The 61,035-nt window shown below is 38.3% G+C and overlaps 3 protein-coding genes and 1 long non-coding RNA gene across 4 annotated transcripts; 1 reads left to right on the top strand and 3 right to left on the bottom strand.

The window, feature by feature from the left end:
• Positions 1 to 625: 625 nt before the first annotated feature.
• LOC141429580 (homeobox protein unc-42) lies at positions 626 to 41,602 on the top strand. Its single transcript, XM_074089958.1, has 6 exons — positions 626 to 6,502; positions 21,322 to 21,494; positions 22,422 to 22,529; positions 28,841 to 29,008; positions 33,618 to 33,759; positions 38,270 to 41,602. The coding sequence occupies exons 1-6, from the start codon at positions 5,992 to 5,994 to the stop codon at positions 38,377 to 38,379; spliced, it is 1,212 nt and encodes a 403-aa protein (XP_073946059.1). The 5' UTR covers positions 626 to 5,991; the 3' UTR covers positions 38,380 to 41,602.
• LOC141429581 (uncharacterized) lies at positions 9,550 to 12,533 on the bottom strand. Its single transcript, XM_074089959.1, has 2 exons — positions 12,400 to 12,533; positions 9,550 to 11,436 (listed from the first exon to the last, which is right to left on the bottom strand). Exons 1-2 carry the CDS (start codon positions 12,443 to 12,445, stop codon positions 10,847 to 10,849), a joined length of 636 nt encoding a protein of 211 aa, XP_073946060.1. The 5' UTR covers positions 12,446 to 12,533; the 3' UTR covers positions 9,550 to 10,846.
• A 58-nt stretch (positions 41,603 to 41,660) lies between the features above and the next one.
• LOC141429579 (cilia- and flagella-associated protein 61-like) lies at positions 41,661 to 52,399 on the bottom strand. Its single transcript, XM_074089957.1, has 14 exons — positions 52,298 to 52,399; positions 51,938 to 52,098; positions 51,654 to 51,841; positions 50,737 to 50,932; positions 49,802 to 49,971; positions 48,217 to 48,323; positions 47,994 to 48,050; positions 47,100 to 47,232; positions 45,439 to 45,612; positions 44,806 to 44,919; positions 44,192 to 44,341; positions 43,758 to 43,829; positions 42,878 to 42,907; positions 41,661 to 42,079 (listed from the first exon to the last, which is right to left on the bottom strand). Exons 1-14 carry the CDS (start codon positions 52,390 to 52,392, stop codon positions 41,924 to 41,926), a joined length of 1,803 nt encoding a protein of 600 aa, XP_073946058.1. The 5' UTR covers positions 52,393 to 52,399; the 3' UTR covers positions 41,661 to 41,923.
• A 4,162-nt stretch (positions 52,400 to 56,561) lies between these two features.
• Positions 56,562 to 57,995, bottom strand: LOC141429582 (uncharacterized). The gene is made up of 3 exons (XR_012451557.1): positions 57,911 to 57,995; positions 57,093 to 57,169; positions 56,562 to 56,732 (listed from the first exon to the last, which is right to left on the bottom strand). It is a non-coding gene; the product is annotated as an uncharacterized lncRNA (long non-coding RNA).
• Positions 57,996 to 61,035: the final 3,040 nt, after the last annotated feature.

The raw sequence follows: 61,035 nt of genomic DNA on the forward strand, positions 1-61,035 counted from the left end.
ACACGCACGAAAGACATAACCTTCCTTTGGACAGTCGGGTAATTATACAGCCAGTTCCCGTACCACGTGGCCCCTATCCAGCTGATAAAAGACCTCTAATTTGTCACTCCAGCCTGCATCATTATTGCTTTGATCCACAAAGGGCGGGGGCGGGGCCACACATGGTCAAAATAAAGTCCCCTTGTATTCATTGATGTGTCAATTTGTAGCAATTTTTGGTATCCGACGGGACCTAGTAATTCGCAATACAATTTTTTATTTGCAACAAAATCGTAAAATGAATTATGAAATTACATTTGATAGAACCATTGAGCTTTATGGTGTAGGAAAACATCGGGAGGAGACCTGCACAAATCTGCAAAGCAATTCAATGGTGTGTGTGAAGTTCTCAATCCGCACTGGACGTGCGAGGGAACGGCGGCCCAAGCCCTCTTATTCTGAAAGGAGGACTATGCTCAGCAGTGGGACGTATGTAGTTGGGAAGGATTATTGCTTTGTGATTTCGCATATACATAATACTTACTTGTTTTTATGTTAATGCTATTATTGTTTTATTTTTGAATGTATTTTTAATTATGTTTTATGTAATGTGCAAGGAGCGATTAAAATATTTCTATTCTATTCTATTCTAATTAAATACACAAAATATTCAAATAAAGAAACATTTATTGATTTACTAACTATTTTTGGACACATTCAAAATCATACTTACATATTTAGGCCAAAACAGCTTCAGTGAACATTCATAAAAAGATATGTATAAATAAATACAATGGAACATAGAACCTCATTCTTTTTTACCGTCGGTTAAACCATTAACCGCTCTTTTGTACCACACATTCAGCGAATATGTTATAATTAATGCAAAGAAGGAATTCTTCTTAATCATAGTAAGAATACTCGTATGTATAAGCCTCAAAATGTACTGAAAGTTCCACCTACGCTCGCAAAATAGTACTCGGGCGTACCGAACTCACACTTCAAGAAGCGCGCACTCAATTAAAACTGCTAATAAAGTTCTAAGACATTTTCACTCCTTACTTTACTTGAAAACTTCTCTTTACGTACCTTTAACTAATTATATGTACTAACATTCATGATCATTCTACGGTTTTAAGCTTAAAGTAAGCAGGTAGTAAGCACTTAAATAATTATTTAGTACCTATCTGCATAAAAGTGATTTTGTATTCCCTTGTTCCCCAGATATTTCAGAGCAGTCAAGGGGGTCAAAAATATGGGAACACGCACTCTATTATTAAGGTATTAGAGTTTACGTTTCGATATTTTTATTCATAAACATCTTACATAACCAGTACTTGTAAGAATTTGGTCCTTGAATTGAGATATATTATGAGGTCTTGAATTAGATGCCATCCTTTTAATTTGAGCACTACCTTATATCTTTTTATGTTACCTTACCTTATTGTGGTTACTTAGTTGCATGGTTAAATTGTCAATGCAATTTAACTATAGCAAGCTAAACAATCTATTAGGTACCTACAAATACACATACTAAGAAAAAATAACCATGAATAAAACTTATCTATAAACTAAATACTTAACTTAACCCGTCGCGCGATCAACGACTTTTTTGGGTAATTTTGGACTAGTACCCTATGTTAAGGAGTCATCAAAACTAGTAACAGAAATCGACTAATCACGAGTACTTAGATACGCACCACTGTGGCGCGCAGGGGGTTCCACGGGTCAAAAACTACCTACTGAAATTAAATTTAAAAAAGTGCCATGGTGCCCAAAAAGCTGGCAGTATTCCCTCGTTGAATGGCATCAATAAATATTTTAATAAGTAATCAGAACTGAAGCATACTCAAGCTACAATTGGCTACGACAATGCTACGCCGCGCTGTCGTCGTAGCTCCGTAGCTGCGCTTAGGCTACGACGCCTAAGGTGACCGGTTTTCAGTATAGCTAAGACATAAATTACGTTACATTATGTTTCTCGCACGATTTAGATAACTGTGACAAATATAAGAAAGATATGTACCATCCATACTAATATTATAAATGCGAAAGTGTGTGTGTTTGTATGTTTGTCCGTCTTTTTGGCATAGAGATAGTTTATGGGCCAGAGAGTGGCATAGGCTACTTTTTATCTCGGAAAAATGCACAGACCCCGAGGGAACAGCGCGGGATAACAGATACCACGCGGGCGAAGCCGCGGGCAAAAGCTAGTGGATACATAAATAAATAGTTGTGACAATTATCATAAATTAACCAACATTATCAGCCAGTTTTGATGTAAGTACGATATTTTTTATTAATTTACTTTTAAATTAACACGATATTACTTTAGGATCCTGTTGTCGTTTATCACGCGACCTCGGGAACCATACAATTTTCCGGGACAAAACTATCCCATGTCCCTCTCAGAACGGTTCTGACAGAATATCAGCGCTGCAGGCGTCTAATGTAACGCCTCAGCATTATGCTGAGTCAGCGGCCGTTTCACTTTTGCGGGGAAACACAAAATCGTGTATTTTGATTTTTACATTTCTATTTTGTTTTTATTTTTTTTTGTTATATTAGTATGTCTTTGTGAATGTGAATAAATGTCTTCTTTCTTTCTTTCATTCTTTCTCAGTCCCAAACTATCGCTATAACGAATTTTGTCACAATCTATGGAGTATTAAAATATCTAAAACTGTAAATAGCCTGAAACTGTAACAAAAAACATACTCTCATATAATTTATGCATAGAATTAGAGTTGAATCTCCAGACCGATGTTGTTTTGTTTACCAGATATTTTTCATTGCTCTCAAAACTCAACTGCAAATAGCCAGTCGAGGAACCAGGGTGCCAAACCGGAGCGGTACCTATCCATACTAATATTATAAATACGAAAGTGTGTGTGTGTTTGTACGTTTATCCGTCCTTGAACATAGCATTAGTAGCACAAATGTTTCCACATTGATACCTACGCAATTCAGTGTCTTTGACTGTACGTCAATAGTATCTGCAAATAAAAAAAGTAGCATTGGCCAGATTTTATTCAATTTAACCATCCCCACTATCTACGATCTACAAAACCACAAATGCTATATCGGAGTTTAAAATCAAGAACCTGATATGGCAGTTAATGATATTCAGAAGGTATATGCAAAGGGTTGATATTATCAGATTTATCACCGCACTCGACAGTTTTATTGATATCTGATATTTTTGTTACTTTTTGAGTGGACAGACGGTTTGTTGATGCAGTATGTCAACATTATTGTAAGCCATTTGCTTTTACAAGCTTGAATTGAATTTTCAAATCTCGGGAATCGAAATTAACCCACTTGCAGTGGTCGGATTGGTTTCAAATTTGATCGGTATTGATCTAAAAACTAAACTGCTGATAACTAAAAACCCGACTGACTTAATAAACGTCTTTAAACAAAAAGGAAAAAACATGTATAGTCTAGAGCTCGGTGTACAATCGGGACCCATTACTGGGAATTATTGAAATGAGTCCCGACTGTTGAAGTTTAAGCTATTTAACCGATTTCTATACTAGTGTAATATTTTACATCTTACCTACCTACCTACCTACCTACGCACCTATTCTAGTACTGTACTAGTATACCTACCTATCTAGTAGTAGTTTGACTTTTTTTCCTTTTTAGTTTATATTTAAAGATTTTGTGTTTAGACAGCAATGTACCTGCAAACCTAAATAGGTTTCGGCTGTTTTATTTTTTCATTAACTACGTATCTACAGTTATCTCTATTGTCCTGTCCATCGTTCAAACGTTAACAGGAGGGCATCCCTTATAGGATAAGTACGCCTGTGTTGTGTTTATGTACAAACAATAAAGAGTTATACAAATATAAAACACAATGCATATATTTATTTATCATCATAAGTTATGGCCCATTATGTCGGATTACATAAATCGGTGATAACAGGGCCGGGTCCGATTGGCATAGTGACAGACCAGACTGAGGCTGCTAGAGCGGGACGCAAGAGTAGTTGGCATGGAGAAAAGACAAGGTCAGAGACAGAGCCATGTCCAAACTCAGCATGTGGCCCACACTTTGTTTGTGACTTGAATAGGATAGATTCCTAAAAATATGTAAATAGGACTACCTTCAGTTTATACGTTCAAAAATATCCAACACGTAATTTAGTAACTTTTTTTTAACCCCCGACGCAAAAAGAGGGGTGTTATAAGTTTGACCGCTATGTGTGTCTGTGTGTCTGGATGTCTGTGTGTCTGTCTGTCTTTCTGTCGCACCGTAGCTCTTAAACGGGTGGACCGATTTGAATGAGGTTTTTTTATTTGAAAGCAGCTTTTCTAGCGATGGTTCTTAGACATGTTTTTATCAAAATCGGTTCAGCCGTTTTTGAGATATTGAACTTTTTCTTTTGTCAGTTAAACAAAAAAATATGGATATAGGTATAGCTGGTTCGAGTTCTGTGTGACGTCACACCTTTGTACACTTTTTACTAGGTATGTGACGTCACGGGCCCCCACTCCCAGACTTTGATACGCTTCATCTTTGTAATTTATTTGTTTGATTGAAAAAATAAAAAATACTTCCGTGTCCAATATTTTCTGATGTCCTATCTGATGACAGACTAAATAGGTACCTAGATTATCAAAGTCAAAGTCAAAGTCAAAATATCCTTATATTCAATTTAGGCTATAACAAGCACTTATAAATGTCAAAAAAAAAATCTACCTCCGGTTCGGAAAAACCTCTATTGAGAAGAATCCGGCAAGAATACTCAACGAGTATATATTTTTTTCAACAGATTTACAATATTATTGAATGATAATAATATGTTTACATCACAAGTATTCAACACAGCTTTATTTTTAACACATTTTTTTTACCGAGAAATCTGCCTAATTATCTGTCTATCAAAATCTAACTATCATTGTCATTTAAACGTTTTATGGTCTATACACCTTTTATGAACCTGCCGACTTAAATGCAATTTATAACCGACGAAAAAAAATAGAGGAGGTTCTCAAGTCGATGCGTAGGTAGGTATATATTTTTCTTATGTATGACCACGCATAACTTATTATAGAGTAGTCAGATTTTTGACATTTCCAGCAACGTATAAATAGGTATTAGCAATTCGTAAGATAAAAATGATACCAATAATTTAAATAAGACTTAAAATAACTACATTTTAAACCCCGTCGGGGATATTCATCGCGTAGAAAGAAGTAAGTATGCGTTGCCAATCAGATTTCGGTATAGGTACTGTGTGCTTTACAAAACATAAGATAGGTATTATTCGGTTCGAGACTAGTAGATTACCTATTTACATAATGAAATGATAAATAACTTAAGATACTACCTACCGACCTATCCTAGACAAATGCGGCTTTGTGTCAAATGAATCATGTTGTCATGTGAACATATATTTCTTGGATCATCATTAAGATCCTAATTGTGTGTACGGGTCTTATAATTGTAATCAAAAGTACATCGAAGAGATCAGCCATGAAGCAAGGAGGGGCGGGTCTTAATGAAACAGGCGAATTTAACCCCATTTAGGCACAGCACTGTCACAAAGCACTCCTTTTAATATTCGCGGCGTTCTCTTCCGCTCCGCTTCTATTTACCTTGAGGAGTCGGAACCTGCGATCTATTTTGTATTTTGTGAAACAAAACATGGTGCAATGCATAAACTTTAAACGCAAGATCGGCGAGAAGCCATGGAACAATAAAACAAACAAAAGCCTATCTGCCCGGAGCGGTGCCGGCGCGGAGCCCCGCCCCCGGCTCCCGGCGCCGGGCCCTATTGGCCGGCCGCCGCCCCCGGCCTGGCGCCTCGCGCGGTGCGAGCGAACGAGAGGCAGCATCCCTATAAAGATTTTACATCGATTATGGGGGTATGGGAGCAGGCCGTTTCGTTCTGGCCCGCAGGCGGCGGCGTGAGGACTTCTCGCGCAGTCGCGAACAATTAAAAGTGGCGGGGCTCGGTGCGCGGCGCGGCGCGAGTGGCGCGGAGTCGCAACGTCACTATAATGTGGTTAGTCAGTGAGCGTCGGGGCCGGGCCGACGGCGACGGCACGCAGCACGAGGCCCGCAGCGCGCTCGCCGCAGAGCCGCGCTGGTCGCTCAGCCCGCGCGCCGGCCACGGCACGGTGGACTTCAAGAGCGCCGCGTGCGCGGGGGCCGGCGAGCCCGCGCCTCTCGCGGCGCTGCCGGACCCCCAGCAGTTCAACATCTTCCCGGCCTTCTTCAGCCGCCAGCTCAACTTCAGCGGCAGCGGCGGCTGCGGCCAGGGCTCCAAGATCATGGAGGAGCTGCGGCCGAACCTCGTCGGAGGATTGTTAGGGGTGGGAGGGTTGTTGGAGGAGCACCAGTCGGAAGGCAAGTTCCTGCCGGGCGGGGAGAGCAAGTATACCCCGGACAAGGGCCGCAAGTGCAGCAACGCGTCCAGTTCCTCGGCGGAGGAGTTTGGCGCGCTGTACGGCGGCGAGCACGCGCCCACGCCGCCCGCGCCGCTCAGCCGCAGCCTACAGGATCACACACGTGTGTATCCCTTTCTTCCTGAACCTCTATCTGACAACTATCTAAATGAAGAAGTAGCCAACGTTAAAACTACCCACAGCATAGAGATTCAACGAGAACTCTGCGTTCCGCATCACTTATGGCATGTCTTATAAAAACCCGTTACTTTTATATTTACTTACATTCGCCATAACTCGTTTAAGTAGGTATAGGTACATATTGTATGTACGTTCAAGCTTTCTCCCTTATCTTAAAACACAAGTAAGACATACTTTTAAGTTTAAGACTCACAACAAAGTACGCTTGTTAACCATATCGCAAGGAAAGTTTACGTAAAAGCTTACTATAGGGACATGTTTAGTTTTTTGCTGCCGACTTCGTTCTTGTTAATGAATCCACAAGACACTACCATAACTCCTTATTTAAATAAAAAAAGATACGAACCTGTTGAAGCAAAATATATGGTTGGTATGTGTCAAAGGCAAATGTTAAAACGGCGGATAATGACAAATACCTAATGCTGGTTTAACAGAAGCTTAACTTAAAGCTTTTTTTATCAATGAGTTCATATGAAAACAATAACAAGATACGTACTTAAGTGTTTGTTTATGATACATTTACGTTTGTTTTGTATCATAATTTTTAAACTTGAACCTGCCTTACTTAAACTCAAAACCTGTAAGTTAGGTACCTATTGTACAGCAATTTACGACGCAAATATTTAAGTATGTTTGTAACATTATTTTGTTTACTTGTTTAATTTAAAGACAGGGATATCTGGAACGCGTGTCTTTCACTCGCACTTAGGTTTTTTTCATGCATATTCAAAAAAGTAGACTTATTTCTTAGTCATAAATACTTGCTTAGCTTATTTTAACTTGACACTTACTTAGTATTTTCATTTAGTCATTTTGATATTTACTTTTGCCCGACATACACACAGTTTCTATTGCAGAGGTCTAATTGTCTAACAAACTCGGAAACACAATCGCGTCTACCACTTCTTTCTATCACACGGTATCGAATGCAAGCAGAAAGTGATAGAGAATGAGATCACGAGTGCGGGCACGTCAGAAAATACGGCACGTCAGAAAGTACGTATGTAATTTTCATGAATAGGGGGGTGCCTATTTTCTGTTAATAGGAATATCGATTATTTCTCTCGTGTTAAAATAAATATCCGATTGATTCAGGCGTTACATTGTGAAGGTTAATATCAATGAACTAGCGTCTCTTACCTCGCTGCTCCGCTACCACACGTGCAACACAGCTACATATGTGCGAAACACACGTGTATTCATGCAAAACCTAACTACCTATCAAGCGCTGCGTTTAGTATCTTAATACTCCTTCGATAACTTCTTAGGCAGTAAAAGGATTCAAGATTTAAGGATTTTTCAAAAGTCTAACAGAATTCAACGAATATATAATAGTAATTTCCTACTGGTTATTTAGGTACCTTCTTCACATACATAAACCAAACATAGTCTGTTCAAATTCAATCCTGATCATATCTACTTTATTAACTACTACTCTAACATGTACTTAGTTAACTATTATTACAGGTATTTTTGTAAGATTAAGTTGTAAAAACTACAACTGGTTGTTGGCAAATGAATATGTCCTTTCTAGGTCACAAAGAGAGAAACTTTGTTTAAAATTTCATTTTAATCAGTCAACTAGTGAGGTTTTTTTTTACATTTAAGCCCTTTCATTGCTAATAACTTCTTCTGAATCTGTGGGAACTTAGCTCTTTTCCGTGATGAAAAGTCTAGGGATATATAAAGCTTTTATTTTTTACCGATTTTCTGGACTCGAATTAATTTTAGTAAGTATCTAGTTCCAGAGATTATTCCTAACGTTTATTGGCTGAGTGAGCGCAAAGCGCGAATGACGTGCTCCGTTTCAACTTGGACTAAATGGTTTTGGTATGTTTGCTTTGCTGGTCTAGGATGTGCTTGATGTCCTGAACGAACAGTAGCACCACACTCCCACTCCGGTGACTCCGTTCAGCCACATTTGTGCATCACTCATTTGGCTGAGGATCGACCACAGCCGGTCCTGTAGCCATATTGTCTAACGCAGTGTTTCCCAAACATTGTGCTGCCATGGCCCGGTAATTTTCACACTGCCCCTTCGTGACCCACTTAATACTTTTACGAATATTTACGATGCGTCGATAGATAGTAGGTATTATTTTTAAAACAAGACGGGAATGTTGCAACCCGGTATTTTATTTTGATAGCCGGGTACCGGGTTGCGACCCGGTAAATGGGAAACGCTGGTCTAACGCTCTAACGCTCGCGATCGCATTCAACATCTCTTTCTACCCTCATCCTGTGTGTGAAAAAGAAGTAGTGAAAACGATGATGAGCCTATTGAGTTGGCAAGAAGCCTTTATTTATGAAGCCTCTGTTTACTTCATAGGTGATTCCATGATACTGCTCTGCATTTGCCTCTAACCCCAACAGTCTTTTATCATTCAGAAACATTTCCCAAACTTACCAGGCGACCTATAGCCAAGCACTATACGTGCGAGTAATTACAATTCCAATTAGAGTAATATAGCAAACAATCGGGCCGGGGTGACGTCATGAATACGAAATGTCGTCACTAACGACCACCCCCTCCCTGTGGGTTGGGGGCTGAATTTTCAACCGCCTCGGCCAACTTGCCGTGTGCAGTACATTCGCAGCGCGATACATTTCCACGGTAACGTCTCTACGTATTTGATACGTGATTGCATTTATTGTAGGTACGTTGAGTTTTTGATTGGGTGTGATTTTTCTAAATGACTTAATTTTTAACTACGACTACTCACGGAACTTAATGGAACAACAAAATACTGTTTAAGTATATGTACCTCATTAGCTCGACGTCTACTTACAATGGCCGCTGTAATATGGCTGAGACATCAAAATAATTTACGCAATAAAATATTAGGCTAGGCGTGACTAAGAATTTGTGTTTTTATCATTCAGCTGTACCATAAAGCCTTAGTCTTATTCTAAACAAGGCATCGATTTCAACCAAAATTTGTCACAAAACGACTAAATAAGAAGACAAAACACATTAACCCAACATGTAATAACACCATTATGATAATATTAAACTTTTCTTTCCCTAAACAACCATTAAATCCTACAAAAATCCACGAACTATTCCATTTTCCGTCAATCCATTCTAATCTAAGAAAATGGCGGGCGAATAATAAATTCGCTACAGGTTCGCCCAGAAATAAAGGCGCGCGCACAACAGCGCGTCACGTAGACGACAGGAACGAACAATGGCCGCGGGACGTGACGAGGACCACGCTGCCTGTGCCCGCGCCTTAACTTTATAGTAATGCTTCACACTAGTTTCTTTGGGCTGCTTTAATATTACAAATAGAAATAAAAGGTTGGTTTTTCTTTGCAAATGAGGATAACGAAAAAGTTATCAACCTGAAGAAAAATTTAACAATAGTCTTATGGGATCCTTTATGGGCTTTTCGCCAAAAAGATTCATTTCCCAAATGTTACATATGGACAAGCGACTTTTTTCTGAAACTGCAAATCAATTGTAAACTATTCAGGATATATTTACTCGTATTCAAGACTATCCTCTAGAACTACGAGTATAATATTAAAATAGGTTAATTTTATACAATCCTGAAGTACTTACTTATTATAAATGAAACGGATACAAAATTCAGATCTATTGTCAAGAAGACATTAATATTTAAGGCGTATTATAAAGTTAATGATTATATCATGGACAGGGATATTTGGAAATAATTCCGATCTGCATTAGCGATCCCTTCAAATAGCGAACCTACTGTGTTAAAAATAAAGTTTTGTTGAATACTTGTGATGTATATATATTATTTAATAATATTGTAAGGGGCTGTTTCACCATCCATTGATTAGCGTTAACCGACGGTTAAATGTGATGCCGTCTCCGTCTATTTGAATAAAACAAATAGAGACAGCATCACACCTAACCGCCAGATAACACTAATCAATGGATGGTGAAACAGCCCCTAAATCTGTTTATAAAAAATATACCTCGTTGAGTTTCTTCCCGAATTCTTCTCAACAGAGGTTTTTCCGAACCGGTGGTAAAATTTTTTTGACATTCATAAGTGCTTGTTATAGCCTAAATTGAATAAAGATATTTTGACTTTGACTTTGACTTAAGTTTTCAAAAAAAATCGTTGGTCCACATCAAACAAATGGAAAATTAAGCATTTGGGAAAAATATTTTCGGCGTAAAATTAGAAAACCCAACAATGTAGACCAGTTCTTATTTTCACTATTATGCTAGTTCATTGAGACACAAGTTTATTAATTGAGTAATTACACTTCACTGTTATTTTGTCAAGGTTTAGTCGTAATAATATAGTGTTTGGTTATAATTAATAGCTTCATCTTCTGGAACAACAGGCTGCACAATACGAAAGAACTTATTCTTAGTAATCGATCTCAGTAGATTTCCTTCCCCATCTTTAATAACATCTGTTTTATTATTGTTAGATGCTTCAGGTTTTTTACCAGAATTATCTTGTCCTTGACTATTCTTTTCCTTTTCCAACTTTTGTTGCTCTTTTAATCTGTTTAATTCTTTCAACTTTTCTAATAGTTTTGCGGCTTCAGCCATTTGTTTCTTCAAATCATTAACGTTGTTGTTAGCATTGTTCTGGTTTGTGTTCGGCAAGTGATTGTTGTTAAGATTATTAATTATTGGTCTGTTTAGATTATTTACTCCCAATAAAGGCAGTAAACCTCTCTTAGCATTATCGATGTTAATATTTTCGCTTATATCATTAACTTTGCTGTTAACTTCTCTATTATTTGAACCGAGTCCTAATGTAGATATGAAAGATATATTGGGGTTAGGTGCTCTATTGTTATTTTCATTTTCTCCAAGGAATGATCTGAACAATCCAGCTCCTTTAGTTGAAGAAATCAGGCTTCCTAGAATAACAGTGGAAAAGGTTAACCTTTTATGCAGCTCAAAAGTATATGATTCATAAACAACATGCATTAATATCTTACACAGCGGAGTGAACAAATAGTACATTGTGTCTTAAGGGCGGTAAATAAGGAATTACGAACGAAAGTCTATTAGAAGCTCGAAGTCGAAGACTGAGGGCTTTAATGAGTCGATGTTCGTAATTCTAGTACCGCCCGTGCAACATACAATGTTTTTCATCACATTTGCCAGTAAAATTGTATATTTGTAAAAGAAAAACTAATACTTTTTCAAAAATTGCCGATACCGCTGATTGCGCTCGAGGCAGCGCCATCCGCAGCATGTGCATGGCGTGCGTGTGCAGCGCACGCACGGGGCAGCAGCACACCATGCAGTAACAAACTCATTTACAGATCTTAGGCTTCATGACGAGCACATTAAGGTCGAGGGTTTTATTTGGGGGGTTGCAACCAAGGTAGCCTGCATGTTACGACACTGTTTACGAGCAAGTGTGATGAAAAATATCTGACACACACGTCCTACCGGCCCTAGAAATAGAGTCGTATCAGATATTTATGCACGCTTTGTTGTGTTACATATTGATGCTGGTGACTGTACCTATTAAATAATATAATAAATAAATACTCATATATACATATTAGGTACCTTTAAACTTGATGTGATGTGCAACATAAATAAAATGACAGTTGGTAAGGAGCTCTTGATGCTCTAGGGGCTCTCAGGTCTAGACACATAAAGCTGATTTTGATTACATGCTAATTTTACTAGAAGATAATGCACTTTTATAATTAAATTTTACTCTTTTTGCTGGCTTTTAATTAACTTATAATATTAGTGTCATATCATAGGGTAAGGTTCTGCCATCACAATTTGTAGGTGTCTATCTGTTCTACCTATAATCTGAATGTTACTTAAATCAACTCAAAAAATATTTTATCACTTACCACAAACAATGAACATTTTAATAAATCCATTAAAAATCCGCATCATTGTAATATGTTATCGTTAAACAATATTTTCACTTAACTATGTGTATAATAAATAATCAACTACAAATGAACAAACCTGCTCACTCCAATGGCACAATCATTACTGAGTGAATGGCATTTGTTAAAAATCTCGTAGACTGGCGTAATTGAATGAACATTAAAAAGTAATTGACACGTCTTTAGGCTTGGAATCGTTCGTTATATCCGCTTAATTAATTGAATTGTTTATTTCATTAAACCCGTTTTTAACGTTTTCTTATAGGGTTCTATTATAGTCTCTCTAAGGTTTATGTGACTATGACTAATGCTAGTATATACATTTTGCGTGGCAAACGAGCAAGTGGTGCGACTCGATATATACAACATTTAGTGTAATGTAATGTTATATATAATTGATATACCTACTTAAGAAGTCAACTTTAAAGGCTAGGCTAGGTTTATTTAAAACCTTAAAAAACAGTCATAGAATTTATTATTTTGGAGTAAATCAAATTATATCAAAAGTAGCATTAGGTATACCAAAGGACACAATTATATCACCTGGTAGTAGGCGAGCACCATTAAGTGAATATTTTCGGAAATGATCGCTCCGCCAGTTGCAAAATGTGCCCTTCCCCCTCCTATTTTCCAAACCGTATGCTTAAGAATAAAAAAAGGATACAATAATAAGTACTTACTAAATAAGATACATATTAGACATAGCATTTAGGAGACACGCTCGTTTGCTGTTAAATTTTTTCACGTCGTTTTTTGTGTTATTTTTTAGTAACGTCTACGGAACACTAAACTGAGCATGGTGGGCACTTGGTCGATTTTTTTTCGCTGTTTTCCTTTGCCAACTTACACTTACCACTCTACCTTATAATTTTGCTTTCCGCGCATCGCTTTAACCAGATGTCAACCATTGTATAAAATCCCTTTGATCGACCACGTTTTGACACATCACAAACAAAATGACCACAGATTACCTTTAATCTTCCGTAAAAGGCCGTGTGGCCACAGTATTTTTTGTGACCGGATGTATGTATATCTCTTTCTTGCCACGTGTGAGTGTAAGGGACGGATGTTTTGTGTTGGCCATAAACGCTAGTACGGATTCCAATTGTAAAATTGATGTTAATTCGCGACGCGTGCCAGTCGCGTGCACATCTCACCTGCCGCACGAAAAGGGTTTAGAGCGGCTTTAGTAAAGATTATTGTTAGTTTAAATATTGTTAGCTTTAAATATTGGTTTTAGAAAGTCTTGAATTTTGATTTACTGCGTTTTTAGTTTCTTTATAAGTATCAATTTAGAATAAAATATTGGAGTTATTAGGAAATATTAAATTGTTTTTTTTGTCTATCATTTATTTTGAAAATCTCGGAAATGGCTCTAACTATTTGGATTAAATTTTCTATATGCGGGATTTTATATAAATAATCAATGTAGCTTAATTTTGCCTCTGGGAAAATGTGTGTTTGAAAGTTTTAGCCCGAGCGAAGCTCAGTTGCCAAATTACTACAGCACCTATGTACTTCCTAATGACTTAAGTGCTCAATGTCATATGCCCGCGATCTTCGGTGGAAGTACCCTGTGGAACAAGAAACACAATCTAAAATTTAGTTTCCTTAGTCTAGAGGAATTGTTTTATCTAGTCCCTAAAACAAGTATGCCTACCAATAAAGCAATCCACTTTTCTGCAACTGTAAACTGCGACTGTCAAATCCTCTAAGCCACACCAATATGCGCATAATAAAGCCGGTACTTAGCGCCCACTCGACATAATGGAGTGCCCCCTGCGCGTACGCACCCGGCGCCTAAATCTATTGTAATTACGCATGTCAGAGGACCCTTATCAGCTGGCTTAAAAAAGTGGACACAGAAATAGTATTTTTTGGCTAGTGTTTACAATTTGGAGGAGAGGTGCGCATTTTTAAGTGATAGGAAGTAGATTGATAACCACAGCTTTTTTTTAAAGTTGATCGATTTCGGTGAGCGATTTGTATTGAGTACAGTTTTCTTTCAAGAATTTTTAAAGACGTGTGGCATTTTAACTGTCAAATATACAACACAAATTTCAACACAATATTCTTATACTTGCACATTTGACACACACAAATAGCGATGATGAATAACGTAAAATACATATGGGTAACTGAAAATTCAGGGTTCCAGCTTTAGCTACAACAAAATTATAGGAGGTTGAAAATAGCCTGAATGGCTTCGAGAAAAATATGGTACGGCCGTGCCTTTTGTTTTGTTGTTCAAATGCCTTGGTTATGAATGTTTATATATTGAAACAGTTCAAACACCCAATGAAATGATAAGTAAATTGTTTAGGTATATTAATAACACATGCCTAATACACAACACAATTAGGTAGGTACTTCGAAATATAAATACACATCAGGCCTTAATTATATTTAATCGACCATACAGTCACCAGCACCAATAACTGACTCAACAAAGAGTGCATCTAATACGACTCTCTATTTCCTAGGGCCGGTAGGACGAATCGGATATTTCTGCACGCTCCGCTGTGGCAGATATTAATGCTAGTGACTGTACACCGTACACAACGTAAATATCTGTTTAATTTTAGATCATTTAACTCAGGCGTTACGTCACGGAGGTCCATATTAATGAACTACAATTTCTTTATCATATTTCTCCGCTACCAATGTATAAATGTTGTTAACTAGAAACATTAATTGATTATTTGGGAGTTTCGCCTTTCTTTAAAATATTTTAATAAAAAAACAAGTTATAAACATTTCATTATAAAACGTGCGATGTATTATCCCTTAAAACTCCCTCTATATTCAAGATCTGAATCAGAGGGATTTGCGGCATTCGCCTCGATTAAAAATCTATTAACATGTGATAGCATATGCGCCTGCGGCGCGAGCGGATCGCGAGGGGTGGTCCGCGGGGCGATTATTGCAATCACACCCGCGAAATAATTCAGAAATACTGAAAATACCCTTGAGAGTTGAATTTTAATTTTAGTCTAGTCCAGGAAATAAAGTATACTTAGATGATTTTATACTACATAGGTTTGTATCAGTTGCAATCACCTGACGCACCATCCATTGGAGTGCTTATGTTTTAACTGATAAATCGAGGCCAATGACTGACAGTGAGTGGAATTTAGTGTAAATTTTTAATTATTGAGGATTTTGTAATTTTTACGATTAATCATTTTCCATTATTGAGAAAATTTTGATTCGCTACCGATGTGGATGTTTTTTTTTACTTTTTTAAGAGTTCCGTCCTCAAAAGGAAAAAAAACAGAACATTTAAAGAGTCTCTTTGGTGTCCGTCTGTCTATCTCTCTGTCAATATCCTTATTCTGAGGAACGTAGTTTAAATTAATAAAAGTTTCCGAACACTAACAGTCTCTAAACTATTAGGCCACAGACACACAGATGAGCGAACGGTTAGACGGACGGACACGACGAAACTATAAGGGTCCATTACAGGACAACAAAACCATAAAAAAATGGCTATATTCCGTAGGAATGTTGAAAAAATGCCTTTTTCGTGCACCTATATATTTTCTTTATAATTTCAAGTTTTATGTATAACTTTATGTATATCTCTGCAAAGTTTCAAGCTCTAACTGTCTAGCTCCAGGGATTTTAACTATGTGTTGTCTGTCAGTCAGTCGATCATGTTACTCTTTTATAGGTATACGTAATATCCATTTTGATTGTGGTATGGATTAATTATAATTAATGAAAGAAAACTTTACCTTATCTAATTGATTTGACGCGATATAAATATAACTCTATCAATATCTCTCATAATTTAAAAGTTGCATTAACAATATAGCAAGTTCTCAATTTTCACCAAAGCCAGTGTTTAGCGACACTGAAGACATCCGACACCTCACACTCATCACAGATGGCGCTGTCAATCGTCATAATTAGGGGATTAGGCCCCCCTAATGACACGTTACATTGAATCTCTGTTACGCCAAAGTTACGCCTCCGAACAAATGTCTCTATTTTACACAATAAGTACTCTTGACTTGTCGCGGTGTGGTCGCACCCTTGTTGTAGTTTTGTGTTCAAAATGTTGTGTTATTCGCTTGTGTTAAAAGTAACGATTTATTTGACAGAAATTATTTTATTTAGGGTATTCTGTAGTTTAATCATAAGTCATCGCTGGGTGATACGAGTATTAAACACAAGACTTCAAGAGATCTGTTAAGGTTATAGCCACCATCGCTTACTGAAACTTCATTTTAGTCCTTAATTTGACCCTTTTCAAAAGTCTTACGGTTGCGAGTAGCTTACCCTATTCTCTATGTAGGTAGTATTTGTTTTTTCTACTGTGGCAAGGTATTTACTAATACTATTTGCACTTTTAATTTTTTGTATGTTTTGGCATTGCACTCAGCCACAACAAAGTAACGGCGCGCTGCTTTGCTATCATTCATGCCAACCTTTTATACCTTTATTAAAACGTCAAAAATGTTCCAAAGCGAAATCTAAAAATGTCCACTAACGGAAAATTCCTCACCAAAAAACGGCACCGCGTCAAAGCCTCTAAAACATAGACGCGGCGAAAAAACAGCCTTTAAAACGTTAAAAGGCCTCGTTTACCGCGGACGCAAACACTTAGCTCTACGTTAATTAGTAAGTAGCTGGTACCGTCAAAGGGAATGCATGAATACTTGCCGAACCGACCTCCAACGGCGCTTTTAAAATTTGCCCTCTTAATTTGGAGCTCAGAGAAACCGAAGCTAAACCAATTATGTCGCCAATATGCAATTTTTTTCAGGAAACGTTTAGCGTTTGAAGTTGGGAGCCATGTGGGTTTACAATTAAGAGAGGTTATGACAGGCAATGACTTAAAATTATATAAAATCTCTCATTCAAGCTCTATCTAAAATTATTTTTAATTTACGCTCAAAGCTTCGCGAGTCCTCGTGCACTTTATAAAAAACAAATGAACACTAAGAATACCGGCGGAAGACGCTTTTTATAGCACAAAATATAGAATTTTATGAATGTTTAAGTAATATCCAAAATAACAAAACCCACGTTTAGGTTTTAAGTATCTACTATATTTATTAAAAAAAAGTTAGAACTCAGGAAGACAGAGTAACAATTAATTTGCTCTCGAGTGTAGATATTGTAACAGTTTACTACATTGCTACAAATATTAAAGTGAGTTTACGAGCACACCTGCCTTGTCAGACGCATGAAAATAATAACAAAATTTACCTATTTTTCCTTATAATCATAGATACATCGATTCACCAGTAATGTAGGTACAGTACCACCGTAGAATGTTCTCACAGTAAGTGTCGTAATAAATTCTTTTGTCAAGCAATACTTACTAGCTAGTCTACGAAAAGGTTACATTGCGGGTGATTCAGTTAGTTCGAGTGTACACTTACACTCGACTCATATTAAAAGTTCTGTTTGGAAATATTTTCTGCGGGATGTAGACCGTGATTATCTTCAATGAACTTGCGTTATTTCAATGCATCTACTAGCCTCGTCATCAACAGTACCCAGCTCATTAAATGACAGGATAATTAAAATGGGTACGTATTTAAATTAGGTACAGTCACCAGCACCAATATCTGACACAATAAGCGTGTATAAATATCTGATACGACTCTATTTCTAGGGCCGGAAGGACGTGTCAGATATTCATGCACGCTCCGCTGTGGCAGATATCAATGCTGGTAACTATACTTAACTTTATACAAAATTGGAAAACAAAACGAATGACAAAAAATATCAATATCTGTTGAAAAATAAGGAAGATACAAACGAATAAAGCTTGCATTCCATCTCTTTCTAAAACATGAAATTTAGTATGGTATTTCTATGATTATCGCAGCATTTATGATGTCATAGCAGGTAAGTATACGTAGGATCTCTCAGTCTATTAGCAAAGTTGTCAAGGGAACGGCAACTAACCTTTCAAATGAACCCCCATTAAAAACGTCCATGTATTTGAATTTTTTCAAGATATTCAAACAATCTTGCACAACTCGTACCTACACAACCGTGAATCATTTAAAACTGTTATTTGTTCGAAGGATCACTGCTAATGAACGATTAAATACATAATGGCATCTAAGACTACCGCAGTTTGTTATTGAAATGATATTGTGATGATATTATTTTCTGATTCATTCGACCTGCAATAGTAAATTAGTTCTATTCTAACTACTATCGAACCATTTTATTCTAAACACAGGAGAACGTTTTCACAAAGTCTTATACTTAATTAATTCCCTTATTAAGCAATGAAATGTCACTAAGATTTTTTCTGTTAAAAGTTTCCACAGACGGTTACGATTCATTTGATTCCATGGAACCTAAAACCCTTCACACCAAGCCTTTTACAGGCGACCTCTTAACGCCGTTATGCAATTACAATTACGCTCGCACTTGACCTACGCCACGTTTCGATCCCGCTATGCAAATAAGAAACGTTCCTTAGACCGGACGTGATTGCCCGCTAGATATACATTTAGATACTTACGTAGACGTAGATGTAAAACCAGGTAGTTTTTACGCATTTTGGGTTAGTGCAGGATGCTTTATAACTTTTATGTGCTATTTTTAGCGTTTAAATGGAACCCTTTGCTGTCGCTCACGTGTTCGTCCGTCCGTCCCTCCGTCGGCATCTAGTTGACCCAAACCATGCAAATTTTCAAAAAATGATTTTAAATATTTAAATGGGGACGCCTCATATCCTGAGTTTTCGCCGAAAATATTTTTCCCAAATGATTCCTTTCTGAACTGTGTCATATGGACGAACTATTTTTTTCTGAAACTGTATAAACTATTCAGGATATCGTCACTACTTTGAAAAAATCTCGTATCTCAAATCAATACGTCAACAAATAACACCTTTGTAATAATGTTCGTAAAGTTAAATTAGAAAAGTATCAATTTTGAGATACGAGTTTTTTTCAAAGTAGTGACGATACATTTCAGGACTATCTAGTAGAACCCTATAAGTTAAATAAGGTTAATTTTATAACAATCATAACGTTAAAAAAAAACATTCATCGATATGAAATAGTTAGGATATGAATCGTTTCAGAAAAATGATTTCGGAAAAAAATTAGAGAACCCAGTGTGCCAGTGTAATTAACATTTTTCTAATTTAGGACTTAATCTCTTATCGATCTAACCCATGACCCATGATTGTCTTCCATTTCTCCTTCCTTGACCTCTTTTGACTAAGTTTTTTGCTCTTTTATTTATTGTCTCCTCCTTTACCGCTTTCTTTCGTATTTCCTATTTCTATGGTATTTGGTCTACTAAGTAAAGTTTCTTAGCATGAAAGTAATTCTTGCTAGATATACAGGTGTGCACTTGTATGAGTAACTTGCTATTTTATTGCAAATTTGGATCGGCTTTAGGGCTGGAGTTTAGTTGCTAAATGAAAATTGTAGTTTCAACATTTTACAAGTAGTTTAAAAAAAATGTGGATTCAATCATTTTATTAATTAAGTACGACTGCCTGCTACATCAGGTCATCAGGTCATATTATGCGGTTAGAACAAGTTAACCTTTTTGAAGTCAGACATGCATTTCCAATTATAATAAAGTTAAAGCTAGATAGGTACTAAAAGCTACGCAATCTTCTCCTATAACATCTTTAGGTATATCAATCGGAAGTCTTCTACTGCTGGACATAGATTTTCCACAAAAACTCTAGGACTATTGGATTTGTTCTAACCACAACCCACGGCTAAAGGTTTCCTCTAGTCTTAACCGAATCGTCCAAGATTATTCAATTCGCCTTCGGGTAGGTACACAGTCGAAACTCCAGAAACCATTGTAACTGGCTAGCCGGCCGGAGAAATAAAAGGCGTGTGGTTACAAAATAAAAATAAAATACAAAAGAAAAATATATACAATTATTTCAGTCAGTACTGCTCTTGTAGATAAATTAAAAAAAACACTGGCCTGAGACTTCTAGGACAGGTAGGGAAACAGGGCAGGGTGATAAGGTAGCCTCGGAGAGTCCTCTCGCGCCGGCGAAGTGCTCCGAGGCAGCGGAGCGGAGGGAAGTGGGGATGGGAAGAACAGCAGGAAAAAGGAAGGGCTGGAATGAAACACCCTGCTTTACTGCTTGCTTGCAGCACCTATCCAAGCCTCGTTTTAGTGTCGGACCAGCGAAAGAGAGCTAAACGAGACTTGGATTAGGTTTTACAAAATGTAGACAAGAAATAAATGTTAGAAATAGAGATAATAATATTTACAATACCTGCAATAGTGGCAGCTCTTATATTACAACTAGTAGTCAGTGAAATAGCTATCACCGAGTAAATAATTAATATTTTCTTGTAAAGTACGCCTTGCCAAATAGTAGAGCCAATGACAGGAAAAAACAAAAGAATATCAATAATTTAGAATTTAGATTTTTTTTCTTCTGTAAGCGGCCAGTTGCGCACTGCGGAGGTTTGCCATGTTACACCATGGCCGGCAGAAAATACATCTCTCAGACATTATTTTTTAACAACAGGGACCCCATCTATCCCTGTACATTTTTTCATTACTTTATTTTGCTGTAGCATGTGAATTGTAGCATGATTTTCGATTTGCAAAATAACATTCTGTCAATTTTCTAGAGCGACGCATTCTTTTTGGCAATGATTGCGAAAGCGCTGGTAGTATAAAATAGCAGCATGTACACTCAAACCAACTGAATCGTGACCGTCTGTGGAGCCTTTTCACAGAAAAAGTCTTAGTGACATTGCGTTGTTTGACAAGGGAATTTATTATGACACTTACTGTGAGAACGTTCTACGGTGGATCAGGCAGGAATCAAATGGTTCGGCTGTACCCAAAATAGCGTGTTGATTCTAACTTAGAGCTGTATATATAAACTAACTTCTCCTTTGTCTGCAGCTGAAGGCGCTTTCAAAAAGTTAAAACCGGAGCCTGGCGGGAACGGCAACGGCACGTCAGGAGCGACGTCGGCGCTGTCGCCGGCGCTGGGCCCTCAGCACGCCGGGCACACGCCCACCACCGCCTCGTGCCCCACGCCTGCGCGCCGGCGGCATCGGACTACCTTCACACAGGTACAGTACCAAGCAGTTCCGACTTAATCATCATCAACATCTCTGGTGGAAACAGCTGAGCGCAGCTAGGTGAGGTAAATAAATAAAATAAATAAATATCATGGGACACTTGACACCAATTGACCTCACAATATTTAAGACCAGTGTTTTTTGGTTTGAAAAATATTTGGCTTACCTCTACATACAGTTATTTATATTATCTTACGTTGATAATACAAACATTAAATAATCATAAACACGGTGATATTTTAAAGATACCGCAACCCCCTTTAGAGGCATTGACACCTACAGATTTAATACCACTGTTCTAGACTATCGCGGTCATTACTTATTTTATGAATTAAAAAATGTATGAAATTATTATGAATTTTGTGTCGTCTCTTGATCATGGCGCATGCAACTGTGCCGAAATATCGAGCTTCGTTAAAATCAAGGTACGCGGAACAAAACCCGAATTTAATTCATAAAACCAATTGACCTAGTCCCAAGCTAAGCAAAGCTTAAATGAAGCGTTTCTATTGGTTCATGAGAAACACATTCCTCGCACATCCATACGACGACGACGCTTACGGAGACGTGGAGACGGAGTTTATATAATATGTCCCACTGCTGGGCACAGGCTTCCTCTCAGAATAAGAGTGCTTGGGCCGTAGTTCCCACACGGGCACAGTGGGGATTGGGAACTTCTCACGAACCATTGAATTCCTTCGCAGGTTTGTGCGGGTTTCCTTAGGATGTTTTTTTTTTTCACCGTAAAGCTCGTTGTAAATCTGAAATATTATTTCGCACACTAAATGACGAAGAAAACGCCGCAAAAAAGCTGTATATTCGATCTGCTACGCAAAAAAAAACATTAACTTAGTAACAGTACAATATTTTACTATATTGATTTATTTTATGTATTAAATCGTATTTTTATTCCAACAGGAACAATTAGCAGAATTAGAAGCGGCATTCGCGAAATCACACTACCCCGACATATACTGTAGAGAAGAACTGGCGCGGACCACAAAGCTGAACGAAGCCAGGATACAGGTCAGTTTTTTGAACATGAAACTACCGTGAGACTCACTCATATTAAATATATTGACCCGGATAACTCACGTCTTAAATCGAGTTTAGCTCGACATGTTTCGGACACCAGAGTGCAGAGTGCGCGTGTTGCAGCAGCCGCTGAGTCGAAGCTCCGAAGAAGCTAAACTCGATTTAAGACGTGAGTTATCCGGGTCAATATAATTTAATATGCCTATTTTTGAGTTCGATACACAAATAAATATGCAGGTAGGATAAATGGTAGGTACTAAGATTAATTAACATAGTTTCCCAAAATAACCCAATTTGTTTGAATGGAAATGTTCTATTTTGTTACCAAAATTATATGTTAAGTTTGTGGTAAAAATTACATATTTGGGATATTTTCAGAATATATTATCATTATCATTATCATCACAAATCTGAGTCTTAAGTTTTTTTAAATCTTCGTGAGAACTCGTACTTTTCCCGATGGGAAATCGACATGCACGACATGCACCTTTCTAGACGTCATAAATATATAAAAAATGGTAAAGCGCGAGTCGGACTCGTACATGAAGGGTTCCGTAAACAGTTCAGTAAAAGTTTTTCTAAAAATTCTTCTAATATAAGTTTTTTTTGCTGACTGTACTATGCCCCTGATTACCAAAGTACTCGTCAAGACGAAAAACGAGTCCAAACTCGATGCGGTCGTGTCGTTTATCACAGAGTTCCTATGGTCACCGCTAGCTTTATCATCAGATCAACTCCATGTTATAATAATATTGCATTGTCGTCGGATTTATACATGCGTGTAAAATTTCAGCTCATTCGGTTGAAGATATCCACTTCAAATTTGAGTTGAAAGATTCCACCCAAGCTTTTTTTGTTAAAAATTTCATTTATAATACAAGCTTTTTTGCCGAATGTACTTTTTGTTGACTTAAATATTCAAACGACATAGCTACCCGTTGCTAGGCGACTCGGTCGCCTTAGCAACAGCTAATAACGCCTAGCAACCAAAAAACGCTGAAAAAAACACGTTTCTTGTATGACGACCCCCTTTAATTTGTAACTTTATATTATTTTTAGTATTTGTTGTTATAACGGCCACAGTAATACAAAATCTGTGAAAATTTGAAGGGTCTAACTTTTACGGCTTCAGAGATAGAGCCCTGTGACAGACGGACAGATAGACAGACAGACAGCGGAGTCTCAGTAATAGGGTCCCGTTGGCACCCTTTGGGTACGGAACCCTAAAAAGGGAAAATGTAAAGACTCCATTATTTTTAAAAGTCACTGAACAACATTAGTTGTTCAGTTTGACGACTACGATCTATGTTTTAATTACTGGCTCGTACTCGTATTACACCTGATATACATACAAAATAGGTTAAAAAAAAACAAGATCATCCAAGGGGTAGCGCGGCTGTGTTAGACCACCAACGTACCAACTAAAATGTCCCATACAATAAAAGCGCAAATCGAACAAAAATAAACTATAGAAAGTACAATACCGCCATGCCCGTCGTTCTTGGACAGGATCGTCGAAATATCAATGATGCGCGAATACTCGGATAATAGAATTTGGAGCATAGGCCGGAGGCGGATTGAATTAAAGCGCCATCTGTCGGCCTCGGCCGTATGAATACGAAATGCTCACAGTAACTCGCGAGCGATCTTTATCTCAGTTTTAAAATTGCTCAATCCCTCAGGGCGCTCGCTATTGATTTGTCCCCGGAGCACCTAATTTGTCACTTTCGATATTTTATTCAGGACGCGACTTATGCCATTCTCTTTAAGCGACACATTAAATATCTACGACTACCTACCTTTAATTCTTCCAAGCGCAAATGTAATTTTTGAAACGTAAGGGAAAAAATTACACGCTTCTTAACAATAGAGTGTTCCATTACACGTTCACGTGCGTTCTTCTGATGTTTTATTCACCGACACTCTATCACACGACGCTAAATGACTCTTTTCTTTCCACGGCAATAAGCGAAGTTCGACTTAAGAAAATGAAAGGTTCCACGAAATGAGATTAGATCGGGGACTTTTACATACCTACCGACGCTAAAAGCACGTGAAGCGGCGTATGTGCCGTGGAGAAGCGACGTGTGGGTGTGAGTGCCCGTGCACGCGTTCCGTGGGAGGCTATTAACGTTTAGGCGACGCTACATAAGAATGTAAACGTTAAAGACGACAGCGACGTCGAGCTCCCTCCTTGTAGAGGAAATTTCGATATAAAAATACGGCATCGCCTGGCGAGCGAGGGGCGCACGGCGCGGGGGCGGGCGGCCCCTGAGGCATTGCAATCCCATCAAATGGATCCGTAACGAAGTTAGCCGTTCATCCTCCCCGCGCGCCTCCGACATTGTCTCTGCCCTCAAATGAATTCTACAATTGGAAATAAGAAAATGTTTTGTTGGATCCCCGTGCTTTTTCAGTTTAAAGGCGACCGTTTTCTCCGGATAACTCGGCCGCTCTTAGGCAAATACCTATCTATATGTCTTTGTTGTACGACGACAGAAATGTTTCAGAGAGGGATCTTTACTGAATTAAGCTTTATCTACCTTTAAATATCGCTGAGAGACTCTCGTAAAAGAGTTCATCTGAAAGGTTAACAGGTTTCAACTCACATTAATACTTTATTATTACGATCTTTGGAGCTTCGTGATTTAAAACATCTGAAATCACTTTTGGTTTTTAAATAAATAAAAATAAATATCATGGGACATTTGACTAGTGTCGGCAAAGCAAAGCTTGTACTATGGATACTAGGCAACGGATAAACATACTTATACATATAAATAAACTAGCTGTTGCCCGCGACTCTGTCCGTGTAGTATTCGCTTATCGCTATCCCGCGGGAACTATGCCATTTTCCAGGATAAAAACTATCCTATATCCATCCCCGGGCACAAACTATCTGTAAACCGAATTTCATCTAAATTGGTTCAGCGATTTAGACGAGATTGAGTAACACACATCCAAACATCCAAACCTCCAAATATCCAAACATCGTCACAAACTTTCACATTTATAATATTAGTAGGATACATACTTTAATGCATAGTAAAAAGCCAAGACCCGAGAAAAAACATTCGTATTATTCATAAAAATATCTGCCCCGGCCGGGAATTGAACCCGAGACCCCAAGCTTAGTAGTCAGGTTCTCTAACCACTTGGCCATCCGGTTGTCTAAAATGAAGGAAATCCTTGCCTCTGAGAAATTAAAATTAAACAGAATTTTAGTTACTTAATAAAAAAGTCGGTTCTTACATAATGCTGAAATTTTATTAAGAAGGCCTGATCAAAGCAAGTTTTCACCGAAATTCTTTGAAACTTTGACTTGTGTTCATAACTGTAATATAAAAAAAATGATCATTTTATTTTTCACTAGCTTTTGCTCGCGGCTTCATTCGCGCTGAATAAGTAGTAGTATTATTTCGGGATAAAAAGTAGCACAGGTATATTTTAATCCAGGGTATATATTACCTGTGTAGGCTGTGTACCAAATTTCATGCAAATCTTTTGAGTATAGTTTTTGCGTGAAAGAGCAACAAACATCCATCCATACAAACTTTCGCAATTAAAGTTTTTTTGCGAGAATTGCAAAAATATCACATTGTTGTTATATTTTTCGTTAAGTTCAAATAGTTTTCAGACTTTTTTGCGGGCATCGTCTTACGTGGGCGTTTGCTTTCGTGGTTTGCGTTTGTGGGTGTTTGTCTGATGTCTGGTTAATTAAATGTCAAAAACCAAACGGAAACATTCCAAACTTAAAGAAAATGAAATAGTTAAGTACCTACAGCGACTGGATTTTTTCATTTATAAATATTTAAATCAACTTTTTACTTACCTATACCACTAATGCGATTCGGTTTAAGTTATAAAACTCTACTATCCTCGTTATTTACTGACCCATTGCTCTTTTAAAAGATGCCGGCCGGCACAAGTTATGTGTTCAAAGTTTCATTCAAGATTTTTACAATACTGTGAAGTAAATTGCGTTTCAAATAAAACTCGGTCGATTGTCTCTACCCACCTCTCTCTACCCTTTATTTAAAATAGTAGTATATTTGCAGTGTGTGCCCAGTACTTTTAATAATTGTCTGTAATCGACCAAATATATACTTCTTATTTAGTTACAGTTGCCTTTATGACTGTAACATGTACGTACCTGCAGCTACTTATGACAGAAACACATGACAAAAAGGTTATATTTTTTATTCATTTTTTATCCGTAAAATCGGTTTTATTCGAGACAAACGGACCTAAAATGCATTTTTTTTAATTCAGACGTACAAGTATTTTATTTTATTACAAACAATGTGTATTCGGTTTCTAAATACGCATAAGAATCCTAAAAAGCATCATCATCCGTACCACTCGGAAATTGGTTCGTTTTCCGTCACAACGCGCGCACGGCGGATAGCTTGCGAAAAACTAATATCCCATTTACGTTTCCGCGTACTATACACTTAATACAAGTATATAAGTACAGGGAGGGTCCACGGTTAGGTATAGGGTGTATCGTGTTTATATGGAGAGTGCGTACGGAGGGCGGGAGGGCCGCGCCCTCCGGGCCTCCCCCGTAATCAGCTGTAATCACCATATCAAACGACGTGCGCTCATTCCTGTTGACAACACGCAGATTAGGGCCTCACTATGTTTTGTTGTTTCGCCTTTTATGTAGTTAATCTTATTATATAAGGGAAGTAGGTATTTGTGTTAGTTTATTCGATTATACTCGGGAATTAACGGTGTATCGATTGGATTTGGCATTAAAATGAACATCATAAGCAGACCTAAAATATATAAACTATCCTTTAGTTGTAATTTATTTATTTATATTTGTTAGGGGATGTAGGCCGCGATTACCTTTAATGAGGTCCCGATATTTCGACGTAGTCGCATGCATCATGATGGGTGACACTATTTACTGGCACGGATAATACCGACATGGAAATACTCGTACCGACCCGATATTTCGTGTACAGCCCATACAAACTGGTGTCAAACCTATGTCAAACTGACAAGAGTTTCTATGGGCGTATACACGAAATATTGGATCGGTATTTCTATGTCGGTATTGTACGTCCGGTAAATAGTCACCCCATCATGATCACGGGTAGCCTGAAGAGTTTCAGGGTGGATGTCAATGTTATGTAGACTGTGCTCTATCTACCCTCATTCTTGCGCGTCGACTGCACTCTCACTACCATTGAACGCATTCTCACTTAACACGTCTCGATCCAAACTTATCACTTTTGCACCCCGGGAACAAATACACTCAATTTATATTAACACCGTGGCACTAAAATTGATCACGTACTAGGTCACCTTACTTAAGGACTTAGCTTCACAAATGCAATTTCTTAGAACCTGGACTTATTCTGTAAGCTAAAGAAATATATACCGGTGCATTTGAGCGCAGATCTAGTGTTCAAGTGTCACATAATGCTGGGCTCTGAAACGTTTATTAATATTTTATCCTTCGTAGGCAACGATATAATAATAATTATAATGACCTAACCAACAAAAAGTTGGAACACTCCCGACTTTGCCACTTCTAAGTTCAATATCTCAAAAACAGCTGAACCGATTTTGATGAAACATGTCTAAGAACCATTGCCAGAAAACCTGCTTTCAAATAAAAACACCGCTTTCAAATCGGTCCACCTGTTTAAAAGCTACGGTGCCACAGACAGACAGACATAGCGGTCAAACTTAGACCGCTTTTTTTGCGTCGGGGGTTAAAAACTGAAACGAAGTTCAAATTCAATAGTGATTAAAACCGATTTTGACTAAATTTATCTAAATTTAGTCAAAATCCTACCAAAAAAAAAACTGAAATAAAACAATCTATAATCTAATAGTTGAAAGTTTTAATTTTATTTCCGTTGTAGAAGACTTTATTTGTTTTAACCCCTCGTATACGGGAACTAAAAAGTACTCCATTCTAGTTTCATCCGTTTTAACAACAAATTCTGCTGATTTTATTAAATAAAGAAAAAGGTAGCCTTAAATTTGACACGGATCCGCTTCTTAAGCATAAAACACTTGGATTCACGATCGGTTTCACCACTTCTTTCTGTCTGGTATAAGACGAAAAATCATGCAAGTTGCATTACATTGCGAGGGTTTAAAGCTAACGAGTTTGTGGTGGTCAATCGAGCGCTGCAATGTAATGCAACTTGCACGATTTTTCTTGCAAGTGAGCAAGTCTAAACTTTGCTTTAGACAATACGGCCTCTGCAGCTCTGGGGTTAATGTATTAATGACTGTAGCGGTCAAGACGTTAAAGTGCTGCTCTTTTCTTCCCCCAGGTCTGGTTTCAAAACCGGCGTGCGAAGTACCGCAAGCAGGAGAAACAGCTGCAGAAAGCCCTGGCCCCGGCCGTCCTGCCGGGCTGCAACGGTATGATGCGCAACATCCAGGGTTACCGGGGCTACCAGCCCTACCCTCATCCCAACACTATAAACCGGTATCCGCAGGTAAATATCAACTTAAAATCAAAGCTAAATTCTTTACAGGCATGAGCTGGAATATTATAAACTAGGTAGGTACAGGTATTGTGATAGGTTTCATCCTTAATATCTCCATCAAAAGTCAGTTTCATAGCACATAGGTACACAAATACAATGAGCTGGTTCAGATCGACCTTCTGCAGAAATAAACAGAAAGAACCTTGATGAACCTTGATGGATATAATCTTATCATAGCGATCACTGCTTCTACCAATATATGTATTTGTACAAGAATTACGTTCGAACATCTAAATGAATACACGTACAATTTCTCATAATCAACACCATAATTATACCTCGTGAAATACTAAAAAGGCCAGCTTCCTGTCCCGTTGGTATTTCGAAAAATCACACCTTTATGATCTTCAGTGAATATGTCTGCAAAATTCAAGTTTCTAGATAAGCACAATTGTTTAAACTGTGCGCTGTTCATATATACTTCGTAGAAGTATTATATGTCTTAGCATAGAGTAACGGCAGGGTTACTTATTACGAAAACCGTACCGTACCGTCCCTCTTGCACTCGTATTAAATAGTATAAGTGTCAGAGGGACCGCACGACACGAACTTCGAGTTTCGAGTTTCGTAGTAGCCCTGCGGGTACTATAAACAGTTTTCCTAAGATTAGGGTACGAGTTACAGTAGAAGATGAGAAAGATTCTCCTTGTCACTGTCTCACTTCGTACTTGAAATTTTGTGTAGTATTGACAAGGACAAATGACAAGGTATTAAAATGTACAAATGTATGGATCTCGACTGTGTTTTAAAAAAAATCTACCTTCATTCTGTAAAACTAAACAAGTTTAGCTACAGCGGTTCACAATGCCGTAATCCCGATAATCCGCGATATTCCGAATGCTTCGCAATCAAGCGCACTGGACTATCAACAATACAATTCGCAGCATTGCCGATGGTGGAAACAATGCATGTGCGAGGCTCACGCAATTGCGCTCATTACTATGCGGTGCTAATCAGTGCTCTGATTACGGGGTAATTCGATTCCGTGGCTCGCGGTCATACGCGAAAATATGCGAATTCGAATTGCAACGTTGGGCAAGCGCTATGTTTGCTTTGTACTGGAAATGTGTTTTGTTGGACTGCGTACTTAAAACCTATAACCGTTGGGTAAATGCTGCTGTCACTAACTATATATCCCACAATTATAATCAACGGCTGTAATAAAGTAAATCCTGATACATTGCACTGCTATGAAGTTTCTGAATATTGACTGTTTGAATCGTACACAAAAACGCAATGCCCACATACTGCGTGCGACAGAAAAGTAAATATACTGGGCATTTTTTCCGATGGTTCACATTGTCAATATTCAGATACTTTATAATTGTGCAATGTGTCAGGATTTACTTTATAACCGTACATAGTACAGCCAACGTCATTAATAAGTGATCACTTTTGTACCTTGTCATTTAACGTCATGTTTGAAAAGCCATACGAAATTGTGTACCGACTGAAAGCGACAGGTACAGAAGTGATCACTTATTTATGACGTTGACTGTATAACCACCAATAACTACCTTGGGACGAAACAATACCTACTCATCGACTCATCATTAGTAAACGCAACAGAACAAACAAGAAGATGAATAGAAAACCATATAAATAAGTACTTTCAACATCAATTTCGCTACTTTTTCGTCTCTCTTGCTATTCATGTACACATGTGATTTATACCTTTTTTTGAACTGCAAAACTTGTTTAATAGTAATTTAATACCTATTTAAGAAGAGAGAATATAACTATTTAAGCGTAATTTACTTCATTTCAGACTAAGCTGGCAAAATAAACATATGGCCACGTAAACGGCTAGTATTTTTTACAAGCTTTTCTTTAGCTTGCTCTGTTTATGAATTTATATTCGTCAAAATTATTTTTCAAACCAAATTCATAAATTTTGTATCACTTTTAAAATTTCACCTTGTAAGTAAGGTGTTTAAAATGGTGGATTTTTCAGACCAATTATATACACTTGACTAAATCATGATCATCATCTCAGCCTATATAATATACGTCCCACTGTTGGGCACAGACCTCCTCTCAAAATGGCAACGGACAAACATACTTCCTTATATACATATTAAACTTCCAAGACCCGCGAACAAACATTCGTATTATTCATATAAATATCTGCCCCGGCCAATGACAGAAATGGGGCATAATTCCCATTCGAAACTTCACACAAACCATTGAATTGCTTCGCAAGTTTATACAGGTTGCCTCGAAGTTTCTATAAACAATCATATAAAAGCAAAATAAAACATATAAACAATTAAAAACCGTTTGGCCGCCCGGTCTAATCAGATAGCGGTACTTCGGGCAACCATCCAATTACCAGCAGCGTTGTTGAAGCCATAAACAAACCGCCTTAATTGCGAACGATTAACGTGACGCACTGAAAAATATATAAAATCCACGTAGACGCACTACTGAGAGCTGGTTGGGTTATGCGATGATGGAAGAACCATACAATACAATGACTTATTGAACACTAAAACATAGTAAGCAGTTAAGTAGGTACAGAAAACACAGGTTTAAATAGATTTTTGAAATCATATTTTGCATTTTAGGAAACTTTTGGTTATTGTAGTAATTTTATCATTTTTAGGCGTCCAATTATCACTATCAGGCGTTGATGACGTGATAAACAAACCATCTTAATGACGATTAACGTAGCGTATATTCTTACATGTTTAAAAGAGCCAATTTTGTATGATTGTTCTTTTTTTATATCGGGGATCGCGGACATGTCGGGACTTTCGGAGGCGAACAATCGATCTCCAAGCGTGGACCTAGCTCTGTGAAAACACGTGTATTCGAGTAATAATGATTTTTTAGTGGACACTAACTGTTGCCCGCGGCTTTTAACAACTTGTTAGATGTTTTAAACGCTCCCACATTTGGTACAAAAATGTTAAATATAAAAATCATAGAACAAATTAGAGGTTTTAATTTGTTTCACAACATTTAAAAGTTATATAACACGATAACAATGTATAACATTTGTTACAATTTGGTATACAATGTTATAAAACAAATGTTTGATAATAACGTTCGCTATTCAACACTTTATAACACTAGTGTGGGAGCAATTACTTTAAAGGTCTTATTAAAAAGGCATGATTTATCAAAAAAAAAACCGAGCAAAGCTCGATCGCCTAACCACAAACCAGCGAAGCAAATCAATGATGTTTGTGAAGTTCCCAATCCGCACTGGGACGCGCGTGGGAACTACGGCCCACATACGGACCTCTCATTTAGAGAGGAGGCCTTTGCCCAGCAGTGGGACATATATAGGCTGGGATATAGTTATCCCAGCCTATATACTTACTTATACCCATTGAAACGTAAAATAGTGTCAACCCTACATTATAACAGTAAACTCTCATGTCATACAAATACAACTGGAGTTAGCATAGACTGTTTAACAGAGGGGTAACACCTATTTAAAGACTCTTTGTCAAAGATAAGGATAAATATTGCATACTGAATTAAGACCCGCACATTCTGTTAATTCTCTAAGATCTGGATCCCCACGATACCGGCTGTCTAGTGTGGGGTTCACTGCTTCTCTTGTATCGAGGAATATTTTTTCATGATCAATAAATACATTTATTTATTACTATTATCTCTTGAGTCTGGAGTGGAGTGGGTTTATCAGCACGGAGAACAGATGGCCGTTTTGTGGCCGAGAAGTTCTCGAGTGGAGACCGCGGATCGGCAAGCGAAGCGCAGTGTAGGACGTTCACCAACTAGACGGACGGATGACCTGGTTAAAGCCGTTCACGGTGGATGCAAGCCGTTTCCAACCGAAGTAACTAGAGGTCTATGAGGGAGGCCTATGTTGAACAGTGGACGTCCTACGACTGAGATGATGATGATGATCTATGGAGTCCCAAACTGAAACGGCGACGCTTCGCTCCTTCGCTATCACTCGGTCAATAAGGTGATCATTTAGTCATTCAATTACCGCTAGCCGGCGTTGATGACGCGTTAAACAAACCACTTTAATGGTGATTAATTAACATGATATGCTGAAAAATATTAACATAAAATCCATGAACAGACACGTGACTGGGAGATTGGTTTCCACGCATGGTCTCTGATGGAGAAACTTTTGGGTATGAGGTGTTTTTTAATTGACTATACTAAGTATATTAACGCTATACAGGGTTTTGGGAACGCGATATCATCTCATCTCAGCCTAGGTATATTACGTCCAGCCTTTTATGTCCAAGGACTTGATGTTTTGGATTTGGAAAATCAGCCATCTTATCCTTACTTCCCTATTTATATTATGTATAAATGCGAAAGTGTGTAGATATGTTTGATTGTTTGTTACGCTTTCATATTTAACGTAATCAACCGATGGTGATGAAGATAGTTTGGGACCCTGAGAAGAGCTATCCCAAAAAATTGTATAGTTCCCGCGGGCACTCGGTAAATAAATTCTACGCAAGTGAAGTCCCGGGCAAAAGCCAGTACCTATTATAGCAAAGATTTAAAATTACTCTTTGTACCCATTTTACCCAAAAGATTTAAAGTTTAATTTCCTTTACAGCACCACGGCAGCTACGAAGAATTGCAGAAAGACATCTTCTCGCTGTCTCAAATGGGGGGCGGCTCGTACCCCATGACGCAAGGGTTCTCCATGGGCCACGGGGCCAACATGAGTGCCGTCGGGATGCGGCAAGACACCATGGGTGAGTACATTTTTCCATAACATGCTATTTCAAAAGCATCACCACAAAATATCACCCGTGCATGCTTCCCTGAAAGAAAAAACAATAAGACTTTAAATAGACCGGTATATTAGGTAGGTACATATTTATCCCCTACGATTGGAAAAGTACCTACGGTCCGCGTCATATAGAACATAGCAGACATAACCGCTAAATCTACGTCAAATACATGGAAACTACCAAAATGGTTAATTAACATTGACTCAATCAAAACGATTACAACCACACCGGTACAGTCACCAGCACCAATATCTGACACAACAAGCGTGCATAAATATCTGATACGACTCTATTTCTAGGGCCGGAAGGACGTGTCAGATATTTTTGCACGCTCTGCTGTGGCAGATATTAATGCTGGTGACTGTACCACAAGCTTTAGCACCCAAAGTATCTAAAAGTATGCAACATATTATGATTTTGTGGATGTTACGGTATATTGTATCTGGTGGGTGGATAGTTTATAACTATTTCAAATAATCAAACACATGTCTTTTTATAAACACGGCTGTCCTAGCCATCCCAAAAATCTCCAACAAAACAAAGAATAAAAGTTTTTTATTCTGTGTCCCCAAGTATGAAGGCAAGACGTAAGTTTGAAGCGGGAAAGCGCAGGCAGCTTTCATCAACTTTCCATTACAACCGTCAAGGCAATTATAAAGTTGCGCGGGCCAGGATGATCGCAGTACCAACCTCCGTTTTACACAAATACTTATCCTTTATAATAATGAGAAAACTTGCTCTTTTTGCCGGCCGCATTGTTTGACTAAGTTCTATCCGGTGATATCGGAAAAGAAGGACTTTGCTATCGGAATAAGTTACTGTGAACAAGATTAAAGCTTAAAAAAAAGGTGTATATGGGGGGTGTATTTGGGCTACGGATTAGCCTGAAAGATGTCGGGCTAAACGCGATTTAAGACGTGAGGTATCCGGGTCAATATATTTAATATGAGTGAGTCTCACGGTAGTTTATTGTGTATTTGCGATACAGAAAAGCGGAAAACAACATTTTATCTCAAATACACCATCTTTACACGATCTACCTTATACTAATATCTATAAAAAAGTAACGCGACCAGCAGCTAGACTGACTAACAAACAACGCACAGCCTAAACCATTGGAGTTAGAGACTTAAAATCTGACAGATATAGGTACGAGTGAGGATTATAGAAGTGTACTAAATATATGTTCTTCGAAATTACCGCGGGATAGAATTTTCACTCATTTAAGAATATAGTTTCATGGCACGAAACGCGTTATTATATGGCAACTACTCGTAAAGTGAAAAACTACCTATCGCTTGGTATAGTACAGTCGAGATCAAAGATATCTTTACACTTTAGGACCTTTGTTGCTCTTTATTTGTTTATTTTTTTAAGGTGAACCAACGGCTAAAACTCGATATATAGATATGTTATGAAGTTATGTAGCTTTATGTTTGAACTTTTGTATACAGTCTCATAAAGGTATTTAAATCTAAATGAAGATATCTTTGACCTCGGCTATACCATAACTGACTCGTATGGAACGTCTGACAGTGACCCTCGAACAGACTGATTTTAATCACCAAGTCGGTTGGTTCGTATAAAGTGCGTATATAGACGGTTGAAAGGCTAATTCATCTAAGTGAAATTTTTGCAAAAAGTTTGACACATAGCTCAAACGACAGAGAAAAATTCAGTGATTCCGAAAATGTACATAACTTAATTTCTAAAAAAATGTCGCTTAGATGAAATAGCCTTTAACCGTCGGTATGTAGTTAACCGCGCGTAGAGCTGCCAACATCCCACGCAGCAACTCGTCATGCATATCGGCAAGACGCGGGTAACGCTAATCCAATGATCCTTGAGTTTGTGGCCGGAGATTATTAATTTGTACTAGTCGACGACGTGCAACTAATATCTATCGGAATACTAATGTATGAATATTATTTACCTGGTATCGGGTCGTGTTTGGTGATCACTTTGAGACACATATTTGGTTTAAAGTGCAAGTAACCATAAATATTTAATAGGTACATCCATTTCAATGTAGGTACCAATATTTTACATGTACTGTTTTTTTTATACGACTAGAAGGCAAACGAGCAAGTGGGTTTTCTGATGGTAGGAGATCACCACCGTCTATAAACATCTGCAACACCAGGGGTATTGCAGACGCGTTGCCAACCTAGAGGCCTAAGATGGGATATCTCACGTGCCAGTAATTTCACCGGCTGTCTTACTCTCCACACCGAAACACAACAATGCAAGCACTGCTGCTTCACGGCAGGATTAGAACCACGGGAGGATTAGGACTGTGAAACCAAAGCGTCAAATTGGTAGTAATACTAACAGTAGTAATTACTACTGTTATCAAAGTGGGCTACACCGATATTTTTGATATCGATCTCAAACCTTGCTTATCAAATCAAGCTCCAGTATTTTACTTCAGTTTTTCACGTTAGTAATCGTAACTATCTCGTCTCAATATATTTTAAAACAGTGACGAAGATTCTAGCCCCTATTTTTTAAACAAGGCACAACGACAGAAAACACCGTGTATATTTCGTAGCCAAAAGCCAATACGAAGCCTGGCTTAACAAAGATATCTACAAGTTAGCAATACGAGTGTATATTCCGAATACGGTATTTGACAACTCCTGATTTTGCCATATCTTAATATTATTATGAAAATATATATATACAGATAGTGTTTAGCGAAGAGAAAATTTAAATCGGTTAAAAATTGGGTTTTAGTGATTTTTATTTTATAAAACATATACAAATTGGGTTTTAGTGATTTTTATTTTATAAAACATATACAAAATAGTCAAATACCGTATTGTCATAGTCACTTGTCGCGTGTCACATTAATGAAATAGGTTCTTGAATAATAGCGAGTTAGTAAAATAATTAGTCATTTACACGATATACTAAAATGCAGGTCCATTTTATAGTCTTACTAGCTTTTGCCCGCGGCTTCGCCCGCGTGGAATTCGGTTATCGCGCGCTGTTCCCTCGGGAACTGCATATTTTTGGGATAAAAAGTAGCCTATGTCACTCTCGGGTCCATAAACTATCTCTATGCCAAAAATCACGTGGATCCGCCGCTTCGTTTCGACGTGAAAGACAGACAAACATACACGCAAACATACAAACACACACTTTCGCATTTATAATATTAGTATTAGTATGGACGTATGGATTTAGCTAGTTTTATAATGTTTTAAACTTTCATAATTTTCACTCATATCATAACATACTAACAACCGAAACTAACGAGTATCACCGCGCTTACAACGAATAATAATTTAATTACCTACCTCAACGTTTCAACTACATTGCAGTGGCCGTGGTCACGAGTAGTAGATTATTAGCTAGTTTTCTCAACAAATAATAAATATGGTGGTTGATAATCGAGCTTTTCCTTGACGCATTTTCCCTCACCAAAAAAGCCTATTGCCATGTAATAAAAAAAGTGGAGGCGCGATAAGGCGTGTAACACGAGCCCGGCCAAGATTCCTGCGTAGCAAAAAACGAGTATCTAATGGAAGCGAGGCATCGTACCGTAGATATTCTAATAAGAAAATTTCCACTACATTTACTTTGGCGGGCGTCCTCGCGGCGTCTTGGCAAATATCTTATTTCCTGCGGCGAGATTGCATCTTGAGAAAACGCGGGGGTCGATTCAGTGCCTCACTATTCGCTTCCCGACCCTCGCTATATCGACCTATTTATACCTCGGGCTGCGGATCGAAACAACTTGCCGCGTTGCTTGTTTTGTGCTGACTTTTATGTATTTTTGCAGACGAGTACAGTGCTTTAAACGAGACGTGATTTCGGAATTGAAAACGTTTGCTATTCATCTACGTACTACATATTATATTATCTACTGCTTAGCACAAGCTTCATTGCTCGAAACTAGAGCAGCGGCTTTCGTGCAACGAGGTTGGATACTTTATTAAGGAGTGGGAACATTTTGAAAATATTTCGTTGTCATGTATAATTTATTGTAAATTTTAATTTTAAAAATCTTTATCGATCTATTTTTAATATTATACTTAAATTAAATTTAAGATTGTAATCAATACCGCATTTATTTTTATTAGGTTGCTGTTATGTTATACTTCTCGCCACTGTCCTCAGCATTTAAAAAAAACAACAAGTAACTTTGTATCACGCAGTGAGCAAAATGCGATTTAAGGTGAAAAACAATTTATAGGCTGAGAAATTATAACAGAGTTGTAAAGGTTTGAAATGCGAGATTAAACAGAGAACGAAATACTACCTTATGACGTCACAGGCCATTGGCGCGATACTAGGTACTGCATGAAGAAAAGCGTTTTTGAAAAAAGATATACCTAATACAATTTCACCGGAATTCTTTTTTCTTCGCTTAATATTGGCTGTATATATTATCATAATAATATTTTAATAGTCAAGTACCTACTCTATTATAACATTATAAATATTATAATCGTTCTTTTCGCAGGCATGAGCGCCGAAGACGAGTGGTACAACAAGTCCCTCTCAGCACTCAGGATGAACAGCGGCCACCACGCGAACCTGGCAGCCGCGCCCATGCTGCAGTACCAGACCTAATCGTTGCTCCACGGCGCCGACTACTCGGCGTCGGCGTCCCCGTACGCACCCCCCTAGCTGCGAGGTGAACTAGTCACTATACAGCATACATCACTTCAGAAACATGCATAGATACATGCAAAATCATTTGATGCAGTAAGCCCGTATGCACCCCCTTAGCTGCGTGCGAGGTGACAGTCTCTATATAGCAGACATCACTTCAGAGGGTGACACTCTTTCCCGGCGCGGATAATACCGACGTGGCAATACCGACCCTGTTTTTCGTGTACACGCCCATAGAAGCTTTATGTCAGTTTACGTACGGTACAGTATACGTGCAAAATCACATGCTGCAGTACCAGACCAGGCCATTTCTTACTCAGTCTAAAAGCCGTTTCTGTTACAACCTTCGACTGGATCTAATTGCGAAAAGAACTAGTAACCACTATGATAGAGTTGCTTGCTATATATTTGATCCCAGAAACATTTTTTTAAGTGGATAAAATATTTAAGTTCTGTGGTGTCCGCACCTTTGTCCACTCTATATTCCAAAGCCAAAGTTACAAAAATATGTATAGTATACACGACTTCATGCACAACATTAAGGTCGTGTATACATATTTTTGTAAATTTGGCCGTGTCGATTTGGCCGTGTGATCTTTGCACTTGACTGCACAATATCTAAAAAAAAGGAAAGATAAAGACATAGGTCGACTAGCGTCATCCGCTTATATTTAGGTCCCAATTATTACTTTGTAAAACTGCGTGCTGCAGCAGGAGACCCAAAGACTAGTCCCCAACTGCTCCAATCGCTCTGATCGATTTCATTCCTACTCTGACGTATTTCATCCCAGGTGCTTTGGTCCTGGAAATTCACAAGGGTCGTGATACTGCAATAACTAGAGCTGCTTAGCTGCTATTTATTTTATTTGCCATCGGCATCGCCAAGTAGCTTTATGAGTACTTGACGATGCCGACGGCAAATAAAATAAATACCCAAATACATCCCATATTTTCTCTATTTTAAATTTTAATAGCTTCCGTACACATTACGTAAAATTAGTAAAATATTTTTTAATACAAACAAGCCCAATAATATTAAAATTTCAATTATTAAAATTTCCATCGGGGAGATTTGGCATAAAAAGTATAAAGGAACTTTTGAACTGTTGATGAAGACGTGTTTCACAAAATGTTTGAATGTGATGAAATAAACCAAAATCATAGTCAGAATTAAGTGATAAATGATAATTAAGACGAAGTTAAAAAGATTAATTTTTAATTGTTTTTCCTGAAACGGGCAAAATTGCCTGTGGGCAACATTTTCTTTCTGGCATTGTAAATAGTGAGTTAAAATCATTCTATGTCACTCGTAACATCTAGTTTTATAATGAAGGTAAGGCGGAAAAGTCCTGTAGAACCCGATGCTTTCCTAATGACAAAAAGATAGATCAATATAGGTGTCTATTTGCCATCATCTGAATGATACAAAAGCGGCGGGCAAACAAAATGTTGTACAGGTGACGTGATCAGGATTTATTCTAAATAAATAACTCAGTAAATTTAAGTCATTCACCACCATTTTGCATGAATGAAACATAAGTAAACATTTTGTTTTTTAATGAATATTATTGGAGTGTGACTGAAAATAAAAGAACACTAATCCTACTAATTGCTACAATAAATGAAACAATAGCCTATACTTCAGTTGATTAGGTTTGGTCCTGACCGCCGCGCCTCTAAGAATCACAACTACTTACTAAGTTGAATTCGAAATGCAAAGAAACATAAGGGCTATTTTCAGTGCCGTCCAAACAACGACCTATCTACATCTAACAAGGTACAGAAAATCGCCGCGATTTAACTCAAGTGTCTTGCATTGGAAATTGTCGTGTATGAATTACACTTTACATTAGCAAATAGAAACTCAGAATTGTTTTGACCTGTATTGTTCCTACGTTGCATTGGTTTTTACAGGCTTTGGTGTTTAGATATTTATATATATAATATAAGTACAGATAGTGTTTTAATTTTAAAATCAATAATTTGTTCTATTACATTACGTAAGTTAAATCATCGTGTATGCTAGCCGTACTGTACAGCCATCTTAAATCGAACTAAGATAAGTATTGTATTTCGTCGGGTGAAAAGCAAAAGTCATTAAGTACCAAATACCTACTTACAACAAAGCTCGTATCTCATATGAAATTACTGACTAGATACGACTTTTTGAAGAGCAGTGACAGAAATGTTAGTGAGTTTTGCTTGCCATCCGGTGATTTCCTCGATTGTTGTATTGATGACTCAACGAATAAGACTTTAGTTTGATAGCTCTTCAGATGTTATTTCAGAATTTTTTAACTAGTTTGTTGCTACCCGGAATGTTACGAGATAGTGTTTGTTTATGTTACATCCTCGTAGCATTGTGTCCATATTTCAGCTGTCGTTTCTTAACCTTAAAATAAAAATTACCTACCTATGTATTATTGTGTTCCGTGGTAAACAAATGTAAATTTTAATTGTTTAATTTACTTTTGCTATAACGTTCTTAATAATTCGCAATCATTTTAAAAATTCTACGACAACTTCCATGTACATTTTAGCACTGAAGCAAAGCGTCTTCATATTCTAATCTTAAAAAGCCTGAAAACCAAAAAAAGTATTAAGATAATATTTGACTTATGTCCCTGGAAGCTGCAAAATATATTTTTGCGACCGTACAGTAACATAGTACTTTACTAGTCGTTTTTTTTATATTGTGCTATCAAATTATATGTCTTATCGAGTTTAGGTACATTCTGTATCAATGCAACAAAGCCCGTGTAAATATTCGTTTTGCATGATAACGAAATTATATTTTGTAAGACGTTAACAGCTCAACGATAACATAGCGTTAACACTATTATCTAGTCAAATTAAATTATAAGAGGCCGTTACATTTTGAATATCCAGAATATCGTAAACTCATTTCATACGTTTTTAAAGGTATTTTAAAATTTGATCTCATAGTTTTATATGCCGTAAATGTAATAATTTATTCCAAAGTAATAAACTTTTGACCTGTGTACAAACATAAGAAATCATATCAATTAAGACTGTGGCGGGGAATTCTCTTTACTAGTCGATGGAGATCATGTGCATTGTGTAAATATATTATTTAAGAAACATTGTCTAAATAATGAACATGTGTAAAATGGAATAAATTGTCTAAAACGTAAATACAAATCACTTTTACTTGGAATACATTTTTTAATAATGAGAAATAAGCTACGAAGGAATACAAAAGAAAAATATCGCAAATGACAATGTGGAAGACCTAAAAAAAATGTTTTAAATCCATCAATTAAAAGTATGTTGATGCTAAGATAGTAAAAAAAAACTACAGTACTAGCAACCGTCCACAAGGTGATCACAATCAGACTGCATCTCACATCTCCTTCTGAGATTCTTTTGGATATATTCTGTTGACGAACACGCATTGTAGTCGCGATTCACACGTATCCCTGTTGATCTTCCAGCCAGTATGAATGTAATTAAAAAAGTAGACTAAATTACGAGCAAAGTTCTAAAGTAGCTCTGGTTTGTATGTGGCATAGTGCGGGTTGCACACTGAGTTCCGGTCGAGGTAACGCGCGAGATGGGCATTGACGATGTGTTCACCTCCCACGCAGTTCCAAAAACCTCGCGCTTCGTTGCGAGTCGCCTCGGCTTGACCACACTCCTGAAAATGAATTGACATTTCGTTGCGATCGAGTTCCGTAGCATAATTTGTACCAGGTCAGTAACAAATAGTAAGTACTGTAGGGCAGCGGTCTCGACCTTTTTTGGCAATGGAGCGCTATCGGAAAACTAAATATATATCAAAGCTCTAGTAGTCAAAAACAACTCATTTAATGGAATCCTTTGCAACCTTACTGCTGTATTTCAAGTATTTATTTTAATTTTGATCAGTACTTTTGTGAAGTCTCTGCTGAATAATTGCAGAGCCCTAGAGCTCTGGGGAATAGCTTAAAGGCATAGACACATGCGTATGATTGTTTTTTTACAAGCTTTTATATTTTGCCCTTTATTTTTGGGTCATCAGATTGATTTGAAATTTGGCATACTGGCTTAAGTCCGGTGACAAAACATTAATCTGGTAGTGAAATTCTGGTGATACGGCCAGGATCGTCTCCGAAGGACGGAACTACTCAACGGTTAATGGCATCGACTTGAGGTACAGAAGTGTAGTTTGGATCACAATGCAAGTACAACCAACAAAAAGTACAGTCAGCAATTGCAGCAGCTTGAATTAAAAATTATCTTTTTTAACAATAAGTTCTTGTATGATAGTCTGATGGAGCCGAACAATGTAAAAAGACCAAACGCATCGCCATGAAGTACTATTGAATTGAATTGCCTGAATGATTAGTTAGAAGATCTGACTGACTGACTGACACACTCGTAATGTTATTTTACGTTAACATTCTGTGCCAGTGACATACTCTACGTGCAAAAAATGAATGGTTACTTTTCTTACCGAGGGAATGTCAACATCTTTAACGTTGATCTGTAAAAAGAAACGACTGTCACTAGGAATTCTACGCCGTGTTTTATTGATTTCCTATAACTTCACCAGATCTCTCAGTTCATTGATAAAAACTACATACTACATGCTACTTCATTGATAAAAACGACCTTGTTGTTAAGTTTCTAGCAAAATAGAAGAAAAAATGTTTTTTTGTTTGTAGATAGGTACCATCGTACAACCCTACGTACAATCTCAATAACTAATATGAGAAACATCAAACAAACTCGTTATCTTTTTTTAAATAATTTCGTACCGCTCTAAGGTAGACTCGAACGAAATTTTTACAATAAGAGTTAGAGTCTTGGACAAATTAACTTCATTTGATCTGTTGAATGTTAAATTAAAGTTAGCGGGAATAAAAAAATAACATTGGTGTATGTCATCATATGTCACAGGTTCGTATTTCGTTCTAAAAAGTGAAATCTTACCATGTCTTTCAAACTGTTGCGGGCTATATATCTGTCGATTACCGAACGGACAGACATCATAGTTATTTGGGCAAATAAGATTTAGGAGAAATATCTACGTTACCGATACGTAGGTTAGCTGTGAAAGTACGTTTGCGATAATATTAAGGCTGGGAATTTCTTTCGATAAGTACGACAGTCTTTATACTGGCTCAGACAACATTATGTCTACATTTTAAGCGAAGCCGGGTTTTCATCTAGTCTTTTTTTAAATTCTTGATTATCTTTTTTACAATAAGAGTTAGAGTCTTGGACAAATTAACTTCATTTGAACTGTTGAATGTTCCCTTAAAGTTAGCGGGAATCAAAAATAACACGGTGTATTTTTTATATGTCAAGCTGTTTAAAAAGTGAAATCTTACCATGTCTTTGAAACTGGTGCGGGCTATATATCTGTCGAGCACCGAACGGAACGTTCCGAGGTTTTGTGCCTCCTGTAATAAAAAAATGTTTCAGTACGTATAGACAACTTAACAGCTGGTTTCTGTGTCGAGGTGTATAACTGTCCGTAGTTTTTCTCTTCATTTTTTTATTATTTTTTTCATCATCATCATCATACCAGCCGTAGGACTAGGACGTCCACTGTTAGACTAGGCCGCCCACATTTTCGGCTTTCAGTTGCTTTGATTGGTTCAACCACCTTAAACCCGCGGTTTTAACCAGGTCATCCGTCCACCTCGTTGGTGGACGTCCTAACGGAGCTGGCAGCTTAGAACTTTTCGGCCCCAACGGCCATCCGATCTCCGTGCTATATGGCCTCCCCATTAATTTTTTAAAGTCACTCAATCCGACTAACCTTTGAGGTGAACCCACAACTGGGCACATTGCAGCTGGCATCCAAATCCAACCCCCTGGAAGATGATGATGATGACTTGGTTTCCGACGACTCTAGATCCATCTTGGCAGCGTCGAACAGCGAAAAATGCGACTTCACGATGTCATATACCTTGGATATGGAAAATATGTTAAGTTTTCCTTTTCTAAGTAATTATGCCACGGAATAAAAACCAATATCAACTCAAATCAGAAGTCAAATTGAGTTCATTAATGTTTAAACGGTTCTACAATAGAACTATACTGAGCGGGAAAAAATCTGGCCCTCAAATGAACGCAATCATCATCATCATATAGTAATTTTAGTAGCAATTTTATAGTAGAGTGGGCCAAATTTTATGCCGCTGAGTATTTTTTTTTTGGTTGAGTCTAAGTTCTTCATTTTATTTACTAGATTTTAGTTTTCAAAATTTACTTGAGGTGCTTTATAAAAAAATGGCGACGTGCAGCAGTCGCAGGAAAAATCCATCATGGACGACTGGAAAGGGAGGGAGACAAGGGAGAGAGGGAGACACTCAACGGCTAAAACACCTGGCTGCACGTCCCTGGAGCTTATTTAATAGAACAATTAAGTACCGTGCCAACGTCCTGCTGATAGATGTCCACCAGCAGATCGTCGAAAGTCTCCTGGTACAGTGCAGCCATCCACGGCTGCACGAAGAACTCCAGCAAATCGTCGATTTTGTTCATCTGACAAAACAATATTATATAACGTTAACTTGTAACTTTATTAAATGATGCTTGCAGCTGCGTCAAAATATCGGGAGCTCACTAAAGTTAATAACTACATCCCGTAACAAATAATGTGTAATGTAATTAACCGTGAATCATTAAAAACTACACTATCCCAGCGACACGTAACTCAGTTTCGGGAAACACTTTTTTCCGTATGATGGCAACGGAATTTGTATCTTACTTAATATGAACTGTGACGTCACTGGTCAGCCAGCTCAATTGACTAATTTCTTTATTTCAAAGCTGCAATAAATCAAATAATACAGTTACTTCTTTTTAATTATCTGGTTATTCGGGTTAAAATTAAATCCCGCTATAATAAATCCTGAAATTATTAGTTAATGTATCAAATACTTACCTTATTTTAAATTACCTATCAGACGTTCAATAATAAATAATTTATATTTTTTTCTATAAATTTCTGAATTGATAATAAGTCTTCCAAATTACCTCAACCAACAAACACAATCTAACCATATATCTTTGAAGCAGCTTGTCAAAGAACGCTTCGTGTTTGCCATACGTAGCCGCCAGCACCTCATGAGAGACCCGTCGATGGGAGAGACAGGTCATGGCGACGATGCGGTGGAGGGCGTCCAATTTGAGGCGGCAATAGTTGTCAAATCTATTTGTTGTCAGCGTGTGGCCCTGAGGTAACAATGGATGTATAGGAAAACTATTGAAAAACAGGAAGGCATTTCAAAAGTAAGTAACGATCCAGTTGGAAAGAAAGCAAATATTTCATCACACTTGCTCGTAAACATAATTTTATGAATTAAATTGGGTTTTGTTTTGTTCCGCGTACCTTGATTTTAGAGCAGCTCGATATTTCAGCACAGTTGCATGCGCCATGATCACGAGACGACCATCATCGATCTGCTCTAAAATCAATGTACGCGGAACAAAACCCGAATTTAATTCACAAAATTAATAATGACCGCGATAGTCTAAAATATTGTGTTGCTCGTAAACAGTGTCGTAATAAAACCCAAATAAAACCCTCGACCTTAATGTGCTTGTCATGAAACCCAAGGTCGGTAAATGAGTGATTGCCCGTACTCATTTTCTTGTCGTGAAGCCCAAGGTCGGTAAATGAGTCATTGCCCGTACTCATTTTCTTGTCATAAAGCCCAAGGTCGGTAAGTGAGTCATTGCCCGTACTCATTTTCTTGTCATGAAGCCCAAGGTCGGTAAATGAGTCATTGCCCGTACTCATTTTCTTGTCATGAAGCCCAAGGTCGGTAAATTAGTCATTGACCGTACTCACTTTCTTGACATGAAGCCCAAGATCGGTAAATGAGTCATTGCCCGTACTCATTTTCTTGTCATGAAGCTAAGGTCGGTAAATTAATCAATACCCCGTACTAATACTGTACTGTGCAGTAGCAGCGCGCGCAGCAGAAGGACCACACGCACACGCAGCTCAGGCGCATGCTGCGCTGCGAAGGGGGAGGGCGGCGGGGCCAAGAGCGCAGCCCAAAGTATCGCCAATATTTGGAAGAATTATATTTTTTCTTTTATTTACAAATATAAAATTTTACTCGCAAATGTGATGTGATGAAAAACATTGTGGGTATGTCGTACGGGCGGAACGAGAATTACGAACATCGACTCATTAAAGCCCTGTCTTCAATTTCGGGCTTCTAATAATAGGCTCTCGTTCGTAATTCCTTATTTACCGCCCTTAAAACACAATTTACTAATTCATGACACTGCAAAAATAAAATTAAACAAATACAAAAATGTGTATCACGGTCACAAAATTGTCCCAAATCAGTTGGTTGGACTTGAAGCTTATACCTACAAGATGCCGGTTTGAATCCCATCCGCGCACCTGAAAAATATGTTTTTGGACATGGCCGTAGGACTAGCTAAGTAGAATGTTAACTGATACTCGGAATTCTAGCTTCACAAAATATGCATTAGGTAGGTACTATTAGTCGTACTATGCAGTACTGTAACCCAGGGCTTAGCTCTCGTGAACGATTATGTATTGCAATGCCGAGAGTTTTTAAAATTTTCATGCAATACCGAAAATCACATAAATTATTATCGTAGTCTACGTTTACGTTGAATAAAGAATGGTATGTTATGGGTCTAAACTTCGTAATTAAATAATGAAGTGAAGAACCTACTTGATGGGGTAAGCTCATTTCCACCTCCATTGGAATATCAGGTCCAGGCTTCCTTACTTTCATGTAATACAATGGGCCCGGAAAAGTTGCACAGTGTATTACAGGAGACTCGAACTTCTGCACTGGCTGCCATCTAAACCACGCAATGAATGCTTTTATTAAAATAGTAACTATTAATGTGACCAGTAGCAGGCTTATTGTCTTTGTGTCAAATTGTAACGCATTATTGCCGGCTGTCAAACTCTAAATATTTGTCAGTGAAGCAAAATTGTGCGTTAAAATACTCGACATGGAGCGAAGGTAAAAAAAAGTCAAATAAGGGTCAGATTGTATGAAGAGACAACAGCATAAAGGTATTCCGATCTTAGTGACGCAACCGGGCCTTGCGACCTACTGCTTAGAAAGAACATAGTCGCGAAACGCGGTCGCTTACATCCGTCTGTGCTTTATAATAAATTTGCTTTATGCAAAGCTGTTGGGTCGCGCGACTCGAGACCTTTTTATCTAGCTCTAGCACACTCGGGATGACAATCGTTTTCGCAACTTCTTTCTGTCATACGTAATAGGATGAGGGTAGAAAGAGATGGTGGATGCGATCGCGAGTGCCCGCGCGTTAGACAATCAATACGACCTCCAGTCGCGGTCGTAATGTCGCGGTCGCTAGACGCGGTCGCCATCATCGAGCGGCATGCTACTTCTAAGTAGAATAGATATTGAAAGTGAAAACTGCAACACATACAAACGGACATAACAGTAAAATCTAATCAACATTGACGCATCAGATTCAGGAACGCCTAGTTTAGTAAACTATATTAGTAAGTTATAGTATGTAACTGGCGACACTGAGCGTGCTAACAGTACGTCAATCAGCAATCAGTAAATTATAGGACTAACCGTCTAACTTTCCCAAGAGCAATTCGAGTTAAATTGGGTATACTTGCGTGAGGGAAACTGAAAAAGAAAAGTAGTTTAACATTTACACGTCGATTGTTCTATGGTTTAAATCTAATTTAGTTAAAGAAAACTATGCCACGTAAAAAACGTACAAACACAGCCTGTTGCCATCGAAATAGCAAATTTAAGATGATTTAAAAAAAATAAGAAAATAAGTAGGTACTTTAGCAAACTGGAATTGTATCTCGGCAAGATATCAGACGGGCACGGGTCTATGTCGGGGTCGCCCATCACAAACGGATCCATTTTCCGAAGAAACAGCTTAGCCAGCTGAAATACAAGTAATACCTATGGTTAAAAATTAAACTCTTAAATTTCACAATCTTCATACGGTTACCTAATGATTCGCCGACTATTTTTAGGCAGATTATTGATTGGCAGACAACGTTTCGCCGAGTAACGGTACGCCGATGAATTTGTACGCAGATGTATTGCTTCGCAGACTAACGTTTCGTAACTCAACCTTTAGCAGACTATTTACTTGGCATATGAGTCAGTAAGCGGAACAACTATTCACAGAAATTCGTTTAGCCTATTAATCACTACACATTTTGCACATTTGGTCTAACAACCTTTCGCTTTTGTAACGGTTGAACTATTATTCAGTGCGCATATCAACTTTTCGCATCTTTTCGTTTCGCATGGGGAATGGCATTCAATACCGCGAATATGTGTGGATTACACTATGGCCTTATTGGCATTTTTACACGCCGTGCTGACCGCGCATTCTTTATTATTTTTTTATATACCCTCACAAGTTTCAAACGTATAACGCAAGTAATAAATGTATTTTTGACCATCATTTGTATTTGTTTTATATTGGAGTTTAAACAAACCAAGTCGCGATGCTAGCAGTTCGGTTCTGGCACTTCGCCGGCCGCTACCGCGGCACGCTCGCTTCGCTCGCTCGGCTCGTGCGTTGTTGGTCGCAATTCAACCTAACACTCCTCCTCGCTCACGCTCGTCGTCGCACCTAACTACATTTTGATAACCGCTAGAATATATAGTTAACTCAGTAAAATCCTACCTGTCGTTTGGCCGATTTTATCTACGCAGATTACGAAACAAAAATCGACTGAACATTAAATCTACTTAACAATATGAATGCCATGTGATAACTCTGCTTATCGTGTCTCGGCGAACAGTTGTTCGGTTAACTGAAACAATTACGAAACAAACAATCTACTAAACGTAAATCTGCTTATCGCTGTTCTTCCTACCGACTACTCGGCGAAACGAATAATAGGCGTAACGAAATTATACCAAACGTTGCTCGGCCAAAAGAAAAATCTGCCAATAGTTGTCTGCGAAACGAAAATCTGCGTAATGAAACTCGGCAAAACGACAGGTCACCTCTTCATACACATTTAAATATTGTCACAGGGATGTATAGCTAGGTAAGACCAGAAAACTCCAAACTAAGGTCTTTGCGACACAGTCACGGAACCTACGCGCTTATGGATCCCTAGACGATCAAAATTGCTTGACAAGCACTAGTTTTACAACGTAAGTAAATCGTTTGACAAGGCTCGACATAACTCATTTTAATTTTTGATGAGCTGCGTTTAGAATAAAATTAGGTCTCGTCTATATATACTCATTCAACCATAAGACTCACCCCGTTTCACCACTTTGTACTAGATTATTCCTGTAATCTGACGTGAAAGGTACATATGAAGCCATCTCTGTTTATTACATTAGATTAAACTGAAATGGTGAAACAGGTGCTAAGTTTATAAGGTTCTTACAGCCTCGCCTACGTCTTCAGAACAATAGAATCGATGTAAGTGTTGCTTGGCGTAGAGTCTTCTTGAATATCTTACGCAGGTCCCAGCAGCGTATATGTGGGGATCATTTGTGTCGAATGTTGGTCCAACCACCAAGCCACCGTCGTAGACCAACCCGCATTCGTTTATAGCTGTAAAACAAGGGGCTGTATTGCCTAACGCTCGAGCGCTCGCGGTTCATCATCTCTTTCTACCCCGATCTTATTCCGTTTGGCGGAAAGAAATGGTAAATGCGATAATGGTTCCAAGTGCGATAGACATATGGCCCTACCCAAAAATGAAGCAAGCTGCTAACTTGCAACGAAAGGGACGTATATACCTATCCGTCACGGAGTAGCTACAACGATAAAGTGATTTTCACGCAATGGCATAAGTTGCAAACTAGCTTTAAACTTCATTTAGATGGTGCGAGAAATGTCTTGCAAATTTCGTGCCGTATAAATTTATAAGTGAGGTCATAGCAAATAGCAATAAATCGCAATCCAGAAATATGGTTTTATGTTTAACTAGGCTTAGCGTTGCAACATTATTGCAAAATTAACAGGTCTTTATTAGACTGATTAAGGAGACAGTTGCTTCGATGGCGCGTAAGCCGCATTAAATCCCAGTGATTTGTGTGTTGAGCTGCGCTATCGTAAAACTTAATGCTGTTTGAGTGGGATTTCTTTCATAACGATATCGATAAACCATAATGTACTTACGGAACTACCATTAAATAACTGGTGCCTCTAAACTGCTGCCCTATTTGAAGCTAAAGTTGATCGTAATAGGTTGATTTTAAAATCGTAAATATGGTAGGTAACGCCTTATAGTGCTCTGCTGAAAAAACTTGCTTGATAGCAAATCGTTGTAATAATTTACAACCTATAATTATAAGGATTGTTAATTGAATTTACCTCTAAAAGCATGTAAATCGATAGCCTTTACTCCGTAATAGAATAAGGCGAAACACGGTACCCGGAACGCGTGGAGCGGTGACATAAACTTCAGTGAAACAACACGTGACCCTTTGATGTGCCACCCAGTGAAACGACTTCGACGGTGCACGTGTATACCGAGCTTCGCTATGGCAGCTTGTACTCTCTCATCCACCTGAAATACGGCACATGTAATTCCCATTAATAAAATTTTTCGATTGTGACTTTGAGGGCATCCGTAAATTACCTACGTGACATGCTTTAAGTAGGAGGTGTCAGGCGGTTTATGACGCAAAATCAAAATAATTGCAATTTTCATGGCAATACGTTTGACAAGGGCCACCCCGTCACGGGGGGTGCTAAAATGGTCAAAATTGGTGTGACGTCCTGATTCAATTTTAAAGGAAAGTGGCGTATGGACTGGCGGACAAAGACTAATTAATTATATTTTTGTAGCAAGAACAAACTAATGGGAACCCCACATACCAAAAATGTCAAACAAAGGTATTCCAGTTGTTTTACCGCTCAGGCCAAAAATCATGATCCTCCCACCATAATTAGTTACTACAAAAGGTGAACAAGTCATTACAATTTCGATAAAACTAGACTTATTATCGATCCTATCTTGCACGTTTCTATTTTTTTTAATCAGCTATTTTAAGTGCAGTGCAGTAACGGCAGTAGTTGCGCCATCAACAGGGTAGGCAATACTAGCGCCAGGGTAGGGTACTGACACTGCCTACCCTGACTGTGCGATGACGAAACAGAAAACACAGTAAAAACGCTAAACCTACAAGCGAACGAGGTCTTTTTCTAAAAAGACCATGGTCTTTTACCGTATCTACTCGATACCTACACGGCAAGTGGGGTTGTCTAATCTAAAGGTTTACACGTACGACTTCATCGTTAAAGCAGTTGACCCTCAGTTCGGCGGGATCTTCGGATGGGAAGGGTTCCACGAAGACGATCTTATCGGAGGAGAGCCCCAGTTCCAGCAGGGCGGTCATACAGCTGTAGGCTTCTATGCAGTCGCCGTACACCACCACGCGGTTCGTGGCGCAAAGACGGAGGGCCTCGTCTTGCTCTGGGTTTCAAATGAAGTTATCTTTAGCAATTCTCTATTATTATTATTATTATGCTACATCTAAACTAGTTTTCCCAAAATCTCCGCCCTTCGTACTTGCATCGCTGACCATGCGCAGAAGTTTCCTCAGGTTAATATTGGCTTCGAACAGCGAGTTGATGACGAATACGTTCTCGGGCATCTCGGGCGGCGCGGGCACGCGGTGCGGCTGATAGTCTGGGTCGTCCATCAGCATACGTTCGCAGGTCTTGCCCTTCCTGCGATTGTTATTTAAGCTTGTGTAGTACAGTAAACTGCATAAATATCAGCCACAGCGGAGCATTCAAAAATATCTGACACGTCCTACCTGCCCTCGAAATAGAGTCGTATCAGATATTTATGCGCTTTTGTTCTGTCAGATATGATTTATGCCAACTTAAGCGAAGCGTATATATTTTTTTGAACTTTAACACTTACTCCAATTCTTTGTCGAGTTCTAAAGACTCTTTCAAGTATTCAGGATGTTGAAACTGCTGGCCGCAAGTGATGACCAATTCGTCGTAGTATTTCATTCCGCCGTTTTTGAAGGACACACATTTCTTCTTCCTAGAAATCAATACTAAATAGTTTTTCAAGCTTTTATTTAACTTAAGTCGTCATCAAATCTTGCAAGTCAAAGTTCTCCCACGTCTAGTGATCGGACTGACTATAATACAGTTACAGTTAGCAAATACAGTAAAAGCTCATTCATTTTGACTCATTCATTTTTTGAGATCAATTTCAAGCTTCAAATTCATTGTAAGATGAAACGCTCACCTATTAATCGCCGTGACAACAGCACAAATGACGTCCACATAGAAGTAGAACGGAACGCACTTAAGGTACCGGTCTGTGTACCGTCCATTCTTCGGCACACACGTGTCGGCTGCTCGGAGGCATTCGGCTACCGTCGGAAGTCCGTGCTCCGAAATAAGGGTGACGTTTGTAAAGGTCAAGTATGATGATGTAGGACTAGAGAAACATTCAGAGACTATCACACTGGATGCGCTCTATGTCCTGCGGTCGGGTCAGCTGACAGACTTTAAGAATTGCAGGACGTAGAAAACATCCAGTTTGACAAGTCCTTCAGCAACTTTTATAACAACTCGACGGGTCTCTGGCTAAACCTCGTAGGTATATGAAATTTTAGGAGTTTCGAATAACCATTTTAGATAAGTACACATCCTTAAATAGATATTCCAATTTCATTAAATCTCATGTACGAGGTTGAGTCAGGACTTCGAAACAGTAAGAACAGCTGCTGTAGCTTGAAAGAGGCGAGATATCAAGACGTGGTTGTGCGACTTGTGCGGCAAAATTATCAGCTATGTTTAGAAACTTCGCAAAGACCAATGTTTTCTAAAGTAAAAAAATTAAGCCACTTGCATGTTCTCATTATTTTGGTTGCTCCTAAATCACGGATGTCTTGAGGCTTGTATTTTAGCCAGAAAACATATGCCTAAGCAATAGAAGTCTTACCCCATAAGCAAAGTTTCGAGGAAAGCCAAGCCAGTGCGACTAGCGCCTACCACCACGATGCCGTTATTTACGTCAACCTTGGGTATACTAGTCAATGGTCTCTCAAGCACCCACAACGCAAAAGGAGTCGATCTGAAGGGCAAATTAGAAAAGGTTTTACAGAGTGGTAGCTCCATACAAATAGTACCAGTGTTCTGCTCAAAATTTGATAATGACCTCGCGTTAAACGAACACCAATGATCTGATCAAAGTTGCCGGAAAGGAGTGAATGGAGAAGACACCAAGACCGAGAGAAATAGTGTGCACTGCTGCTGGGGCCTACACCAAGCATTGGGTGGCAAGAGGCTGAAGAAGATTGACTATTATCCTGTTGTAAAATGTAACGATGTTCGTCTAAACTGCTGCGTAGTCACCGAAATCCATATAACCAAGGTAAGGTTAGCAGTGCCTACGAATATGTAATAGATGGTGAGTTACTTACACATCTTTGTATATTTTACTCAAGTCCTTGTTGCCGCTGACGTTGGGGACAATGCGACGTGGGCGCACGGGCATCATACGCCCCGCCAAAGACATCAGATTACGGCATGGATTCTGCGCACATAATCAAGAAAAGAATAGATGACAGGATAGCCTAATGGATAGAGAACCTGGATGTAAAGCAAGAGATCCCGGGTTCTCTCCCCAGTTGGGGCCTGGGACATCTTGCATGTTTAGTATGTATTTAAGTAAGTATAGATACTTATAACACAAGCCTGGCTATAATTTAAGTTTAGGTCAGTGAATGTCAATTGACCCGTGATATTTATTATTTATTTATAATACGAAACTATATAAAAACATAAAAAAATAATATGTGATTTAAATTTGAGAAAAAAATCCATTCAAAATGAATATCGTGTAAATATCTCACATTTCACTGTTACACTGACATCGTGAAAATTAAATATGACAAGAAATTGCGTCGCCATAGTCACCGATAGCGCAGGTTGTGATAGGTAGGTAATTGTGATGCATATTTTCACGGCGCGGAAAGTTCTCAGGATATGACCACCCTCGTAATTATGACTGTATCTATCTAGAACTAGTAGTAGTTACCTTTTTTTTTACTGGACTTGGGCTCAGGTACCATCTTTTTGGGTGACACTCTTTCCCGGCCCGGATAAAACCAACATGGAAATACCGTCCGTTTTTCGTGTACACGCCCATAGAACCTCATGTCAGTTTCTATGGGCTGGGTTGGGCGTGTACACAAAAAACAGGGTCGGTATTTCCATGTCGGTATTATCCGGGCCGGGAAAGTGTCACCCATCTTTTTCATAGAGCACACGTAAAGTTGTGGTGGCTGCTGGCCTAGTGGTTTGACCTATCGGCTCTCAAGCAGAGGGTCGTGGGTTCATTCAAACCCCGGCTCGCACCTCTGAGTTTTTCCAATTTCATGTGCGGAATTACATTTGAAATTTACCACGAGTTTAGCGGTGAAGGAAAACATCGTAAGGAAACCTGCACAAACCTGCCAAGCAATTTAATGGGGCGTATGAAGTTCCCAATCCGCACTGGGCCCGCGTGGGATCTATGGCCCAAGCCCTCTTGTTCTGAGAGAAGGCTTGTGCCCAGCAGTGGGACGTACCTATATAAGCTGGGATGGACACGTAAAGTAGCCAGATGAAAAATTTAAAGTCCTGAGAAAAAATCTGATTTCCTTAAAAAAATCCCGCCTTGGAATTTTTGTGCAAGCGACGTCGATTAGACCAATGTTTCCGTAAAGGAGGAAATAAAAGAAATATTAATTACAGCGTCGCCCTTAGCTAAGAGCCGGGAGAGCCAGAATAACGTCGTGTAGTTGGAGTGACGCAGCAGATCCCTGATGTACCAGCGAGCGTGGGGTTCCATGACGGGCGACATTACACCTGCTAAAATCTGAAAAAAAAAGCTTCATTCAAGTGAGAGCATAGCCGGGTCTTCTCTCCCACAGCAAACCACCTCACGATGAAAACTGATAATTTTCACCTTGAGTTATTCAGGGACTCTTAAAATCGATTCAGAATATTTCAGCAGGTACCTAGTTCGGTAAGTTTGACTAGACACCCCCTGTAAATATTTTTCATAATTTTCAATTGTGGGTTGACAAAGATTACATAGAATCTATGTTCAAACTATGTCAAAGACGTGACCAAATTTTTAATTAAACATTTCGATGAATAACGTTTAAACGCGTTCCTTCAAGCTGCCGGCTTGGTTTTGGTAGCAGGACCGGGCTAATAGCAAACGTGTAAAAAGTCCAGCTGCTGCTCACTATAAGTAGGTAGGTAATATGCCAATATACAGTGTGGAAAAATAAGTCGGACCCTGGAAGGAAATTACCTTAAATCCTTAAGTTGGCTAATTTTACTTCAAGGAGTCATTCCTTTATTTTTAAAAAGAAACAAAACTGCATTTACAGATTTTCTACAACTCGCTTGCCTCGCCCGGGACTCGAAACAACTAAAATTAAAAAAAAACTTGCTATTTTATTATACTAATCGATAGGATTATTATTCAGGATAACATTTCTGTAACAAGCATTTGGTCCTACTCTCGTCTGTCGTACAAGATATCCATGAAGAATACCTATTTAGTATATAAGTTCTTTAATGAACATTACCTAGTAGGTACTTACTGTTCACTTCCAACAAGTAAAAGACACGTAACAGTTATCTTAAAGTTAATGTTAGATTTTATCAAATGTTTGTCAGATAAATTTTACCCCGAATAAATCGATTCGATCGATTACTATAATAAAATAGCGAGTGCTTGTTTTTTTAATTTTAGTTGGTTAGAGTCACGGCCGAGGCAAACTTTGAATCCAATTTTGTTTCTTTTTAAAAATAAAGGAATGTCTCCTTGAAGTAAAATGAGCCAACTTAAGGATATAAGGTAGTTTCCCTCCAGGGCCCGAAATATTTTTCCACACTGTAAGTATATGATCTATTCACTCCCTTATTTATTACCTTGGTAGTATAGTCGTGTATAGATTATTTTAAGTACCGTAACTGCATCCACTGCACAACTTCTAAGTACTTACTGTGCCATCAGTACCCGGGCGTCGTGATTCGGCCTCAACGCCGTACTGCGTTCGAACTGCAGTGGCCTCTTCCAAAGTCTACAACCCAAATAGTGAATTACTTACTCATTCAGGAGTTAAAACTAACAGGATCAAAATATAACACTCCCTTACCCGACTACAATCATCCCAACCGGTTGGCTCTGGTTGAGAAGCACGTAGGAGTCCAAAGTAGAAGAATTCAGGCTCTTTTGGAAGAGATCCAACAGTACTTGCTTTCGAGGGGCATGTTCTAAGATGTCGTTCATAGCGGGAATATCGTAGGCTTCACCGGCACGCAGTGACACGTTCCTAAAGTATAGAAAATACATATACCTAATCACAGCCTAAGACCCCATTGGGAAAAAACTGCAAACTACAAAGCCACAAAATTTCCTGTCAAAATACAATCTGTAAAGTATTACCTATATGAGGAGATTAAGGAAATCTAGACTGATCTAAATAACTGGAAAAAAAATGGATTGTGACCTAACCTTTTAGTCTCATTCCAATCAAACTTTCTATTATAACATGTAGATTTTGGAGTTTCTGGATTCTGAATTTAACAGCGGAATTTTAAATCATCATGTCCAAAGTCCTCGAGCATATTCTTCAAATTATTTTTTAACGTAGGTACCTAATTAGATAGTTTGTTATAATCTTTAACCTTACCCACGTACAGAATTCACATGCGCAACATAAAGCGACTCGTTGATATACTTTTTTCGGTTGCCGAATGGAGACACCAGCTGAAAAAAATACTTAGATGATAATCTCAAATTTCACAAAAGTAACCTTGTAAGTCTTGTAACCCACGTGACATTGGAATCCCAAAGATTTTTTAACAATAAACTATCAAATAATAAATATTACCATATTTAGCGTATTTACTCAATGAATTCCTCTACACCAAGGAACAAACATTCAAGGACCACAGAAGCAAGACTGCAGAGGAAAGCCAAACTTGATAGATCACTTCCTCTGGTCAATTTGTCACGCATAAGCGCTTTTTTATAATTTTATAGCCTCCTCTTTGAATTTAAGGGGCATTTAACACCCCCTCCCCTGCCTCCCAACTTCGTAGTCGATGCAAACTTTATGTCATACATATCTCGGTTGCATGGTGCACGCACTTCGCCTTTAGGATTTTGTAGTCATCCAAGGAGCCGTTATAGTTTCGCCATGTCCGTTCGTCAGCGGTTTAGCTTAAAACTGCTAGTGCTAGGAAGCTGATGCATGAGCATACAGAGTACCTACCGCCGATATTCCGCCCAAAACTGATAGGGTTGTTGAAACGTGCCTCAGAAAATGAAATTACAATTATTCGATAACTATGTGTTACTTGGATGGAGCGACGACCTGGGGATCGCGGTGGATCCAAAAACACAAGACCGGTCTGAGTGGAGAGCCTTGGGGTAGGCCTATGTCAGCAGTGGACGTCTTTCGGCTGACATGATGATGAATGTGTTACTTGTATCACAAGTTCTCACCGTAAAATGTTCCAAAAGAGGAAACGCAGCCAGGTTAGAAGGAAGGCACAAGACGCAGTAATCTCTGTTAGGAAATAGCTCGTACGCTACTTCTAGCATATCAATCCGTATCTGAAAGGGATACCTAATATAAATAGCAATAATTAAAAATGCCGGTCAGCCGGGAGACCTCTGTTGAACAAAATTTGTTAATGCCTGCTATAATGAACTACTCGCCATTTGCATTCAGTGGTTGCCAGTAAGTAGGTAACTCTCGATCTCCCTTCCGGTTCGTGATCTCCGCTGGAGAAACCTTACTCCCCCAACGGTAATCGCTCACCCAAAGTAGAGAGAATATTTTTTAAAGTTGATTGTTTGAGTGATTACGAATGGATTAATATTATTATTATTTTTTCACCATGTGAAAAATGTAAGTTAGTTAAAAAAATATTTACTGAGTTCTAATTGATCCTGATAATGTCTCTAAAATCAACCTGTAAAGACCGCCTAACTTGAGCATTTTTTTACTCAAATTCGCAAGAATGTACCTACCTTTCGTCATAGTCAGGGTGCATAGCAACATTTCGAGTAGGAAGGCATTGGGGGTCCCAAGTAATGGACAGGTTCCGGAATAGTATCTGTCTGGTTGAGAGAAACGGCCGCTGGAGCAAACATAATAAAACACTATAAAAAATTTGATCTTGATACCTAAAAGTTGCTGACCGGTCGAAATTTGGATTTTTTAGTTTTTTTTTTTTTTAATCTAGTTATTTGGCCCCTACTAAATATGCATGACAATTTGACAAGCACATTAAACAAGGTCATCTACTGTACCGTCTAACACTTACAAGATTTCTTATACTTTTCTTTTTCATTGAGTGACCTCTCGTCTGTTGAATCTGGACTTGCTCCTTCCAGCATCTTTGTTATATACGAAGCTACGCTGTGGAAATAATGTTTTTTTATTAGTTTAATATCAGAACGTTTAAGTACTTAATAAATACCAAGACATTACAAAAAATAAAAAGTTTTCGGTTTCGCTAGCCAGTATTCTATTGTTTTGTATAACTTTTTATTGTACATAAGACACGAAAATAACTGTTATCAAGAGAAAGAGATGTAAAAAACCAGCAGCCAGTATTAAGAAAAGAAATATATTATTATTATTAAAACTATTCCGTGTTCAAGATAATCTTATTCTTAAATTTCGAAGACGGAAAAGTTTTGCGGACCAACTACCTACCTCTTTATTTCACATAGAAATAAAATGAAAATAAATACAAATATACAGACAGGAAAGCAAAGGTTACCGTAAACTGCTTCAACTTTGCCCTCAGGCCCCAACATTGCCTTATTCGATTTAGAGTCGATAACTTAGCACTCTTATTGGTTTTAAACCAGAGGGCAAAGTTGAAGCAGTTTACGGTAGCTTTATACCTAAAAAGGGATCTCTTCCAGCTGACCTAGACTGACATGTGTGACTAGTAGAGATTGACTAGGTATTTGAACTTTGTATTTAAGAATACCTAACTTACCTATTTTCATTGAAAAAATCGTTCTGCTTAAAAAAAAAGAAAATTGAAAAGCTCTAAGTTTGGCATAACTTTACCCATGGACATAAGAGTCGTATGAGATCATCTTGGGCACTCTCAGCAGGTCAGTGTCAATGTTCACAATATCGAACTCCAATTCATCTTCATCATTTTCCAAGATGTCCAGAACGTCACGGTGAGGGAAAGGCGTTTGAGAAAACGACATGTCATGTACCAGTGAGCTGTCTTCGTCGTTTATCCAGGCTACAGCCTGCGGAGAAAGTAGCTATTAAACTAGAACTGAATAATTTTTCGAATCAGGTGTTAGATACTTTGCGGAGGTCCATATCCATGAACCAAAACAATTACTTTGCTCACCCGCGACCTTATGATAGCTACGTTAGACTCTAACATGAACTGATGTCTAACATCTGATAGCATGGTGAACGGTTTTGTTGCTCTAAAGATGGTGGTGGTGATGGTGATAGATGGGTTTGTGTGATTTGTGTGTGTTCGTAAGTGGTTCACTGTAAAGTGTGGAGGTGGAGGAACTTTTTGTCATTAGTGTCTTCGCAGGTGTTATTAAAATAGATAATGCCCAGGGTTGTTTTTGATGAAATTTTAAGACCGATGCTGAATTTAGCGTGATTAAAGTTCTTGTGACTTGTTTCTCCGTTGTACTATAATAAACGTGCGACGCTAATGACGTTTGACCGCGCGGTCAAAACGCCCGAATATTCGCCCAGCTATCATAAGGTCGCGGGTGGGCAAAGAAATTGTTTTAGTTCATTAGATCTGAATACATAGGTGCTCCGCGATCACACCAGGGAGTGCATTGGAGGAATCGCTTTGCATTTTAAGCCCACCGCTTGGCTCACTAAACTGAGTTGAGTGTCAGTCTGGGGTTGAAATCTTGAGATAGTATCGGCGAATGCGCGGACACATATGAACCATCAAGTGATGGATGGATGGAGTGATGTGATTAGATTAGTCACATCACTCCATCCATGGATTCTACACGAAAATTCAAACGTCAGTTCAGTCCCATCGTTTTGATTTTCTGTCATTCACAACCACAACGGACGGATTGCATTTATAACATTAAGGGCCTGTTTCACCACTCGTCGACTGTCAGATAAAAGTAATGCCATCTTTGTTTATTCGGACAAAACAAACAGAGACGGCATCACTGATATCCGTCACTTAAAGTTAGTCGACAAGTGGTAAAACGGCCCTTAATTTTCACCAGTCCTGGACAATCAGTCCGTCAGTCCGTGAAGGTTACACGATACCTAATTCTGTCGTGATTCTAAGATATCTAACTATCAATATCTGAAACTTCAAATGAAAATTCATCACAACTCCTTGCCCTAGAAAGTTTTAGGTGGTGGAATGTCTTGAACGTTAGTCTAACTTAGTAGTAGTTCTTCTCCTCTCAATCAGCAAAAGCTTTATTTTAAACTTAATTAACTTATTATTAAAATTATCATGAAAATTATACCTTGGACTTTTTCGCCGTCACTGTCTCAAAGTTAATATCACTAACTATTCTCGTGCCTAAATTCAGTGTGGACATGTTTAGCCCAGTATCAAACCTGAAAACGAGTAAATGGT

This window comes from Choristoneura fumiferana, chromosome 7 (genome assembly GCF_025370935.1).
Source record: "Choristoneura fumiferana chromosome 7, NRCan_CFum_1, whole genome shotgun sequence".
In the NCBI taxonomy this organism is placed as follows: domain Eukaryota; kingdom Metazoa; phylum Arthropoda; class Insecta; order Lepidoptera; family Tortricidae; genus Choristoneura; species Choristoneura fumiferana.

Bases quoted from the DNA above. Each gene is read 5' to 3' on its own strand.
- LOC141429581 (XM_074089959.1), bottom strand. From the start codon at position 12,445: ATGATGCGGATTTTTAATGGATTTATTAAAATGTTCATTGTTTGTG. The intron at 11,437-12,399 runs GTAAGTGATAAA...CTGTTATTCTAG, and splicing joins TAAAATGTTCATTGTTTGTG to GAAGCCTGATTTCTTCAACT.
- LOC141429580 (XM_074089958.1), top strand. From the start codon at position 5,992: ATGTGGTTAGTCAGTGAGCGTCGGGGCCGGGCCGACGGCGACGGCACG. The intron at 22,530-28,840 runs GTCAGTTTTTTG...TTCTTCCCCCAG, and splicing joins TGAACGAAGCCAGGATACAG to GTCTGGTTTCAAAACCGGCG. The intron at 33,760-38,269 runs GTGAGTACATTT...TTCTTTTCGCAG, and splicing joins GATGCGGCAAGACACCATGG to GCATGAGCGCCGAAGACGAG.
- LOC141429579 (XM_074089957.1), bottom strand. From the start codon at position 52,392: ATGAAATACTACGACGAATTGGTCATCACTTGCGGCCAGCAGTTTCAA. The intron at 51,842-51,937 runs GTACGAAGGGCG...TTTGAAACCCAG, and splicing joins GCGCATGGTCAGCGATGCAA to AGCAAGACGAGGCCCTCCGT. The intron at 47,233-47,993 runs GTTAGTCCTATA...TGCGTGGTTTAG, and splicing joins GCTCTTGGGAAAGTTAGACG to ATGGCAGCCAGTGCAGAAGT.